This window comes from Giraffa tippelskirchi, chromosome 9, assembly GCF_054371585.1.
Source record: "Giraffa tippelskirchi isolate mGirTip1 chromosome 9, T2T-mGirTip1v1.2.pri, whole genome shotgun sequence".
NCBI classification, from domain to species: domain Eukaryota; kingdom Metazoa; phylum Chordata; class Mammalia; order Artiodactyla; family Giraffidae; genus Giraffa; species Giraffa tippelskirchi.
Window position 1 is genome coordinate 76,336,978 of NC_137283.1, and position 72,089 is coordinate 76,409,066.

Genomic DNA, 72,089 nt, shown 5'->3' on the forward strand with positions numbered 1-72,089 from the left:
AAAGCAGAGACATTACTTTGCCACCAAAAGCCCGTCTAGTCAAGGCTATGGTTTTTCCAGTGGTCATGTATGGATGTGAGAGTTGGACGGTGAAGAAAGCTGAGCACTGAAGAATTGATGCTTTTGACCTGTGGTATTGGAGAAGACTCTTGAGAGTCCCTTGGACTGCAAGGAGATCCAATCAGTCCATCCTAAAAGAGATCAATCCTGGGTGTTCATTGGAAGGTGTGATGTTGAAGCTGAAGCTCCAATACTTTGGCCACCTCATGCGAAGGGTTGACTCATTGGAAAAGACCCTAATGCTGGGTAGGATTAGGGGCGGGAGGAGAAGGGGACGACAGAGGATGAGATGGTTGGATAGCATCACCGACTCAATAGACATGGGTTTGGGTAGACTCCGGGAGTTGGTGATGGACAGAGAGGCCTGGCGTGCTGCAGTTCATGGGGTTGCAAAGAGTCAGACACGACTGAGCGACTGAACTGAACTGATATGGCCATCCCCAAATCCCTAACTATCCCTTTCCCCTGGCAACCATAAGTTCATTTTCTAAGTCTGTTTCTGTTTTGTAAGTAAGTTCATTCGTATGATTTCTTATTAGATTCCACATACAAGAGATGTCATACAGTATTTCTCCTTTTGTCTTACTTCTTGACTTTTAGTATGGCACAGTCTAGGTCCATTCATGTTGCTGCAAATGGCATTATGTCATTCTTTTGAATGGCTGAGTTATATTCCGTTGTGTATATGTACCACGTCTTCTTTATCCATTCCTTTGTCAATGTACATTTAGGTTCCTTTTAGGTCCTGGGTGGTGTAAACAGTGCTGCAATGAACAATGCGGTGCATGTTTCTTTCAGATCATGTTTTTCTCTGGATATATGCCCAGGAGTGGGATTGCATGGTTATATGGTAACTCTAATTTTAGGTGTTTAAGAAATTTCCACACTCTTCTCCATAGTGGCTGTGCCAAGATAGATTCCCACCAATAGTGTAGGAAGGTTCCCTTCTGTCCACACCCTCTTCAGCATTTATTGTTTGTGGAGTTTTTGATATAGCCATTTGGCTGATGTGAAATAATATTTCATTGTAGTTTTGTTTTGCATTTCTCTAATAAGTAGTGATGTTAAATATCTTTTCATAAGCCTATTGACTACTTGCATGTTTTCTTTGGGGAAATGTTTGTTTAGGTCTCATGCCCACTTTAGAGGGGGCTGTTTGTTTTGATGCTGTTAAGCATAAGTTGTTTGTAATTTTTTTTTTTTGTCATAGACTGATTGATCATAGGAGAATGGGCTTATTACTGGGTTTTCTATCCTGTGGCATTGATCCGTATTTCTGTTTTGCTGCCAGTATCATAATGTTTTGATGACTGTAGTTTTGTAGAATAGTTAGAATTCAGGGGGTCTGATTTCTCCGATTCCGTTTTTATTTTTCAACTTGGCTTGGCTATTCAGAGTCTTTGTGTTCCACACAAATTTTAAGATTTCTTTTCCTTTTTTTTTTTTGGTTCTAGTTCTGCGAAAAATGCCATTGGTAGTTTGACTATGATTGCATTGGATCTCTAGATTGCCTTGGGTAATATAGTCATTTTGAAAACACTGATTCTTCCAATCCATGAACATGGTATATGTTTCCATCTGTTTATGTCTTCTATTTCTTTCTTAGGACCTTATAATTTTTGGAGTATAGATCTTTGGTTTCATTATATAGGTTTATTCCTAGGTATTTCAGTTTTTGATGCAATGGTAAATGTAATTGTTTGTTGAATTTATCTTATGTTATTAGTGCATATAAATACAACAGATTTCTCTCTCTCTCTCTCTTTTTTTGCAATGGATTTATTGGTCTTAATTTTGTAACCTGCAACATTACCAAATTCATTGATGAATTCTAGAAGTTTTCTAGTAGTATCTTTAAGATCTTCTATGTATAGTGTCACGTCATCTGTAAAGAGTGACTATTAACTTCTTTTCCAAATTAGATTTCTTTTGCTTCTTTTTTTCTCTGATTTCTATAGCTAGGACTTCCATAATTTTGTTTTTGGAACTAAACGTCTATGGAATTAAAAGCAGTAAGAGTGTATATTCTTGTCTTGTTCCTAATTTTAGAGGGAATGCTTTCAACTTTTCACCATTGAATATGATGCTACCTGCAGATTTGTCATATATGGCCTTTATTGTGTTGAGATATGTACACTCCATGCTCACATTCTGGACAATTTTTATCATAATATAATATTTTTATATTTTATATAAAACATTCTATTGTATTATATATAATATAATTTATTATTTAATAATAAATGTAAATATAATTGTATTATAAATGGCCACTGAATTTTGTCAAAAGCTGTTTCAACATTTATTTAGGCGATCATATAGTTTTTAGTCTTCAACTTGTTGATGTGGTATGTCACGTTGATTGATTTACAGATGTTGAAAAAGCCTTATATTCCTGGGCTGAATCCCACTTGATCATGATGTATGACCTTTTTAATATATTGTTAGGTACAGATTGCTAGTATTTGGTTGAGGAATTTTTCATCTGTGTTCATCAGTGATGCTGTCCTATAATTTTCGTTTTTTGTGGTATCTTTGTCTGGTTTTGATATCAGGGTGATGGTTAGCTCATAAAATGGTTTAGAAATTTTCCTTCTTCTGAAAGTTTTTGTAACAGTTTCAGAAAGGTAAATATTGACTGTTCTCTCAATGTTTGATAAAATTTGTATGGAACCATCAGGTCCTAACTTTTGTTTGTTCAGGAGTTTTTAATCACTGTTTCAATTTCAGAGCTTATGATTGGTCTGTTTGTATTTTCTATTTCTTCCTGGGGAGACTGTACCTTTCTAAGAATTTGTCTATTTCTCTAAGGTTGTCCATTTTATTGGAATGCATTTGCTCGTAGTAGTCTCTTATGATCTTTAGTATTTCTGTTGAGTTAGTTGTAATGTCTCCTTTTTTATTTCTAATTTTATTGATCTGAATTTTTTTTAAACACCTACCATATTTTATTGAATTCCAAGATCTCAAAAATACAACGTATCATCAAGAAAAAAAAATTACCCAATTATAAAATGCCATCAATTGTAAGATACATTCAATTCTAGAGCTGCAGCTCTAAAAGTTTTTTTAAACCACCTTAGAATTGTTAAAATATGGTAACATACTGGTGTTTCCTCCGAATTAGAAGCTCATCCAGGTAGTATATGCTGTTCTTATTTCTCAGGAGAAAACCAAGTGTAGCACCACACTCAACAGCTTTGATTAGTTTGGTTTGTTGCTTTTTCTATAGTAAATCCTCTATAGTAAGCTTATTCTATAGCTTGTGATTCTATAGTACTTGTTTTGTAAAAAATCCATTTATATTCTATACATTTTTGAATATTTTTAAAATTAATTAATTAATTTTAATTGGAGGCTAATTACTTTACAATATTGTCGTGATTTTGCTGTATATTGACATGAATCAGCCACAGGTGTACATATGTCCCTTACCCGAAACCCCTTCTCACCTCCCTCCTCATCCCATCCCTCTGGGTTTTCCCAGTTCACCGGCTTTGAGTGCCCTGTTTCATGCATCGAACTTGGACAAGTCATCTATTTTACATATGATAATATACATGTTTCAATGTTATTCTTTCTATCATCCCACCCTTGCCTTCTCCGAGTCCAAAAGTCTGTTCTTTATATCCATGTTTCTTTTGTTGTCTTACATGTAGGGTCGTCATTACCATCCTTCTAAATTAAATATATATGTGTTAATACACTGTATTGTGTTTTTCTTTCTGGCTTACTTTGCTCTGTATAATAGGCCCCAGTTTCACCTACCTCATTAGAACTGATTCAAATGCATTATTTTTAATGGCTGAGTAATATTCCATTGTGTATATGTACTACAGCTGTCTTATCCATTCGTCTGCCGATGGACATCTAGGTTGCTTCCATGTCCTGGCTATTATAAACAGTGCTGCGATGAACATTGGGGTACACATGTCTCTTTCAATTCTGGTTTCCTCAGAGTGTATGCCCAGCAGTAGGATTGCTGGGTCGTATGGCAGTTCTATTTCCAGTTTTTTGAGCAATCTCACACTGTTCTCCAAAGTGGCTGCACTAGTTTGCATTCCCACCAACATTGTAAGAGAGTCCCCTTTTCTCCACACCCACTCCGGCATTTATTGTTTGTAGACATTTTGATAGGAGCCATTCTGACCTGTGTGAGATGGCACCTCTTTGTGGTTTTCATTTGCATTTCTCTGATAATGAGTGACGTTGAGCATCTTTTCATGTGTTTGATAGCCATCTCTATGTCTTCTTTGGATAAATGTCTGTTTAGTTCCTGGGACATTTTTTGATTGGGTCGTTTATTTTTCTGGTATTGAGATGCATGAGCTGTTTGTATATTTTTTAAGTTAATTCTTTGTCAGTTGCTTCATTTGTTATTATTTTCTCCCACTCTTAAGGCTGTATTTTCACCTTGCTTATAGTTTCCTTCGTTGTGCAATAGCTTTTAAGTTTAATTAGGTTCCATTTGTTTATTTTTACTTTTATTTCCATTTCTCTGAGAAGTGGGTCATAGAGGATTTTTGCTGTGATTTATGTCAGAGAGTGTTTTCCAACGTTTTCCTCTAGGAGTTTTATAGTTTCTGGTCTTACATTTAGATCTTTCACCCATTTTGAGTTTATTTTTGTGTAGCTGACTCATTTGAAAAGACCCTGGTCTTGGGAAAGATTGAAGGCAGGAGGAGAAGGGGACAACAGGGGATGATATGGTTAGATGGCATCATTGACTCAATGGACATGAGTTTGGGTAAACTCCGGGAGTTGGTGATGGACAGGGAGACCTGGCATGCTGTGGTTCATGGGGTTGCAAAGAATCAGACAGGACTGAGCAATTGAACTGAGCGGAACTGAACTGAATGGTGTTAGAATGTGTTCTAGTTTCATTCTTTTACAGGTTGTGGACCAGTTTTCCCAGCGCCACTTATTAAAGAGATTGTCTTTTCTCTGTTGTATATTTTTGCCTCCTTTGTCAAAAATAAAGTGTCCATAGGTGCATGGATTTATCTCTGGGCTTTCTATTTTCTTCCATTGATCAATATTTCTGTCTTAGTACCAGTATAATACTGTCTTGATGACTGTAGCTTTGTAGTATAATCTGAAGTCAGGTAGGTTGATTCCTCCAGTTCCATTCTTCTTTTTCAAGGTTGCCTTGGCTATGCAAGGTTTTTTTTATTTCCATACATACTGTGAAATTATTTCTTCTATTTCTGTGAAAAATACCCTTAGTAGCTTGATAGGGATTGCATTGAATCTATAGACTTCTTTGGGTAGTATATTCATTTTAACTATATTGACTCTTCTGATCCATGAACACGGCATATCTCTTCATCTATTTGTGTCACCTTTGGTTTCTTTCATCAATGTTTTATAGTTTTCTATATATAGGTCTTTTGTTTCTTTAGGTAGATTTATTCCTAAGTATTTTATTCTTTTTGTCACAATGATGAATGGGATCATTTCCTTAATTTTTTTCCTCAGTGTATAGAAATGCATTGTATAGGATTTCTATACAATTTTATATCCTGCATCTTTACTATATTCACTGATTAGCTCCAGTAATTTTCTGGTGGTGTCTTTAGGGTTTTCTATGTAGAGGATCATGTCATCTGCATACAGTGAGAGTTTTACTTTCTCTTTTCCAATCTGGATTCCTTTTATTTCTTTTTCTTCTCTGATTGTTGTGGATAAAACACTCAAAACTATGTTGAGTAATAGTGGTGAGAGTGGCACCCTTTTCTTGTTCCTGAGTTAAGGGGAAATGCTTTCAATTTTTCACCATTGAGGATAATGTTTGCTGTGGGTTTATCATATATGTCTTTTATTATGTTGAGATATGTTTATTCTATGCCTGCTTTCTGGAGAGCTTCTATCATAAATGGATGTTGAATTTTGTCGATGGCTTTCTCTGCATTTATTGAGATAATCATATGGTTATTATCTTTCAATTTGTTAATGTGATGTATCACATTGATTGATTTATAAATATTGAAGAATGCTTACAACCCTGGGATAAAGCCTACTTGGTCATGATGTATGATATTTTGAATATGTTGTTGGATTCTGTTTGCTAGAATTTTGTTGAGGATTTTTGCATCTGTGTTCATCAGTGATATTGGCCTGCAGTGTGTGTGTGTGTGTGTGTGTGTGTGTGTGTGTGTGTGTGTGTGTTTGGCATCTTTTTCTGGTTTTGGTGTAAGGGTGATGGTGGCCTCATAGAATGAGTTTGGGAGTTTACCTTCCTCTGCAATTTTCTGGAAGAGTTTGAGTAGGATAGGTGTTAGCTCTTCTCTAAATTTTAGGTAGAATTCACCTGTGAAGTCATCTGGTCCTGCGCTTATGTTTGCTGGAAGATTTCTGATTACAGTTTCAATTTCCGTGCTTGTGATGGGTCTGTTAAGATTTTCTATTTCTTCTTGTTTCAGTTATGAAATTTATACTTTTCTAAGACTTTGTCCATTTCTTCCAAGTTGTCCATTTTATGGTCATATAGTTGCTGACAGTCTCTTATGATCCTTTTTATTTCTCTGTCTGTTGTGTTTTTTTCATTCATTTCCAACTTTGTTGATTTGATTCTTCTACCTTTGTTTCTTTGTGCATCTGGCTAATGATTTGTCTATTTTATTTATCTTCTCAAAGAACCAGGTTTTAGTTTTGTTGATTTTTCCTGTAGTTCTCCTTTGTTTCTTTTTCATTTATTTCTGCCCTAATTTTCATTATTTCTTTCCTTCTACTAACTCTAGGATTCTTCATTTCTTCTTTCTCTAGTTGCTTTAAGTGTAAAGTGAGGTTATTTATTTGATTTTTCTCTTGTTTCTTGAGGTAAGCTTGTAATGCTATGAACTATCCCCTTAGCACTGCTTTTACTGTATCCCATAGGTTTTGGATTATCATGTTTTCATTTTCATTTGTTTCTATGCATATTTTGATTTCCTTTTTGATTTCTTTCATGATTTGTCAGTTATTCAGAAGCATGTTATTTAGCCTCCATATGTTTGAATTTTTAATCATTTTGTACTGTAGTTGATATCTAATCTTACCACATTGTGATTAGCTAAAATGCTTGAAATAATTTCAACTTTTATGAATTTGCCAAGGCTAGATTTATGGCCTCGGATGTGATCTATCCTGGAGAATGTTCCGTGTGCACTTGAGAAAAATGTGAAATTCATTGTTTTGGTGTAAAAGGTCCTAAAGATATAAATTAGGTCTAACTGGTTCATTGTATCATTTAAAGGTTGTGTTTCCTTGCTAATTTTCTGTTTGGTTTATCTATCCATAGGTTTGTGTGAGGTATTAATTTCTCCCACTATTACTGTGTTACTGTAAATTTCCCCTTTCATAATTGTTAGCATTTGCCTCACATATTGCAGTGCTTCTATGTTGGGTGCATATATATTTATAATTGTTGTATCTTCTTCTTGGATTGATCCTTTGATCATTATGTAGTGTCCTTCTTTGTCTCTTTTCAGGGCCTTTATTTCAAGGTCTATTTTATCTGATATGAGTATTGCCACTCCTGCTTTCTTTTAGTCTCTATTTGCATGAAATATCTTTTTCCATCCCTTCACTTTCAGTCTGTATGTGTCCCTTGGTTTGAGGTGGGTCTCTTGTAGACAGCATATATAGGGGTCTTGTTTTTGTATGCATTCAGCCAGTCTTTGTCTTTTGGTTGGGGAATTTAACCCATTTACATTTAAGGTAATTATTGATAAGTATGGTCTCATTGCCATTTTACTTTGTTGTTCTGGGTTCAAGTTTATAAACCTTTTATGTGTTTCCTGTCTAGAAAAGATCATTTAGCATTTGTTGAAGAGTTAGTTTGGTGGTGCTGAGTTCTCTCAGCTTTTGCTTTTCTGTAAAGCTTTCGATTTCTCCTTCGTATTTGAATGAAATCCTTGCTGGCTATAGTAATCTGCATTGTAGGTTTTTCTCTTTCATAACTTTAAGTACACCCTGCAATTCCCTTCTGACATGAAGTGTTTTTATTGAAAGATTAGCTGTTATCCTTATGAGGATACCTTCTAGAGTTATTTGTTACTTTTCCCTTTTAATATTTTAATATTTGCTCTATGTGTTTGAGCTTCATTAGCTTGATTAATATGTGTCTTAGGATGTTTTTCCTTGGGTTTATCCTGTTTGGGATTCTCTGGGTTACTTGGACTTGGGGGTCTATTTCTTTCCCTATTTTAGGGAAGTTTTCAACTATTATTTTCTCAAGTATATTTTCATGCCCTTTCTTCTTGTCTTCTTCTTCTGGGACTCCTATGATTCGAATGCTGGGGCATTTAACATTGAGACAGAGGTTTCTGAGTTTGTCCGCATTTCTTTTAATTCTTTTTCCCCCTCTGCCTCATTTATTTCCACCATTCGGTCTTCCACCTCACTTATCCTGTCTTCTTCCTCAGTTATTCTACTGTTGGTTCCTCCAGAGTGATTTTAATTTCAGTAATTGCATTATTTATTATTGATTGACTCTTCTTTATTTCTTCTAGGTCCTTGTTAAACATTTCTTGCATTTTCTCAATGCTTACCTCTAATCTATTTACCTGTAACTCCATTTTGTTTTCAAGATTTTGGATCATCTTTACTATCATTATTCTGAATTCTTTCTTCAGGTAGACTCCATAACTCTTCCTCTTTTCTTTGGTCTAGTGGGCATTTATTATGTTCCTTTACATGCTGAATATTTCTCTGCCTTTTCATTTTGTTTAGATTGCTGTTTGGGGTGCCCTTTCTCTATGCTGGAAGTTTGCAGTTCCTCTTTATGTTGGAGCCTGCTCCCAGTGGGTGGGGTTGGACTAGTGCCTTGTCAAGGTTTCTTGGTTAGGGGAGTTTGTGTCTGTGTTTTGGTGGGTGGAGCTGGATATCTTCTCTCTCGAGTGCAATGAAGTGTCCAGTAGTGAGTCTTAGGGTGTCTATGGGTTTGGGACGTCTTTGGGCAGCCTGTATTTTAATGTTCAGTGCTGTGTTCTTGCTTTGCTGGAGAATATGCATGGTATGTCTTGCTTTGACACTTGTTGTTTCTTGAGTGGAGCTTGGTTTAAGTGTAGGTATGGAGGCTTTTGGGTGAGCTCTTGTCTATTAATATTCCCTGGAATCAGGAGTTCTCTGATGTTCTCAAGTTTCTAAGTTAATCCTCCTGTCTCTGGCTTTCAGTCTTATTCTTACAGTAGCCTCAAGACTTTTCCATCCATACAACACTGATGATAAAACATCTAGGTTAAATGTGAAACAATTCTCCACAGCGAATGATACCCAGAGAGATTCACAGAGTTAAGTAGAGAAGAGAAGAGAAGAGGGAGAGAGGAGATAGAAGTGACCTGCGGAGAAAAGGGAGAGTCAAAAGGGGAGAGAGCAGCTAAGCCAGTAATCACACCCCTAAGTGAAAATGGATACTGAAGATTAGATTCTTAAAAGTACAAAATTGATAACCAATAAGTCCCTTAGACTGCAAGGAGATCCAACCAGTCCATCCTAAAGGAGATCAGTCCTGGGTGTTCATTGGAAGGACTGATGTTGAAGCTGAAACTCCAATACTTTGGCCACCTGATGTGAAGAGGTGACTCATTGGAAAAGACCCTGATTCTGGGAAAGATTGAGGGCAGGAGGAGAAAGGGATGACAGAGGATGAGATGACTGGATGGCATCACTGACTCAATGGACATAGGTTTGGGTGTACTCCGGGAGTTGGTGATAGACAGGGAGGCCTGGCGTGCTGCGGTTCATGGGGTCACAAAGAGTCAGACACGACTGAGCGACTGAACTGGACTGAACTGACCATAACAGCAGATGGTGACTGCAGCCGTGAAATCAGAAAACGATTGGTTCTTGACAGGAAAGTGATGACAAACCTAGACAGTGTGTTGAAAAGCAGAGACATTACTCTGCCAACACAAGTCCATACAGTCAAGGCTATGGTCTTCCCACTGGTCATTCACGGTTGTGATAGCTGGGCCATAAAGAATGCAGAATGACAAAAATAGATGCCTTTGAAATATCGTGTTGGAGAAGACTCCTTAAAGTCCCTTGGACAGCAAGGAGATCAAACCAGTCAATCTTAAGGGACATCAACCCTGAATATTCATTGGAAAGACTGATGCTGAAAGTGTAAGTATTTTGGACATCTGATGCAAACAGATGACTCATTGGAAAAGCCCCTGCTGCTGGGAATCATTGAAGGCAGAAGAAGAGGGAGAAGAGGGTGTCAGAGGTTGAGATGGCTGGAGTACATCACTGATGCAATGAACATGAACTTGGGAAAACTCTGGGAGATGGTGAAGGACAGGGAGGCCTGGTGTGCTGCTGTTCATGGAGTCGCAGAGTAGGACGTAACTGGGTGACTGAACAGTAACAACAATGATCCTATTACTAGCTTCTTAATTATTTTGGGTTAATTTTGTGTAGATCTTTTCCTTGTCACGTTTCCTGCCTAGAGATATTCCTTTATTATTTGTTATAAAGCTGGTTTAGTGGTGCTGAATTCTCTTAACTTTGGTTTGGCTGTAAAAATTTTTATTTCTCTATCAAATCTGATTCAGAATCTTGCTCAGTAGATTATGTATGTAGGTTCTTTGCTTTCATCAGTTTGAATATATTATGCCATTGCCTTCTGCCTTGAAGCATTTCTATTGAGAAGTCAACTGATTGCATTTTAGGAGTTCCTTTGTAAGCTATTTGTTATTTTTTCCTTGTTGCTTTTAGTATTTCTTCTGTGTCTTTAATTTGTGTCAGTTTGATTACTGTGTTTCAGTGTGTTCCTCCTTGCATTTATCCTGTCTGGGTCTCTCTGTGGTATCTGGAGTTGGTTGGAATTTTTCAGCTTTTATATATCCAGATATTTTCTTGGGGCTTTTCTCTCTCTTTTGTCCTTCTAGGACCCCTAAAATGCAAATGTTGGTGTGTTTAATGTTGTCCCAGAGGGCTCTTAGACTGTTTTCATTTCTTTTCATTCTTTCATCTATATTCTGTCTTGTGGTAGTAATTTCCACCGTTCTTTCTCACATGTCACTTATCCTTTCTTATGTCTCAGTTATTCTTCTATTGATTCCTTCATGTGTTTAGTTCATTTCTGTTTATTTGTTCTTCAGTGATCCTGAATCATTTTCAATATCATTATATATTCTGAATTCTTTTTCTGGAAGGTTGCTTATCTCCACTTCACTCAGTTGTTTTTCTGGGGATTTATCTTGTCCCTTCCCCTGGGATATAATCCTATTCCTTTTCATTTTGATTGTTGTTTTATTGTTGATCTGTGATTGTAGTTTTTGTTCTGGAGGCTGCAGGATTGTAGTTCTTCTTGCTTCTTCTGTCTTCTCTCTGGTGGATAAGGCTAAAAGGCTTGTGTCAGTTTTCTGATGGATAGGTCTGGCAGTGTGGAAAACTGGCTTGCTTTGTTCAGTAGAACTGTGCTCACGAAAACTTTAATCCAGTTGTCTGCTGATGGGTGGGGCTGCCCTACTTTCCTAGTGATTGTTTGGTGTGAGACGAACCAGACCTGGAGTCTACGGGCTCTATGGTAGATCTAATGGTGATCTCCAAGAGGGCTCATACCAAGGGGTGTCTTCCAGGACAGCTGCTGCAAGTGCCCCTATCCCTGTGGTGAGACACTGCTGACTCAGGCCTTGTCAGGTGGCCCTCCAATTCTCACAGGTATATCTGGTTCAGTCTTCTATGTGGTCACTGCTCCTTTCGCCTGAGTCCTGGTGAACACAAGGTTTTGTTTGGGCCCTCCAGCAATGGAGTTTCTGTTTTCCCCAGTTCTGTGTTTCTGCAATCAAGTCCCACTGGCCTTCAAAATTAGATTCCCTGGTGATTCCTAGTCCCTTTGTTAGATGCCCAGGTGGGAAAGCCTGACTTTAGGCCTAGAACCTTCAAAACAGTGCAAAAACTTCTTTGTTATTCTTGTTCTCCAACTTGTGGGTCATCAATCCAGCAAGAATTGGGTTTGATTTTATCATAATTTTGCCCGTCATACTGTCTCACTTTTGCTTCTTCTTTGTTCTTGGACTTGGAATATCTTTTTTTTTTTTTTTTTGGTGGGTTCCGGTATCTTTCTGACAATGGTTGTTCAACAGCTAGTTGCAATTTTGATGCTTTCATGTGAGAAGATGCACACACATTAAACAACCTTTACTATGTTAAGATATGTCCCCTCTGTACTCATTTTGATGAAAGTTTTGTTTTTTACACTTGAGTGGATGTTAAAGATCATATGATTTTTATCCTTCTTTTTGTTAATGTCATGTATCACATTGATTGATTCTCAAATATTTAACAATCCTTTCATCCCTGAAATAAATCCTAATTCATTATGGTGTTTGTTCTTTTTAAATATTGCTGTATTTGGTTTACCAATATTTTGTCTAGGATTTTTGCATTTGTATTCACCAAAGATGTTGGCCTATATTCCTTAGTAATTTTCTTTTTTGTAGCGTCTTTGTCTTATTTTGGTGTCCAGGTAATTGGGGCCTCATAGAGTGAATTTCAACATATTTTGTCCCTTTAAATGTTTTTAATACTTTTAAAAGGATGAGTATTTGCTCTTCTTTATATGTTTAGTAGAATTCTCCCTTAAAGCAATTCAGTCCTGTACTTTTATTTCCCGGAAGTTGTTTTTCATTACAAATTCAATTTCACTACTCATGATTAGTCTATTTTGATTGTTTATTCTCTCCTGTTTAAGTCTTGTCAGTTTGAATATATCTATAAATTTGTCCATTGCTTCTAAGTTGTCCAATTTGTTAACATATAACTGTTCATAAAAAAATTTTTTGTTGGCATTTTTATGTTTCCTTAGTATTGTTTAGGCTTTCCTGTAGCTCAGTGTAAAGAATCTACCTGCAATGCATGAACCACAGGAGACATGGGTTAGATCCCTGGATTGTGAAGATCCCCTGGAGGAGATTCCAGAACCATTCCAGAACCTTGCAGGCTACAGTCCTTAAGGTTGCAAAGAGTTGGTCATGACTGAAGCCATTTAGCCCACATGCATGCAGTACTGTTACTTCTCTTCTTTCATTTCATATTTTGTTTATTTTTGTCCACTCTCTTCTCCTCAATGAGCCTCTCTCAAGGTCTGTCAGCATTTTCTTCTTCAAAAAAGAGATCTTGGTTTCATTTATCTTTTCTATTTTTTGGTCTTTATTTTATTTCTTCTGTAATATTTACTACTTCCTTTGTTTGCTCAATTTGTTCTTTTAAAAAAATATTTCATTAGAAGACAAGTCAGGTTGTTTATTTGAAAATTTTTTCTGCTTCTTGAGATTGGCCTGAATGGCTCTAAGCTTTCCTCTGAGAACTACTTTGCTACTTCCCAGCTTTCCTGGTGGCTCAGATGGTAAACAATCTGCTTGCAATGTGGGAGATCCTGGTTTGATCCCTGAGTCAGGAAGATCCCTTTGAGAGGAAAATGGCAACCCACTCCAGTATTCTTGCCTGAAGAATCCCATGGACAGAGGAACCTAGTGGGTTATGGGCCATGGGATTCCAAAGAGTCAAACACAGCTGAGTGACTAACATTTTAATTTTCTTTCATAGATTTTGGAAAGTTGTGTTTCCATTTTAATTTGTCTCAAAGTGTTTTCTAAATCACTTTGACCTATTGCTTTTTTACTAACATTTCCTTTTGACTCAGTGTGTTTATGCCTTTCCCATTTTTCTTTCTGTATTGATTTCTGTCTTCTTTTGTATCATTATGTCTGGAAAAATCCTTGATGTAACTTTACCGTCTTAATTTAGTTGAGATTTGTTTTGTGGCCTAGGATTTTGTTTTTGTGACATATCTGGGGAAATTTCCACCTGCACTTGAAAAGAATATGTATTATAGTATTTTTGGATGGAATTTTCTTTGGATTTCTACAAACACAATCAGTCTATTGTGTCATTTAAGATCACTGTTGCCTTTGATCTTTCCACTGATATAAGGTTGTAAAATTTCCCACTGTCACTGTTTTAATTGCCAATTGTCCTCTTTATGCCTATTAATATTTGCCTTACATAGTTAGGTGCTCCTGTATTAGGTTCATATATGCTAGCAAATGTATTATCCTTTTCTTGTGCTAATTTCTTCATCATTTTAAAATGTGCTTCTTTGTCTTTTGTTATAGACTTTGTTTTAAAGTCTAGTTTTTCAAATATGACTATTGCTACTTCTGCCTTCTTGTTTTCATTTGCATGGAATATTGTTTTCCATTTCCTCACTTTCAGTCTGTGTTTCTTTAGCTTTGAAGTGAGTCTATTTTAAGAAGCATGCAGTTGAATCATATTTTGAGTCCAAGCAACCCCCTGTGTCTTTTGATTGGAGCATTTAGTCCATTGAAATTTAAAGTAATTATTTATAGATATGTACTTATCATTTTATTACTTGTTTTTCAATTGTATTTGTTGTTCTCTGTTCATTTCTTCTTTTAATTTCTTCCTTTTATAACAGGATGGTTTTCTTCAGTGATATGTCTGTGTCCCTTTCTTTTTGGTTTTAATTTATCTATCTAGGTTTTAATTTGTGATTCTATGTGGTTCATATATGCTAATGTACAACAATATGTACTTGGTTTAAACTGGTAGTCATTTAAGTTCAGTCACATTCTAAAAGATCTACATTATTTTACTCCCATCTCCCACATTTTGATGTCAGTTTATTTCTCCATGTTTATTGCTTCACTTCTTACTGTATTTATAGTTGTTTCTTATAATTTTTTTCCTCTCTTGGTCTTTGTACTAGCTTATTTATGTGGTTGAACTTCAACGTTTACTGTATGTTTGCTTTTGCTTATGGGGGTCGTTTCCTTTCCTTTATATTCTTATTTCTTCATTTAGCCTTTTCTATTTCACTTACAGACATCCCTTGAACATTTTCTTTTGGGTCAGTTTGATTATGTCTTCCAGCTTTTGATTGTCTCAGAAATTTTTGTTTGTTTGTTTGTTTAACTTCTCTATCCATTCTACATGGTAATCTTAGGTAGACTATTCTAGGTTGCAGGTTTTTCTCTTTTAGCACTTTTGCTATATCATGCCACTCACCCCTGTCCTGCAAAATAACACACACACCCTTGGTCTGCAGAAAAATCAGCTGGTAGCCTTTGTGAGTTCCCTTTTAAATAACTTAGTTTTTCTCTTGCTGCCTTTATAAATTCCTCTTTTTGTCCTTTTACTTTTGTCATTTTAGTTACTTTGTCTTGGTGTAGGCCATTTTGGTTCATCTTGTTTGGGATTCTCTGTACTTCATATACTTGGATATCTGTTTTTGTTTTTTTTTTTTAAAGATTTCAGAGGTTTTTCAGCCATACTTTCATGAAATACAGTTTCGTTCCCTTTGTCTCTCTCTTGTCCTTCTGGGACTCCTATTATATGAATGTTGGTATCCTTGATGTTACTTCAAACATCTTTTAAACTGTCCTCAAATTTTCTTTTTTCATTTTGTTTTTCTTTTTGCTTTTAGATTTGGTGCTTTCTACTACCCCATCCTCTAGATCACTTATGCTTTCTTCTGTATTACCTAGTCTGCTTACTTTCTTTTACAGTGTTTTTCATTTCAGTTACTATATTCCTCAATTTAGACTGATTCATTTTTGTATTTTATACTTTCTTATTTAAATTCTCACTATGCTGATATATCCTTTTCCCTAATTCAACTATCATTCTTATTACTAATGTTTTGAATTCTTGAACTGGTAAATTTGTTTATTTCTGCTTCTTTATTTGTTTTTTCAGGAGTTTTTCTTGCTTCTTTAAATGAGGTCAATTCTCTGTCTTCTCATTTTGCCTAAATTTCTCTGTCTCTATGAAATATGGTGAAACAATTACCTACTGTGGTCCTGAAGGGTATCATTATCTGGAAGCTTCCCTGTACAATCTTCATGTGTTTTGGTGGGAGACTGGATTTAACATGAGCACTAGTCACATCTTTCCCCTGGGTGTGTTGGCAGCTACCACCTTGGTAGGAAGTGGGACTAAGATGAAACTTCTAGAGCCAGGTATAAACTGGAGCTTGTCATTGTCACTTCCCTATCATGGTTGGGGGTTGCATCCCAAGTTTCTGTAGCAGAAGTCCTGAATGTCGGGTTGAGCTGGCTTTGTTCCTGTCATGTGCGAGCTTTCCCTCCTCCCAACACTGGCACCATGGCCCCAAAGGTAAATAGTGATAAGCCAAGTGGGGTCAGTGTGTACTCTGGGCATATGACAGGGTCAGTCTATGGTGGTTCAGCCTCAGTCAGGGGTCAGGGAGGCTTCTGACATGCCACCTATTTAAGTGCCAGGAATATATGCCTCCACATTATCCAGATGCTGCTCCAAGTCTGATCCCCCTCTTTTCTCAAGGCTGAATTCTTTCCTAGGTCACATCTGAGCCTCCTCTTTCTCCAGTGTGATATAAAGCACATGGGGCTGGAGGGTTCATTCAGCTCATGCTGGTGCATATGCCAGTGTGGCCATGGGAAACTGGGCAGCCACATGGGCAGTTTCAGTCTGCTGTCTCTTCCCTGAGTTTGGAGCCAGTGAGAATATGCATTCTTCTCCTAAATGGATGCCAGGCTATCCATACCCTCCTGTTAATCTCAGTGGCCCTCCATCCAGCCCATGGGGCTCATGTTCCCTGTATTGGACCCAGGACTGGGGTCCCAATATGTGGCTCAAAATGTCCATCCTCAGAGAGGGTTTGTATCCATGTAACTCCCCTCCTCTTCTGTGTCCTCCCTACAGGCAAAGATCCTGACCTAACCATGTCTGTTTTCTTCCTATGCAATTCTGTATGGATCTTTCCTAAATCTTTGTTTTTATAGGAGTCTTTATGTCAGTTTACAATTTGTTTTGAGTGAGACAATGCTAAGCACCCCAACATTCGAATTATAAGAGTCCCAGAAGAAGACAAAAGGAAAGGGCATGAGAAAATATTTGAGGAGATAATAGTAAAAAAATTCCCTAAAATGGGTAAGGACATGACCACCGAAGTCCAAGAAGCCCAGAACGGTCCATACAGAGTAGACCCAAGTAGAAACACACCAAGACACATATTAATCAAACTAACAAAAATTAAACACAGACAACAAATATTAAAGGCAGTAAGGGAAAAACAACAAATAACATACAAGGGGATCCCAATAAGGATAACAGCTGATCTTTCAACAGAAACTATGCAGTCCAGAAGGGAATGGCAAGCCATACTTACAGTGATGAAAAGGAAAAAAAAAAAAAAATCTACAACCAAGATTACTCTATCCAGTAAGGATCTCATTCAGTTTCAATGGAGAAATCAAAAGCTTTACAGACAAGCAAAAGCTGAGAGAATTCAGCACCACCAAACCAGCTCTTCAACAAATGCTAAAGGATCTTCTCTAGACAGGAAACACAGAACAAGTTTATGAAAACGAACCCAAAACAATAAAGCAAATGGTGACAGGTTCATACTTATCAATAATTACCTTAAATGTGAGTAGGTTAGATGCTCCAACCAAAAGACAAAGAACTGTCTGAGTGGATACAAAAACAAGACCTCTATGTATACTGTCTACTCAAACCTAGGGACACGTACAGACTGAAAGCGAGAGGCTGGAAAAATACATTTCATGCAAACGGAGAGACCAAAAAAAAGCAGGAGTAACAATATTCATATCAGATAAAGTAGACTTTATAAGAGACAAATAAGGACACTACATAATAATCCAAGAAGATAAAACAATTATATATGCACCCAACATAGGAGCACCTAAATACATAAGGCAAATGCTAGCAATTATTAAAGAGTAAATTTACTGTAACACAATAATAGTGGGGCACTTTAATACCCCATTCACACCAATGGACTGATCATCCAGACAGAAAATTAGTAAGGAAAAACAAGCTTTAAATGATACATTGGGCCAATTAGACCTAATTGATTTCTATATGGCATTTAACCCCAAAACAATGGATTTCACTTTTTTCTCAAGTGCACATGGGACATTCTCCAGGATAAATCACATCCTGGGCCACAAATCTATCATTGGTAAATTAATAATAATAAAAAAATTGAAGTCATTTCAAGCATCTTTTCTGATTATAATGTTTTAAGATTAAATATCAAGTACAGGAAAAAAACTATAAAAAATATAAATATATGGAGGCTAAACAACATAATCCTAAATTACCAAGCAGATCATTGAAGAAATATAAAAGGAAATCAAAATATGCATAGAAACAAATGATAATGCATTTCATTTTTGCAAGATACGTTGTCGTCCCAGACCTCTGCCTGTGGCTCCAGGCGGGAGAAGTTGGAGCTCTCATATGCATATGCATGCATCAATACTTATATGTGTGCACATACATGCACAGAGAGTGTGTATATCTCCATGTATGTTTTTGTATATATATATTCACACAATAGAAAATAGAATAAAATCAGTAAAAATCTTCGGTAAGAAATGCCTGTGATTTGCTCATATGAGAATTTTACAATCTAGCTAATTTAGCTACTTACCAGTCTATTTAAACAAGTACAATGGTTAACGGAAATCAACTCTTGTTTAGAGATGGAATAAGAATCGAGCTAAATTGAGGCTCTTAAAGTTATTTTTAGTAAATCTAAGATTACCTTTTACCTTCTGTCAAATTGAATGAATGTTTATCTAATGCATTAAAATGTACATAACAGATAATTTTAATTCTGTTCTTTAAAATGGCTTCTATACCTACTTTTCCCCTCAATGCAAGATGTTCCTTATGATGGCATGTTTGCTTTATCACCATCACTTTAAAACATATGAGAAAATAAAATTTGGGATTAACAAATGACAACATGCCATACAATATTGTAAAAGATGGATATACATTTGTTTCAATGTGTTTGATACAAATGTTAAGAACCTTTAAATAAACATTAAATATATATTTCTTCTATGGTTTTCCCTAGTAGTTCATATGGTAAAGAACCCACCTGCTAATGCAGGAAATGGAGGAGATGCAAGTTTGATCTCAGGATCAGGAAGATTCCCTGGTGGAGGCAATGGCAACCCACTCCAGTATCCTTGCCTGGAGAATTCTATGAACAGAGGTCTGGTAGGCTACAGTCCATGAGGTCGCAAAGAGTCAGACACAACTGAGTTACTAACACTTCACTTCACTTCATACAATATATACTGAGAGCATGAATTTGAATTCTGTTCAAGACTCTACTGATTTTTACTGTGAGAAAGATAATTCACATAAATAACCCTCAATCCCTTCATCTTTAAAATACATAAATTTGTACAACCTATAACTAATGCTAGAAATTAACATTGTTTGTCCAGTGGCAGCATGTAATAGATATTGCCTTGTTTTTAAATCACAAGCCTCTAAATAAAACCCATTATATAAAATTAAAATAAAATTTTTATATTGTCTAATTTCTAATGCCATATGATGCTTTGCTTATCTTTAAGAAAATAAGCCTCCAGGACCAGAAGTGCATACTGCATATTTAATTCTCTGTCAATGTTACACAATTGTAAATACAGCCACATTTTTCCTTTGAAGAGTAAAAGCATTCTCCCAGTGGCAGTATGCCTTTCCCTTACCTGCCAAGCCCTGCTCATTGCCCCATTATTCCTTTAACTTCTAAAGATAAGTTTGTAGACTACGTGAATTATTATGTGCTTCTTTTCTCTGAGTTACAACATATGCTTGCCCATGGAGGTTTGCAAACCTCGGTTAATATTAATGACACAATTTGAGGCATATATATTCCAGAGAACAAACTTTGCCTTCACAGACTGTGCTGCATCTCCTCATTAAATGTGGGCAATCTTCCTCTTGCATTCAATTTCAGACACCTAAATAATATTTTTTTTTCACTTGGCAAGCTAAGGTTTTTAAGCAATAAAGAAGGGAAATAAAAGTCATTTTTCTTTCTCAGTAGCATTTCTTTCTCACACTGAAACACACAGTACTGTCAACCAGCTGTAAGTGACTCACTGGTCAGAGAGAACGCTGCAAACTCTTTTGAAAATGATAAATGATTTAAAACTCATGATATGAAATAGAACTTGATCCCTGAGGGTCTATAGGAAGGCATATCTGTAACAGCTCACAAAAAGCAATATACTGTTGGTGATGCACTCTTCAAGCAGGTCTATTCCAGGGTCCAGGCAACGCCTGGCTTTTATACATTATTAACTCTTCAGAGAATCCAGAACCTATTTGAAGTAGTAAAGATGGCATTAATAAGACAGAATCCATGGCTGTGTTTAGTAAGCAATTGTCTCACTGAATTCACAGGTTTTCTAAGATCGACTACACTCACAAAATCTGGGCAATTATTTTTCTCATCTCTTTCCGTCTTCTTCATTTCATTCCCCTTGAAAATTATCCAGAGCCCTCCCTACTCATTTTATACACTCAGACTTACTTTCACTGACAGGTGAGGGACATTTCTGAGCTTCTTTGACCTGTAATATTTTACTTCTCTGGAAAATTAGGGAAGAAAGAGGAGAAGCTAATGTTTATTGAAAGCCTACTTTAATCATAGAATTCAAAACAGCCATCAATGTTAAGATCATCCTACCATCTTATGGGTGAGAGAATTTGGCCCAGAGAAATCAATTAGCCTGCTGAAGATCACACTGATCAAGATAATGATGGATTCTAACCCAAGTCTGAAGCCAATGTTCATGCTGCTTTCCATGAAGAACACCTCATTTTTGCCAAGACTAAGCATCTTTCTGCCTGTGTACCCTATCCAGTTTTGGCTTATCTAGGGACATCTTTATCCAGTTTCTACTTTTCCTAAATACATTATAAAACCTTTTCTCAACTGACTATTTTAAAGGTAAACTTGCTCTTGCCTTGCAGAGTGAAAAACACAACAAATAAAAAGTTACAACTGCTATATACTTTCAGTAGAATCAAGTCTCTCTTCACGCCTCACTATTTGAAAGAGAAATTTATACTTGTGACCCTAATTGTTTCATAAACCACTTTCTTTCTAATTCTTTGCAGTCTGGCTCTCACTTCCACCCCTTTTATGAAGTGTTCTTCACCAGGTCATCAACTGTACAGTATTTATACATTTAAATGCTTCCCTGTGGTTTTTGAACATTCTTATTTTTGGCTTAATCTGTGACATAATTTGTTTCTCCTTACAAAAATAATAACTACAGTGCATTTTGTGCTGTTGGCTATGCTAGGATTCTAAATCTCTATTGCACTTAACCCTTATGACAATCCTTCAGGTTAAAAATTATTCATCATTCCAGATCAGGAAAATAAGGTTCTTTCAGCATAAGCCATGAGCCAATGCTGTGTATGGCCACCCGAGAAACACAGGTCACGGTGGAGAGCTCTGACAAAACGTGGTCCACTGGAGAAGGGAATGGAAAACCACTTCAGTTTTCTAGTCTTGAGAACCCCATGAATAGTACGAAAAGGCACAAAGATAGGACACTGGAAGATGAACTCCGCGGGTTGGTAGGTGGCCAATATGCTACTGGAGATCACTGGAGAACTAATCCCAGAAAGAATGAAGAGAAGGAGCCAAAGCAAAAACAACACCCAGTTGTGGATGTGACTGGTGATAGAAGCAAAGTCCAATGCTGTAAAGAGCAATATTGCATAGGAAATTGGAATGTTAGGTCCATGAATCAAGACAAATTGGAAGTGGTCAAACAGGAGATGGCAAAAGTGAACGTCGACATTTTAGGAATCAGCAAACTCAAATGGACTGGAATGGGTGAATTTAACTCAGATGGACATTATATATACTACTGTGGGCAGGACTCCCTTAGAAGAAATGGAGTAGCCATCATGGTCAACAAAAGAGTCCGAAATGCAGTACTTGGATACAATCTCAAAATCGACAGAATGATCTCTGTTCATTTCCAAGGCAAACCATTCAATATCATGGTAATCCAAGTCTATGCCCCGACCAGTAATGGTGAAGAAGCTGAAGTTGAATGGCTCTAAGAAGACCTACAAGACCTTCTAGAACTAACACCCAAAAAAGAAGTCCTTTTCATTATAGGGAACCGGAATGCAAAAGTAAGAAGTCCAAAAACCCCTGGAGTCACTGGGAAATTCGGCCTTGGAGTACAGAATGAAGCAGGGAAAAGGCTAATAGAATTTTACCAAGAGAAAGCACTGGTCATAGCAAACATCCTCTTCCAACAACACAAGAGAAGACTCTAAACGGACATCACCAGATGGTCAATACCGAAATCAGAATGATTATATTCTTTGCAGCCAAAGATGGAGAAGCTCTATACAGTCAGCAAAAACAAGACCAGGAGCTGACTGTGGCTCAGATCATGAACATCTTATTGCCAAATTTAGACTTAAAGAAAGTAGGGAAAACCACTAGACCATTCAAGTATGATATAAATCAAATTCCTTATGATTATACAGTGGAAGTGAGAAATAGATTCAAAGGATTACATCTGATAGACAGAGTGCCTGATGAGCTATGGATGGAGGTTCGTGACATTGTACAGGAGACAAGGATCAAGACCATCCCCAAGAAAAAGAAATACAAAAAAGCAAATTGGCAGTCTTAGGAGGCCTTAAGAATAGCTGTGAAAAGAAGATAAACTGGAGCCTATTATACAGAGTGAAGTAAGCCAGAAAGAAAAACACTAATACAGTATACTAATGCATATGTATGGAATTTAGTAAATTGGTAATGATAACACTGTATGCGAGATAGCAAAAGAGACACAGATGTATAGAATTGTATTTTGGACTCTGTGAGAGAGGGTGAGGGCGGGATGATATGGGAGAATGGCATTGAAGCATGTAGATTATCATATGTGAAACGAATCACCAGTCCAGGTTCAATGCATGATACAGGGTGCTCGGGGCTGGTGCACTGGGATGACCCAGAGGGATGGGATGGGGAGGGAGGTGGGAGGGGGGTTCTGGAAGGGGAACACATGTACACCTATGTCAATGTATGACAAAACTAATACAATGTTTTAAAGTGAAAAATAGATAAATAAATAAATAATAAAGTATATATATATATATATATATATATATATATATATATATATATATATATATATAAAGAGAAGTGAAAGGCAAAGGGGAAAAGGAAAGATATACCCATTTGAATGCAGAGTTCCAAAGAATAGCAAGGAAAGATAAGAAAGCCTTCCTCAGTGATCAGTGCTAGAAAGAGGAAAACGATAGAATGGGAAAGACTAGAGATATCTTCAGGAAAATTAGAGACATCAAGGAAGCATTTCATGCAAAAATGGGCTCAATAAAGAAAAGAAATGGTATGGACTTAACAGAAGAAGCTATTTCTGCTTTACTGACTATGCCAAAGCCGTTAACTGTGTGGATAACCACAAACTGGAAAATTCTTAAAGAGATGGGAATACGAGACCACCTGACCTGCCTCTGGAGAAATCTGTATGCAGGTCAGGAAGAAACAGTTAGAACTGGTCATGGAACAGCAGACTGATTCCAAATAGGGAAAGGAGTACATCAAGGCTGTATATCGTCACCATAGTTTATTTAACTTATATGCAGAGTACATCATCAGAAACACTGGGCTGGATGAAGCACAAGATGGAATCAAAATTGTCAGGAGGAATATCAATAACCTCAGATGTTCAGCCGACCCCACCCTTATGGCAGAAAGCGAAGTACCAAAGACCCTCTTAACGAAAGTGACAGAGGAGAGTGAAAAAGTTGGCTTAAAGCTCAACATTCCGAAAACTATGATCATGGCATCTGGTCCCATCACTTCATGGCAAACAGATGGGGAAACAATAGAAACAGCGACAGACTTTATTTTTGGGGCTCCAAAATCCTGCAGAAGGTGATTGCAGCCATTAAATTAGAAGACACTTACTCCTTGGAAGAAAAGTTATGACAAACCTAGACAGCACATTAAAAAGCAGAGACATTAATTTGCCAACAAAATTCCCTCTAGTTAAGGCTATGTTTTTTCCATTAGTCATGTTTGGATGTGAGAGTTGGACTATAAAGAAAGCTGAGCACTGTGGTGTTGGAGACGACTCTTGAGAGTCCCTTGGACCACAAGGAGATCCAACCAGTCCATCCTAAAGGAAATTTGTCCTGAATATACATTGGAAGGGCTGATGCTGACTGAAGCTCCAATACTTTGGCCACTTGATGAGAAAAACTGGCTCACTGGAAAAGACCCTGATGCTGGAAAGATTGAAAATGGGAGGAGAAAGGGAAGATAGAGATGGTTGGAAGTCATCACTGACTCAATGGATATGAGTTTGAGTAAACTCCTGGTGTTGCTGATGGACAGGGAGGCCTGGCATGCTGCAGTCCATGGGGTTGCAAAGATTCGAACAGTACTGAACAACTGAACTCAACTGAACTGAGCATAAGTCAGTTCACCAAGATGATACAGTTATGGGAAAATTGGAATCTGATCCCAAAACTACTTATTACAGGATCTTCTTTACTGACATTGTTTATTTTTATATTGGGTTGGCCAAAGAGTTATTTTTTTTAAATTCCTGTTTAGATGGCTTTAGTAGCACCTAGTTGTTTTTGACTATGTGAATTAAAATAAAAAAAGAAAAACTTAATGAAGCATATATTTTTGTGTCATGACTTTAATATTGAAAATGGAAGAAAAAAGCAACATTTCAGCTTATTATTATTTATAATTTAAAGAAAGGGAAAAACCCAAATGAAATTTAAAAAAAAGAGAGAGAGAAACATATGTGCAGTGTATGCAGAAGGTGATATGGCTGATCAAACCTGTAAAAAGTGGCTTGCAAAGTTTTCTACTGGAGATTTCTTGCTTGGACAATACTCTGCAGCGCGGTTGACCAGTTGAAGTTGATAACAATCAAATTGAGACATAAATTGAGGCATTAACTGAGAACAATCAATGTTATGCCATGCAGGAGATAACCAACATACTCAAAATATCCAAATCACGCAGTAAAACTCACTTGCACCAACTTGGTTATGCTAATCGCTCTGATGTTTGGGTTCCACACAAGTTAAGCAAAGAAAACCTTTGTATATGGTGAGATAGGAAGGGATACCTCTTTATGAGCTACTTTCTGAAAACCGAACAATTAATTCTGACAAGTACTGCTCCTAATTACACCAAATGAAAGCAGCACTTAATGAAAAGCTTCCAGAATAGTCAACAGAAAATGCATAATCTTCCATTGAGATAATGCAAGACTGCATGTTAGTTTGATGACAGGCAAAAACTTTTACAGTTTGACTAGGAAGTTCTGATTCATCCACTGTATTCACCAGCAACTTTGGATGTCTATTTATTTCAGTTTTTACAAAATTCTCTTAATAGAAAAAAAAAATTCAGTTCCCTGGAAAACTGTAAAGGCATCAAGACCAGCTCTTTGTTCAAAAAAATGAAGTTTGGGAATATGGATTTATTTTTGTTTTTCAGTCACTCAGTCATGTCTAACTTGGAAACCCCATGGACTTCAGCCCACCAGGCTTTCTTGTCCTTCACCATCTCCCAGAGCTTGCTCAAACTCATATCCATTGAGTCAGTGATGCCATCCAACCTCATCCTCTGTCATCTCCTCTTTCCCAGCAGCAGGCTCTTTTCTATTGAGTTGGCTCTTCGTATCAGGTGGCCAAATTACTGGAGCTTCAGCTTCAGCTTCAGTCCTTCCAATGAATATTCAGGACCACTTTCTTTCAGGATTGACTGGTTTTACATCCTTGCTGTCCAAGGGTCTCTCAAGAATCTTTTCCAACACCATAGTACAAAAGCATCAATTCATATGCACTCACCCTTCTTTATGGTCCAACTCTCACATCCATACATAGTGGAAAAGCCATAAGTTTGACTATGTGGATCTTTGTTGGCAAGTAATGTCTCTGCTTTTTAATCTACCATCTAGGTTTGTCACAGCTTTGCTTCCAAGGAGCAAGTGTCTTTTAGTTTCATGGCTGCAATCACCATGTGCAATGATTTCGGAATTATGAAGTTACCTAAAAAAAATGTCAGAAGATAGTGGAAGTAGGCAATGAATACATTATTTAATGCAATTCTTGGCAAAATGAACAGTGTGTTTTTTATTATTACCTAAAAACTGAAGGACATTTTTGCCCAACCCAATGTTTCACATAGTATGGTATTTATTGTGATTTCATGACAGTCTCTTCTCCCTCTCCATTAGCTTCTGTTCTCCGAAAATGACATCTATGGCGTCAACCACCTTCACCAGATAGACTGACTTAAACATGAGCTCCCTGGCTTTATCTCTGGTATTCTCTTCCCTCCTCTGTCCACATGTCCCACCCAAATAATGTCACTTTCTCATTCCAGTCACCCGTGCCAAACACCCACAGCTATTTAGTGTTGAAAATCAACACACTCTGATACCCCACACCACAGTTGTCCTGCTGTAGTTTTGCTCATGACTAGTTCTCTTTAACATTGTCTGCTTTCCATTGGTAAAGCTATGAAGTAGATCAAGACCTCATTTCATTTGCCTAGGCTTCATCAATAGCTCATTACATGATCATTATGTTTTGTACTAAATGTCAAATAAATCTTCCTAACGTGTCTTGCTTCATAACGCTTTCTTGCTCATGAACCTCCACAATATTTCTGCTCTTAAGCCTGGTAAATAATTTTCCTTTATGGAGCTCAAAATTCACCATTATCATCAAATTTCCCATAAGTCATCTGCAATCAAGTCAATGGAATTAAGAAAACTAAAATTACTCACTTATATATGTTTGTTTATGGTTTAGAAGATAAAATCAATTTCCTTTCATATATCCTTTCATATGTAAATCTTATTTATTGATTGTATTAAATTATAAATTTAAAGCAAGAACAAAGATGTTATAATTGTGTGCTTATTTTGTATATATGTGTGTGTGTATGTGTGTGTATGTTTGTGTATGTGTTACACCACAATGTATGGTCATTGTTTTAAAAACACTCACCATCCTCTATTTTGAAAATTTGTTATTTTTCAGAATTACAAATTCTTTTATAAAGAATTTAAGTGTGGAAGATTAGTTAGTAGAAAATATCTCTTTCTAAACATACTTATTATTTTTATGATGTCCCTGGATAAGAAAATGGCAACCTGCTCCAATCTTCTTACCTGGGAAATCCCATGGATAGAGGAGCCTGGCAGGCTACAGTCCATGGAATTGCAAAGTGTCAGACATGACTAAGTGTGCACACGCAACCACACACACACACACACATGATGTACACATATAACTACAGTGTATGTTGCTAAGTCACTTCAGTTGTGTCCGACTCTGTGCAACCCTATAGATGGCAGCCCACCAGGCTCTGCCATCCCTGAGATTCTCCAGGCAAGAATACTGGAGTGGGCTGCCATTTCCTTCTCCAGTGCATGAAAGGGAAAAGTGAAAGTGAAGTCGCTCAGTCATGTCCGACTCTTAGCAACCCCATGGACTGTAGCCTACCAGGCTCCTCCATCCATGGGATTTTCCAGGCAAGAGTACTGGAGTGGGGTGCCATTGCCTTCTCCTAACTACAGTGTATCTGTATATATCTACAACTACAGTGTATATGTAGATATATACATACAAACATATGTGAGTGTGTAATATGTATGTATATTAATATATTATACCATTAGTTAATCATGCATTAAGATTTGAGAGTATTATTTAAACTGAGATAAATTTATATACTTCTAATTGACTGATTTGAGGGTTCTCCCCATATTAAAAAAAATATATTTATTTATTTATTTGACTGCCTTGGATCTTGGTTGCAGCTTGTGAGATCTTCCTTTGTGGTGCATGGGCTGTCTAGTTGTGGTTAGGTGTCCCAGGCTTAGTTGTCCCAAGGCATGTGGGATCTTATTTCCCCCACCAGATATCAAACTCCTGTCCCATGCATTGCAAGGTGGATTCTTAACTAGTGAAACTACCAGAGAAATCCCTGCTCATTTTCAATGTATCATTTTTAATAAACATTTATATTCCCCGTGAAAAGCCATTCTTTTCCTGTATATCCAAGTTTTGAAATCTAATATACATAATTAGAAAAGAATAGACAAAGCGAAATGGTGGTTAAGAAAAAAAAAAGTCAAAAGTTCTTATGTTTTAAAATGCTCGTTTTTAAAAAAGATTTATTTGTTTATTCATTTTTGGCTGTGCTGGTTTTTGCTGTGTGTGCAGGCTTCTCATTGCAGTGGCTTCTTCTGTTGCAGGGCATGGGTTCTAGATGCACAGGCTTCAGTGGTTGTGGTACATAGGCTCAGCAGTACCCTCTTGCAGGCTCTCAAGCACTGGCTCAGTAGTTATGGTGCACAGGCTGAGTTTCCTAACAGCATGTGGGATCTTCCCAGACCAGGGATAGGACCCCTGCATTGGCAGATGGATTCTTAACCACTGCACCACCAGGAAAGCCTTACTTTTGGATTTTATATATATTATATATATATTATATATATATATATATACACATAATTTGATTTATTACATTTCTTTCCTAATTGTCAAATTCTTCTTGATATATGCACCTGTAGATAGTAGGGTGGAATTATATTTGCTAAGAAATTAAAACAAATTATAAAGCTAATTTAATGTTTAGTATCACTTATAAAGTAATACATCTAATTTGTGAAATTATTTTAATTGAAACCAGATGATAATGCTTCTGCTTTTCTGTTCCATTGCACACAGTTTCTTCAAACAGTACTAGCAGATTGACAAGACTTACCCAGATATAGATTGAAATATATTTTGAAAGCTAAAATCCATGCTACTAAATACTTCCTTCTAATAGTATTAAACATATGCCTTTAATGCATCCAGTTGAGAGGAAATTAAATTTTTTGGCTTTCAGAATAATGCATGCCATTTCCAGGCTGACACATGACACAATTCTCCAGTTATTTTCCTCTTGTGTGGCAAGTAAAGAGGTTACATAGTCCAAAACATGCAGCCATAGACGGTGACCTTTCTGTCAGTCTGGCCCTTAAAAGACCATAGGAAGCATGGACATCCTTCTCCCACCATCCCATACAACCACTGCCTTAGAATGTGGTGCAACAAAAATCAATGTTTGTTCTCATAAGCCACCAGAATTATGGGAGTTAATTGGTTAGTTCAAATATAACGCTGCCATACTAGTAAATACACCATCGATTCTTTTATTTGCCTGCTGTTTTAGATCAATATTGCTGCTTTATCGTAACACTGCATACCATTTCTCACTCAGAAAATAGGTCTTCTATAGAAAGACTATTTTTCTGAAAATAATATGAATGTTAAAGTAAACTCCAAAGAGAGTTTTACTAAGTACTTCTTTTTTACATAACACCTGGTAGTGTTCAAAGCTTAAATATTTTGATCATTTAATGCTTCCCAAATCCAAAATCATAGCATTTATTCAAAACATTTTGTTGTGTTCTTCATTTTAGCCATCACGTAACTATTAAAACATAGAAACAATAATGAGCCTAATGAGACATTCAAAGATATCCAATAAATGGCCCAGGAACCAAAAGCATCCACTTGACTAAGCTCCAACAAAATATAAAACACGGTACAGGGGCCCATATGACTTAATCTATTTTATTTAAAAATTGTGTATGCATTGCAAAATGTATTTTGTAAAGTCAACCTTACCATGAGATATTGTTGAAAAATAACTTTCATTTCTTTTTCTATTTTTTAATTTAAATATTTAAATTTTTTACAATGTTTTGTTGGTTTCTGCTATACAGCAATGCAAATCAGCCATAATTATACACACATTCCCTCCCTCCATAGCATCTCTCTCTCCCCTCATCCCAGCCCTCCAGGTCGTCACAGAGCACCAGACCTGGCTCCCTGTGCTTATATAGTATATATAGTTTGGCTTTATGTACCTTAGGAGGTAAACTGTGTTGTAAGTCTGTGAGAATTAAGAGACTAGCTTCCACTATAGGTTGGAAGGATACACACTGGCTTTCTCTAACACCTCACATGTGGAATGCTGGCTAGTTACTCAACTGAGCCAATTCAACATGCTTACCTGAAATCTGAACTCTAGCTCAGGAACACAAAAATGTAGAAGTTAGATTAGAATATATTATGATAGTAGCCACATTCATACTGTAGAGGTTTTGGTTGCAAGCAGAGTTCTTCAGTAACCTGATTGAGTCTTGTCTTCCTTCTGGTAGCTGTCCAAGCATTTACATTCCTTGTCCCAGTAACTTGCATCATTTTCTGTTATTTGAGACCAAGAACACTGACAAATTCATCTTTTATTTTTTTTTTTTGACAAATTCATCTTTGCAGAAGCCTATAATGCACTTTCTCTCTACTTGTCTATGGATGCATACTGCCAAAAAACTTCCACAGAACTAAAATATATTGCATTTGTTTTCTTTTGCTACATGTCTTAGGGAAGATCCAAAAGCAGCATAATCATCCAACAGCTGCCATAGAGTTGAAAAGAAAAAAAAAAAAGAAAACTTTGTAAACATTGTAACATTATAACAGGATGAAGTACAGTCTGTTCTTTAGTTCTTAAATCGTTAGTCCACTGAATTTTAATGAATGCTTCATTCTAGATACTTTTTTGTTTTTAGATCTCAGGTATGTGCATTGATTTAAATGAATAAATTATACATTTTAGAATTTACATTTGAAAAAAAGGATTTCAATTGATTCCATGAGGGGGAAATGATAGTAATGGAATAAGCTCTATCTATAAATAAAACTGGCACAAAAGATATTATATAGAAATTATTTTTAAGTTGATAAATATGAAATATAATGTCTTATGTTCCATAATCTATAACTACATTATAATGAATTACATTCTATATAAGGTCACAAAAACAACGTTGACAAGTTTGATGTAATTTTTTTTCCTTTTATACCCGAAATCCATTTTAAAGTCTGTCAAAAAAGATTCTTCAAATCTTTTGGGTAACAATTATTATTTACTATAAACTCTCCACAAAATGGCTCAGGAAACTCAAACCGGGGCTCTGTATCAACCTGGAGGGAAGGGATGGGGAGGGAGATGGGAGGGAGGTTCAGAGGGGAGGGGATATATGTATACCTATGGCTGATTCATGTTGAGGTTTGACAAAAGACAGCAAAATTCTGTAAAGAAATTATCTTTCAATAAAAAAGTAAATTAATTTAAAAAAAGTAGTGTAGTGGTTAATGTAAATTCTTAAATATGATAAGTTTGGGTCTGATTTTGGATATATTCATTAGGATTCCCCTACCTTATCTTACCCCTTCATGGATTACACCCTTGTCACGGGAAAGTGGCTTGCATAACTCGGTGAAGCTATGAGCCATGACATGCATGGCCACCCAAGATGGATGGGTCATAGTGAAGAGTTCTAACAAACACGATTTACTGGAGGAGGAAATGGCAACCCACTCCAGTATTCTTGCCAGTAGAACCTCATGAACAGTATGAAAAAGGCAAAAAGATATGACATTGAACGATGAACTCTCCACACAGTAGGTTTCCAATATGTTATTTGGGAAGAGAAGAAGGTAAACTAATAGCTCTGGAAAGAGAGAAGCAGCTAGGCCAAAGAAGAAACAATGCCCAGTTGTGGATGTGTCTGGTGGTGAAAGTGAAGTCCAATACCATAAAGAACAATATGGCATAGGAACCTGGAATGTTAGGTCCACGAATCAAGGTAAATTTGATATGGTCAAATAAGTGATGACAAGAGTGAATATCACATTTTAGGAATCAGTGAACTATAACGGACTGGAATGGGTGAATTTAATTCATATGATCAGTATACCTACTACTGTGGGCAAGAATCCCTTAGCAGAAATGGAGTAGCTCTTTAAGTTAATGAAAGAGTCCTTGTGTACTTGTGTACATTCTAAAAAAACAACAGAGTGATCTCTGTTCGTTTTTAAGGCAAACCATTCAACATCACAGTAAACCAAGTCTACACCACAACCAATGATGCCGAAGAAGCTGAAGTTGACCAGTTATATGAAGACCTAAAATATCTTCTCGAACTCACACCAAAGAAGGTGTCCTTTTCATCATAGGAGATTGAAATGCAAAAGTAGAGAGTCAAGAGATATGCACAATAACAGGCAAGTTTGGCCTTGGAGTATAAAAAATGAAGGTGAATAAAGACTAACAGAGTTTTGTCAAGAGAATATGCCAGTCATAGAAAACACCTATTTCCAACAACCCAGGAGACAGCTCTACACAGGAACATCACCAGACTGTCAATACTTAAATCAGATTGATTGTGTTATTTGCAGCTAAAGATGAAGAAGCTCTATACAGACAGTAAAAGCAAGACCTGAAGTGGACTGTGGCTCAGGTCATGAACACTTTACTGTAAATTTTAGGCTTACATTGAATAAAGTAGAGAAAATCACTAGGCCAATCAAGTATGACCTAAATAAAATCCCTTGTGATTACACAGTCCAGGTGATAGGTAGATTCAAGGGATTAGATCTAGTAGACAGAGTGCCTGAAGAACGATACACAGAGGTTAGCAACATTGAACAGGAGGCAGCAACCAAAATCATCCCCCAAATAAAGAAATGCAAGAAGGCAGAGTGGTTGTCTGAGGAGGCTTTACAAATAGCTGAGGAAAGAAGAGAAGTGAAAAGTAAAAGAGTAAAAAGGAAGAAAGGGGAAAATATACCCAACTGAATGCAAAGTTCCAGATAATAGCAAGGAGATGTTAAAAGGCCATCTTAAATGAAGAATGCAAAGAAATAGAGGAAAACAATAGAATGGGAAAGACTAGATGTCTTTTCAAGAAAATTGGAAATATTGAGGGAATATTTCATGCAAGGATGGGTATGATAAGGATCAGAAATGGGTAGGACCCAACAGAAGCAGAAGAGATAAAGAAGAGGTGGCAAGAATACACAGAAGAACTGTACAAAAAAGGTCTTAGTGACCCATTTAGCCACGATGGTGTGATCCCTTACCTAGAGAAAACATCCTGGAGTATGAAGTCAAGTGGGCCTTAGGATGCATTACTATGAACAAAGTTAGTGGGAGATGACAGATTTTCAACTGAGTTATTTCAAATTCTAAAAGATAATGGTGTTAAATTGCTGCCCTCAGTGATGTTGTTATTGTTTAATCACTAAGTCATGTTCAACTCTGAAATCACATGGACTGTAGCAAGCCAAGCATTGCAATTATTCACTATCTCCTGGAGTTTTCTCAAACTCAAGTCCGTTAAATCAGTGATGTCATCCCACCATTTCATCGTCATCACCCCCTTCTATTCCTGCCCTCAATCTTTTCCAGCATCAGTCTTTTCCAATCAGTTGGCTCTTTATATCAGGTGGCCAAAGTTTTGGAGCTTCAATCCTTACAAAAAAGAAAAAAAAAAGTAGGGGGCTTCCTTGATAGCTCAGTTGGTAAAGAATCTGTCTGCAATATAGGAGACCCCGGTTTAATTCCTGGGCTGGGCAGATCCCCTGAAGAAGGGATAGGCTACCCACTCCAGTATTCTTGGGCTTCTCTGGTGGTGCAGCTGGTAAAGAATCCACCTTCAATGCGGGAGACCTGGGTTTGATCCCTGGGTTGTGAAGATTCCCTGGAGAAGGGAACAGCTGCCCACTTCAGTATTCTGGCCTGGAGGATTCCATGGTTGCTACAGTCCATGGAGTCACAACGAGTTGGACATGATTGAGCAACTTTTGCTTTCAATTTTCCAAAAAATATTCAGGGTTGATTTCCTTTCAATTGGCTGCTTTGATCTTGCATTGCAAGGGAATCTCAAGAGTCTTCTCCAATACCACAGTTCAAAAGCATCAATTGTTCGGTGCTCAACCTTCTTTATGGTCGAACTCTTATATCAGTACCTGACTACTGGAAAAACCACAGCTTTGATTATACAGACCTTTGCCAGCAAAGTGATGGCTCTTATTTTCAATACGCTGTCCAGGTTTGTCAGTTTTTCTTCCAAGGAGCAAGCATCTTCTAATTTCTTGGCTGCAGTCACGGTCCACAAGTGATTTTGGAGCCCAAGAAAATAAAATCTGTGAATTTTTCCAGATTTTCCCCATCTATTTGCCATGAAGTGATGGCAACAGATGACATGATCTTAGTTTTTTGAATGTTGAGTCTTAAGCCAAGTTTTTCACTCTCCTCTTTCACCCTCATCAAGAAACTCTTGTTTGTCTTCAATTTCTGCTATTAGGGTTGTATCATCTGGGAAGAGAAGAGAAGCGAAAAGCAAAGGAGAAAAGGAAAGATATTCCCATCTGAATGCAGAGTTCCAAAGAATAGCAAGGAGAGATAAGAAAGCCTTCCTCAGCGATCAGTGCAAAGAAATAGAGGAAAACAACAGATTGGGAAAGACTAGAGATCTCTTCAAGAAAATTAGAGATACCAAAGGAGCATTTCATGCAAAGATAGGCTCGAAAAAGGACAGAAATGGTATGGACCTAACAGAAGCAGAAAATATTAAGAAGAGGTGGCAAGAATACACAGAAAAACTGTACAAAAAAGATCTTCACAACCCAGATACTCACGATGGTGTGATCACTCACCTGGAGCCAGACATCCTGGAATGTGAAGTCAAGTGGGCCTTAGAAAGCATCACTACAAACAAAGCTAGTGGAGGTGATGGAATTATAGTTGAGTTATTTCATATCCTGAAAGATGATGCTGTGAAAGTGCTGCACTCGATATGCCAGCAAATCTGGACAACTCAGCAGTGGCCACAGGACTGGAAGAGGTCAGTTTTCATTCCAATCCCAAAGAAAGGCAATGCCAAAGAATGCTCAAACTACCGTACAATTGCACTCATCTCACATGCTAGTAAAGTAATGCTCAAAATTCTCCAAGCCAGGCTTCAGCAATACGTGAACTGTGAACTTCCAGATGTTCAAGCTGGCTTTAGAAAAGGCAGAGGAACCAGAGATCAAATTGCCAATATCCACTGGATCATCAAAAAAGCAAGAGAGTTCCCGAAAAACATCTATTTCTGCTTTATTGACTATGCCAAAGCCTTTGACTGTGTGGATCACAATAAACTGTGGAAAATTCTGAAAGAGATGGGCATACCAGACCATCTGACCTGTCTCTTGAGAAACCTGTATGCAGGTCAGGAAGCAACAGTTAGAACTGGACATGGAACAACAGACTGGTTCCAAATAGGAAAAGGAGTACGTCAAGGCTGTATATTGTCACCCTGCTTATTTAACTTATATGCAGAGTACATCATGAGAAACGCTGGTCTGGAAGAAACACAAGCTGGAATCAAGATTGCCGGGAGAAATATCAATAACCTCAGATATGCGGATGACACCACCCTTATGGAAGAAAATGAAGAAGAACTAAAGAGCCTCTTGATGAAGGTGAAAGAGGAGAGTGAAAAAGTTGGCTTAAAGCTCAACGTTCAGAAAACTAAGATCATGGCATCTGGTCCCATCACTTCATGGGAAATAGATGGGGAAACAGTGGAAACAGTGTCAGACTTTATTTTTTGGGGCTGCAAAATCACTGCTGATGGTGATTACAGCCATGAAATTAAAAGATGTTTACGCTTTGGGAGGAAGGTTATGGCCAACCTAGATAGCGTATTTAAAAGTGGAGACATTACTTTGCCAACAAAAGTTCGTCTAGTCAAGGCTATGGTTTTTCCAGTGGTCATGTATGGATGTGAGAGTTGGACGGTGAAGAAAGCTGAAAGCCGAAGAATTGATGCTTTTGAACTGTGGTGTTGGAGAAGACTCTTGAGAGTCCCTTGGACTGCAAGGAGATCCAATCAATCCATCCTAAAAGAGATCAATCCTGGGTGTTCATTGGAAGGTCTGATGTTGAAGCTGAAGCTCCAATACTTTGGCCACCTCATGCGAAGGGTTGACTCATTGGAAAAGACCCTGATGCTGGGCAGGATTGGGGGCGGGAGGAGAAGGGGATGACAGAGGATGAGATGGTTGGATGGCATAACCGACTCGATGGACATGGGTTTTTGTGGACTCCGGGAGTTGGTGATGGACAGGAGGCCTGGCGTGCTGCAATTCATGGGGTCGCAGAGAGTCGGACATGACTGAGCGACTGAACTGAACTGAACATCTGCATATCTGATGTGATTGATATTTCTCCCAGCAATCTTGATTCCAGCTTTTGAGTCATCCAGCCAAGCATTTCACATATGTACTCTGCATAGAAGTTAAATAATCAGGGTGACAATATACAGCCTTGATGTACTCCTTTGCTGATTTGGAACCAGTCTGTTTTTCCATGTCCAGTTCTAATTGTTGCTTCTTGCCCTGCACACAGGTTTCTCAAGAGGCAAGTAAACTGGTTTGATATTCCCATCTCTTGAAGAATTTTCCACAGTTTGTTGTGATCCACACGACCAAAGGCTTTGGTGTAGTCAACGAATCAGAATATATCAATAAATTTGGAAACTCAGCAGTGACCACAGGCTGGAAAATATTAGTTTTCATTCCATTCTCAAAGAAGGGCAAAGAATGTACAAACTACTGTACAGTTGCTAGATAGTACTTATTTCACATGCTAGATAGGTTAAGCTAAAAATCCTTCGAGCTAAGCTTCAGCAATACATGAACCAGGAGTTTCTAGATTTACAAGCTTGGTTTTAAAAAAGCAGAGGACCTAGAGATCAAATTGTCAACCATTGTTGAATCAAGGAGAAAGCAAGGGAATTACAGACGAAACATCTATTAATACTTCTGGTCCATTGATTAATCTTAAGCCTTTGACTTTGTGAGTCATAACAAACTCTGAAAATTGTTAAAGACATGGGAATGCCAGACCACTTTATCTGCCTCCTGAGAAACCTGTATGCAGGTCAAGAAGCAATGGTTACAACCCATCCATTGTTGCAAATTGGGAAAGGAGTACAATAATGGTATATATTGTCACCCTGCTTATTTAAATTCTTTGCAGACTATATCATGTGAAATGCCAAGCTGGATGAAGCTTAAGCTGGAATAAAGAGAGCTGGGAGAAATATTAGCAACTTCAGAGATTCAGATGATACCACTCTAATGGCAGAAAGTGAAGAGGAACAGACAAGCCTCTTGATGAGGCAACTGAAAAGGCTGACTTAAAACTCAGCATTCAAAAAACTAAGATCATGGCATCTGGTCCCATCACTTCATGGCAAATAGATGGGGAAAATATGGAAACAGTTACATATTTTATTTTCTTGGGCTCCAAAATCACTGTGGACAGTGACTGCAGCCAAGAAATTAAAAGATGCTTGCTCCTTGAAAGAAAAACTCTGACAAACCTAGACAGCATATTAAAAAGCTAAGACATCACTTTGCTGACAAAGGTCTGTATAGTCAAACTATGGTTTGTCCAGTAGTCTTGTACTGATGTGAGAGTTGGACTATAAAGGCTGAGCACCAGAGAATTGATAGTTTCAAAGTGTGGTTCTAGAGAAGATTCTTGAGAGTCCCTTGCACTGCAAGGATATAAAACCAGTCAATCCTAAAGGAAATCAACCCTGAATATTTTCTGTAAGAACTTATGCTGAAGCTTCAGTACTTTGGCCACCTGTTGTGAAGAGCCAACCTATTGGAAAAGACTGATGTTGGGAAAGATTGAGGGCAGGAATAGAGGGGTTGATGAGAATGAGGTGGTGGAATGACATCACTGACTCGATGGATGGACATTAGTTTGAGCAAATTCTGGGAGATAGTGATGGACAAGGAAGCCTGGTGTGCTGCAGTCCAAGGGATTGCAAAGAGTCAGACATGACTGAACAACTGAACAACAACAGCAAAGACTCTCTTCATCCTTCAATTCCAGTTAACCGTTCAGATTACTGGAAAGCAACTGAAAAACCTCACACCTATCTCCACTTACTCTCAATGCATACCATAATTGTACAGTCTGGTTTCTTGTATTGATATAGGCAGAGCTGACACTCAAAACTTTTCAACCATTGGAACTTATTAGAGTTTTGTCTATGTCCTTTTTGTCCTCACACCCCTTTAGAAATGGCAATGTCCAGCTTTATGCCTGAGTATCACATGCCAACTTTCTAAAGGGAACTAGTCCAGCTTTCCAAAAAGTCAAACTCCACTCATCTTCTCCTTACCATCCTCTCCCAGAAGTGACTGATTTTTCTTGTTCAAACAAATTTAAGCCCTTTATGCTGAATTACAAATATTTTCCTTCTGTTCTCCTCTCGGTGTGATTTTTTTTCTTCAGTGAATCTTTCAAGAATGGGAATTAGAAAAGTAGTTGGAGAAACAAGTTGGAGAAGGGAACAGTGCTTTCTTTGTCTCAGGTGGTTAAAATTCTCAGTTCTTTGAAAATTTTCCCATCTGCCTTATTTTTCAGAAGTTATTCATCTTGGCAGCTCTTTGCAAAACCTTTTCACAATTTTACCCTTTTCATTCTATATCTGAATTCTCTATTTCCTCTTCTGCTAAATTAACCTTATTACTTTTTGTAAGTTACTTCCAAAACAATTATTTAAAGGGGATATTTAAGAATAAACATTCCTTACATATTTTAGAGCTTTTATGGGACAAATTAAATAGCCATACTATAATGAGCTTACATTATGGAAGCACATATATTAATCCACACAATTCTATGCATGAAGAGGGATTCCAAGAGGAAAAAATACAGGGCTTACTTCCAAAGTGCTTGCATATTTTAGAGATTTTAAAAAGTTTTTCATTACTGGAAAAAATACAATAAGTGGTATGATCAAACATTTTCCTTTCTTGTGCATTATTGAAATTTATTTAGACCACTGTATTTTTATATACAAATTCTGTAATTTTTGCCTTTTTCAAACCTTACAGATTGAGGATTTTTTTTTTGCATTTTTATCATCACTATTAATAATAAACTTTCATTTCAGAATTCACAAAAGTATAAGCATTTATTGACCCTTATTCATGTGAAATGCTGGGTTGGATGAAGCATAACATGGAATCAAGATTGATGGAAGAAGTATGGATAACACCAGGTATGCAGATTACACCACGCTTATGGCATAAAGCAAAGAAGAAGTAAAGAGCCTCTTGATGAGAGTGAAAGAGGAGAGTGAAAAAACTGACTTACAACTCAACATTTAAAAAACTAACATCATGGCAGCCAGTCCCAACACTTCATGGTAAATACACGGGGAAACAATGGAAACAGTGACAAATTTTATTTTCTTGGGCTCCCAAATCACTGCAGATGGTGACTGCAGCCATGAAATTAAAAGATGCTTGCTCCTTGGAAGAAAAACTATGACAAAACCTAGACAGCTTATTAAAAAGCAGACACATAACTTGCAAATTTTGTCTAGTCAAAGCTACAGCTTTTCCAGTGTCATGTATGGATGTAAGAATTGGACCATAAAGAAAGCTGAATGCTGAAGAATTGATGCTTTTAACTGTGATGTTGGAGAAGATTCTTGAGAGTCCCTTGCACTGCAAGGAGATCAAACCCATCAATCCTAGAGGAAATCAGTCCTGAATATTCATTGGAAGGACTGATGCTGAAGCTGAAGCTCCAATATTTTGGTTACCTGATACAAAGAACTGACTCATTGGAAAAGACCCTGATGCTGGGAAAGAATGAAGGCAGGAGGAGAAAGGGACAACACCGGATGAGATGGTTGGATGTCATCACTGACTCGATGGACATGGGTTTGGGTAGACTCCGGGAGTTGGTGATGGACAGGGAATTCTGGCACACTTCAGTCCGTGGGATAGCAAAGTGTTGGACCAGACTGAGCAACTGAACTGAACTGACCTTTATTCAAAGTATTAACAACTAATCTTTAAGGTCAATGATCCTATAATGGATGGAAAAAATAATGCTTAAGTATATATGAACGTGGAACTGACTTCTACAGAATGTAAGAATACTATTGTCTTACAGATACTAGTTTATTGCTGTTATCTAGGTAAAAATGTCTAATAATTTTCTACTGTTTAGATTACTTTATACTCTGTGTTGTGGTCTATTTGATGTCATACTAATTTCCTGGCAAATCCTCTGTTTCGTTTTTTTTTTTTTCTTCCTGTCACCAGGGCTGATGTTTAAGTCTAAGTCCAGTTAAGTTAAATAATTTAAGTGGAACAAAGCAAATATATAAAGATGACAATTCCTCTTATAAACACTTTCAGACTAATCAGGTGACTTATGTGGCTTATCAACATTCATTGCTATTTGAATAACGTGTTTCAGGGGAAACCTAACTGGCTACCTAGGCAAGTCTCCCAGGATTACAATATGTTAATATTATCACTATGTAACATGATTTACTTCTGCTCATGAACATCTGCTAATCTTACATATTTGATTCATTTAGTTAAGCCATAGGCAATGAACTTACTTTAATAAATAATTTATAGCATGTATTTATTGACAATGCTCAATAGCTATACTTTGCAGACAGAGCAACATAATATGTGTGTGTTAGTCGCTCAGTTATGTCCAACCCTTTGTGACTCCATGGACTGTATTCCAGGCAAGGATACTGAAGTGGGTTGCCATTTCCTTCTCCAGGGGATCTTCCTGACCCAGGGATCAAATCCAGGTCTCCTGCATTGCAGGCTTAACCAACTGAGCTACTAGGGAAGCCCTGAGCTACATAGTAATTCAAATTATAATCTTAAGGTTTCTTCATCTGTATGGAATTTATTAAGGGAATATGTGAAATACTATTCAAGTTTATTGTATTTTGTTTATAAAAATACTGAAATCCCCATTTCTACTGACAGGTTTAGCAGCCGCTTGAACTAGATACTTAGTAACATGATTACTATACTGCTTCTATTAATATTACTACAACTTCTATGACTCTATTCCACCAATTCTTCTAGTTATTAATGGTGTTTCCAAGGAAGGATGGTCATTGTAGTCCCTCCTTGACATGTCTTCTCCTGCACTCTGTTGCTATATTGAAGTGAAAGTGAAATTCGCTCAGTCATGTCTGAATCTTTGTGACCCCATGGACTACACAGTCCATAGAATTCTCCAGGTCAGAATACTGGAGTGGGTAGCCTTTCCCTTCCCCAGGGGATCTTCTGAACCCAGGGATTGAACCTGGGTCTCTTGCATTGCAAATGGATTCTTTACCAGCTGAACCACAAGGGAAGCTTATAGTGGACTGACTTTATTTGATTGGTGGGTTTGGAAAGAAAAGGCTAGCATGTATAGATCAATGGTACCCTCTCTTCTGTCTTTCTCTTGGGAATTCTGAGCACAGACAACAAGCATGCTTATTCTTTTCTTTGTGCTGCAAAAGAAATCTCACATCTTCCAGAAGTGAGCATCTTACATGGAGAAGGCTTGCTAAATCTTGTGCTGCTGTTACTGGTTGCAAACTTCTGCCTAACTCTGGGATTCAGTAGTTTTACCTTTACTCATCTATAGATATAAGCTATAATCTGTCAGATTCAGCCTGATCCACAGTAACGTAATTTTATTATACATCTGCCTTACTCTGTCTTATTTCTAATTTGTTTTAAAAATTTAGACAGAGAAGAGGTGTATTGTCTGTCGGCACTTCTATACTCCTTAATGCTTGCTACCACTCACAGGGTATGTGATAAATGCAGTAATGTTCTTCATAAATGATATGGCTAATCTTATCATCACCAGTTGATAGATCTGAACACAGAAAGCTTGAGAAATTAAATAGTTTGTTAATGGTCATGGGCATGTATTAGTTATCTACAGCTACATAACAAATTACTCCAAAGCTTAGTGACTTAACACAACACCAAATCCTGCACAATTTCTTTGGGTCAGGAATTCCATACCTTGGGTAAACCCTCTGCCTCAGCAAGTCTCAAGAGGCTACAATGAAGGTGCTGACCCAAGAACTGCAATCTCACTTGAAAGCTTAACTGGAGAAGTATTTGCTTCTAACTCACGGAGTGGTTGTTGGTGATATTCAGTGTCTTGAAGGCTGCAGTTGATAGGAAGTCAACTTTAGCTTCTTCTCACCTGGGCCTCTCCCATAAGACAGCTTGCTTCACTAAAGCTTGCAAAGTAATGAAGACAGTCTGCCAGCAGAATGGAGATTGCAATGTTTTGTAACCTAACCATGGAAGTGGGATCACCTTTGCTGTATTGTATCATTTAGATTCAAGTCACTAGGTCCAGCCCATTCTCCACAGAAGGACATTTCACAAGGACATGACTGCAAGGGTTGGGGATCTTTAGAGATTTTCTTACAAGCCAACTTTTCACACTGCAGTGAAGCACAGGAAACAGCATTTGAATCCAGGTCCTCTGATATCCGAATCCATTTTCAACTGTTCAGGGCAGCTCCTGCCTTCTACCTGCTGGCATGTTGCAGTCTATCTTCCCTATGACTCTCCATCTCTAAATTTCTATTTCTAGCAAACCCACATTTGCTAAACAGAATCTTTTTTGGATAATTTAGAATGCTGATCAACTCCTGGTCAAATTTCCACCTGTACATTGGTCTAAGCTGATTTTACTTATATCTATTTCAAGGTATGACATATTTTTTAATATATTTTAAGTCTTAGATGAGAATCTTTTTCATGGATTATTTAGTTTTCCAAAATAAGTTATTTGGAGCACAAATTACTTCTAAAGTAATTAATGTTAAACATTAATTTTTAAATATCAAAGAAGTGATCCTAAATTAAGTATGGTGATCAGCCTAAATAAATATTTTACTAATATATACAAGGTGTTTCTATACTTCCATATATATTTTAAATCCAAATATAACTCTTTATTATTAATATTCTCCCTGTTATCATGATGTACTTGAGTACTGCACACAAGTGGAATCAGATATATCATTGGAGACAAGAGAAAATTAACTTGTAACAGTGATGTTTAAGTTCTCCTTCATCCTTGTTTTTGGTTTCTGAAAGCAGCAGGAACCTATTGTTAGGAACAATCTCTGAAACATAAGAATACTCTATTTTTTTCTAGCAAATGTCATCAAGTCAATCAAAACTGTTAATACTTGCTTTTAAACAGATATCTTAAAAATGCCTCTTGTTTCTGAATAATCTCTTTAGATCTAATGGCATTTAATGAAAAACTTTCAAGACTATTTGTATATATTTTCTCTTATTTGCTATTCTATCCCATGAGTTTTCTCAGTTCTCTCTTTTTTGTGTGTATAGTCACTAGAAAAACATAACATTTCACATGAAGAAATACAGATATCCCCCACTATCTGAAAGTAGAGCATTCCTATGAAATTTTACAAAGGCTGAAAGGGCACAAAGTGGAAAGTATCCTCTTTCTGAAAGTTTGAATTGTGCTTTTGCTTTTAGGAAGACCTGCATTAATAGAGTAAAGACTTTTTCTTTTTTCTTCTTTTTTTCCATAAAAACAAAAACTTCTTCAGATTTGGTTTTTGTTTGTTTGTTTAGCAAAAACAGATAATAATATAATGTGTGATCATGTGGAATATAACTGCTGTTACTACTTTTTTCCTATTGTTCGCTATACTTTAGAAAATTATAGTTACTAATTGAGGTAACTAGTAACTAATTATAATTACCAGTTGAGGAAGATAGTCTTTGGTAACTCAAAATTGTTCCTGAATTAAAATATTATTATTTAAGCTGATATTTTGAAAATAAGATAATATAAATCATTTATTTAATTTTTTCCCTTGAAGCCCACTTATATAATTTCCTTCAAGTTTTACTGAGATAAAATTTACATACAGCACTGTAAAAGTGTAAGGTGTACAGCACAATGATTAGACTTTCATACTTGGCAGAGTGACTATCATAATAATTTTAGTGACTCTCCTATGTAGATATAAAATTCAGTTCCGTTCAGTTCAGTTGCTCAGTTGTGTAAGCTTCTTTGCGACCCCATGAACTACAGCACGCCAGGTCTCCCTGGACTTCACCAGCTCTTGGAGCTTATGCAAACTCGTGACCATCGAGTCAGTCATGCCATCCAACCATCTTATTTTCTGTCATCTCCTTCTCCTCCTGCCTTCAATCTTGCCCAGCATCAGGGTCTTTTCAAATGAGTCAGTTTTTCACATCAGGTGACCAAAATATTGGAGTTTCAGCCTCAGCATCAGTCCTCCCAGTGAATATTCAAGACTGAAATCCTTTAGGATTGACTAGTTGGAAGTAATTACAGTCCAAGAGACTCTCAAGAGTCTTCTTTAACACCACAGTTTAAAAGCATCAATTCTTCTATGCTCAGATTTCTTTATAGTCCAACACTCACATCCATACATAAGTACTGGTAAAACCATAGCTTTGACTAGACTGATCTTTTTTGGCAAAGAAATGTCTCTGCTTTTTAATATGCTGTCTAGGGTAGTCATAGCTTTCTTCCGCTTTCACGGCTGCAGTCACCATCTGCAGTGATTTGGGAGCCCAACAAAATGAAGTCTCTCACTGTTGCCATTGTTTCCCCATCTATTTGCCATGAAGTGTTGGGACTGGATGCCATGATTTTGGTTTTCTGAACGTTGAGTTTTAAGCGAACTTTTCCACTCTCCTCTTTCACTTTCATCAAGAGCCTCTTTAGGTCTTCTTCACTTTCTGCCATAATGGTGATATCATCTGCATATCTGAGGTTATCGATATTTTTCACAGACCTTGATTACAGCTTGTGTTTCATCCAGCCTGGCATTTTTTGTGATGGACTCTGCATAGAATGCATGGAAAAACCCACTACAATATTGTAAACTAATTAGCCTCCAATTAAATTAAATAAATTAAAAAAAAAAGAAGTTAAATAAGCAGAGTGACAATATTCAGCCTTGACGTACTCCTTTCTCTATTTGGAACCAGTCTGTTGTTTCACGTCCAGTTCTAACTGTTGCTTCTTAATCCGCATACAGATTTCTGAGGAGGCAGTTAAGGTGGTCTGGTATTCCCATCTCTTGAAGAATTTTCCACAGTTTGTTGTGATCCACACAGTAAAAAGCGGCTGCGTTTTGCTGGAGCAGCCGTGAAGAGATACCCCACATCCAAGGTAAGAGAAAACCAAGTAAGACGGTAGGCACTGAGCGAGGGTATCAGAGGGCAGACAGACTGAAACCACAATCACAGACAACTAGCCAATCTGATTACATGGACCACAGCCTTGTCTAACTAAATGAAACTAACCCATGCCATGTGGGGCTACACAAGACAGATGGGTCTTGGTGGAGAGGGCTAACAGAATGTGGTCCACTGGAGAAGGGAATGGCAAACCACTTCAGTATTCTTGCCTTGAGAACACCATGGACAGTATGAAAAGGCGAAAAGATAGGACACTGAAAGATGAACTCCCCAGGTCAGTAGGTGCCCAATATGCTACTGGAGATCAGTGGAGAAATAACTCCAGAAAGAATGATGGAAGGAGCCAAAACAAAAACAACACCCAGTTGTGGATGGGACTGCTGATAGAAGCGAGGTTCAATGCTGTAGAGTAATATTGCAGAGGAACCTGGAATGTTAGGTCCATGAATCAAGGCAAATTGGAAGTGGTCAAACAGGAGATGACAAGAGTGAACATCGACATTCTAGGAATCAGCGAACTAAGATGGACTGGAATGGGTGAATTTAACTCAGATGAACATTATAGCTACTACTGTGGGCAGGAATCCCTTAGAAGAAATGGAGTAGCCATCATAGTCAACAAAAGAATCAGAAATGCAGTATTTGGATGCAATCTCAAAAAACAGCAGAATGATCTCTGTTCATTTCCAAGGCAAACCATTCAATATCATGGTAATCCAAGTCTATGCCCCAACCAGTAATGCTGAAGAAGCTGAAGTTGAACTTTTCTATGTAGACCTACAAGATCTTCTATAATGAACACCCCAAAAAGATGTCCTTTTCTTTACAGGGGACTGGAATGCAAAAGTAGAAACTCAAGAAATACCTGAAGTAACAGACAAATTTGGCCTTGGAGTACAGAATGAAGCAGAGCAAAGGCTAATAGAGTTCTGCCAAGAGAAAGCACTGGTCATAGCAAGCACCCTCTTCCAACAACACAAGAGAAGATTCTACACATGGACATCACCAGATGGTCAACACCAAAATCAGAATGATTATATTCTTTGCAGCCAAAGATGGAGAAGCTCTATACAGTCAACAAAAACAAGACTGGGAGCTGTCTGTGGCTCAGACCATGAACTCCTTATTGGCAAATTCAGACTTAAATTGAAGAAAGTGGAGAAACCCACTAGACCATTCATGTATAACCTAAATCAAATCTCTTATGAATATACAGTGGAAGTGAGAGATAGATTTAAGGGACTAGATCTGATACAGAGTGCTTGATGAACTATGGATGGAGGTTCGTGACTCTGTACAGGAGAAAGGGATCAAGACCATCCCCAAGAAAAAGAAATGCAAAACAGCAAAACCACTGTCTGAGGAGGCCTTACAGATATCTGTGAAAAGAAGGGAAGTGAAAAGTGAAGGAGGAAAGGAAAGATATGCCCATTTGAATGCAGAGTTCCAAAGAATAGCAAGGAGAGATAAGAAAGACTTCCTCAGCGATCAATGCAAAGAAATAGAGGAAAACAGTAGAATGGGAAACACTAGAGATCTCGTCAAGAAAATTAGAGATACCAAGGGAACATTTCATGCAAAGATGGCCTCGATAAAGGAGAGAAATGGCAGGGCCCTAACAGAAGAAGAAGATATTAAGAAGAGGTGGCAAGAATACACAGAAAAACTGTACAAAAAAGGTCTTCATGACCCAGATAATAACGATGGTGTGATCACTCACCTAGAGCCAGACATCCTGGAATGTGAAGTCAAGTGGGCCTTAGAAAGCGTCACCACGAACAAAGCTAGTGGAGGTGATGGAATTCCAGTTGAGCTATTTCAAATCCTGAAAGATGATGTTGTAAAAGTGCTACACTCAATATGCCTGCAAATTTGGAGAAGTCAGCAGTGGCCACAGGACTGGAAAAGGTCAGTTTTCGTTCCAATCCCAAAGAAAGGCAATGCCAAAGAATGCTCAAACTACCACATGATTGCACCCATCTCCCATGCTAGTAAAGTAATGCTTAAAATTCTCCAAGCCAGGCTTCAGCAATACGTGAACCACGAACTTCCAGATGTTCAAGCAGGTTTTAGAAAAGGCAGAGGAACCAGAGATCAAATTACCAACAACTGCTGGTTCATTGAAAAAGCAACAGAGTTCCAGAAAAGCATGTATTTCTGCTTTATTGACTATGACAAAGCCTTTGATTGTGTGGATACAATAAACTTGGAAAATTCTGAACGAGATGGGAATACCAGACCACCTGACTTGCCTCTTGAGAAAACTGTATGCAAGTCAGGAAGCAACAGTTAGAAATGGACATAGAGCAACAGGCTGGTTCCAGATAGGAAAAGGAGTAGGTCAAGTTTGTATATTGTCACCCTGTTTATTTAACTTATATGCAGAGTACATCATGAGAAACCGTGGGCTGGAAGAAGCAGAAGCTGGAATCAAGATTGCCGGGAGAAATATCAGTAAACTCAGATATGCAGAAGAGACCACCCTCATGGCAAAAGTGAAGAAGAACTAAAGAGCCTCTTGAAAATGAAAGAGGAGACTGAAAAAGTTGGCTAAAAGCTCAACATCAAGAAAACTAAGATCATAGCATTCAGTCCTATCACTTTATGGCAAATAGATGGGTGAACAGTGGAAACAGTGAATGATTTCATTTTTCTGGGCTCCAAAATCACTGCATATGGTGATTGAAGCCATGAAATTAAAAGACGCTTACTCCTAGGAAGGAAAGTTATGACCAACCTAGACAGCATATTAAAAAGCAGAGACGTTACTTTGTCAGCAAAGGTCTGTCTAGTCAAGGCTATGGTTTTTGCAGTAATCATGTATGGATGTGACAGTTGGACTATAAAGAAAGCTGAGTGCCAAAGAGTTGATGCTTTTGAACTGTGGTGTTGGAGAAGACTCTTGAGAGTCCCTTGGACTGCAAGGAGATCCAACTAGTCCATCCTAAAGGAGATCAGTCCTGAGTATTCATTGGAAGGACTGATGTTGAGGTTGAAACTCCAATACTTTGGCCACCTGATGCGAAGAGCTGACTCACTGGGAAAGACCCTGATGCTAGGAAAGATTGAGGGCGGGAGGAGAAGGGGACAACAGAGAATGAGATGGCTGGATGTCATCCCCGACTCAATGGACATGGGTTTGCGTGGACTCTGGGAGTTGGTGATGGACAGGGAGGCCTGGCGTGCTGCGGTTCATGGGTTCTCAAAGAGTTGGATTCGACTGAGTGACTGAACTGACTGACTGACATAGTAAAAGGCTTTGGCATAGTCAGTAAAGCAGAAATAAATATTTTTCTGGAACTTTCTTGCTTTTTCGCTGATCCAGTGAATTTTGGCAATTTGGATTCTGGTTCCTCTGCCTTTTCTAAATCCAGCTTGAACATCTGGAAGTTCATGGTTCACTTATTGTTGAAGCCTTGCTTGGAGAATTCTTGCATTACTTAGCTATCATGTGAGATGAGTGCAATTGTTCGGTAGTTTGAACATTCTATGGCATTGTCTTTCTTTGGGATTGGAATGAAAACTGATCTTTTCCAGTCCTGTGGCCACGGCTGATTTTTCCGATTTGCTTGCATATTGAGTGTAGCAGTTTCACAACATCATCTTTTAGAATTTGAAAAAGCTCAACTGGAATTCCATCACCTCCACTAGCTTTGCTTGTAGTGATGCTTCCTAAGGCCCACTTGACTTCACATTTCAGGATCTGGCTCTTGGTGAGTGATCACACCATCATGTAAAATTGGGTACAAAATTTAAAAAAAGAGAAAAAAATCCTTGGATGCAAATTTTCCTTAGGATTCAATCTCTTAACAACTTTTTCATATAATATGCATCAGTGTTTATTATACATATCATGTTACATATTACATCCCTAGCACTTATTTATCTTATAACTGGAAGCTTATAAATTTTGACCATCTTCATCCAATAACACCCCACCCTCTGCCTGTGATGATCATTAATCTGATATATTTTTCTATAAGTTTTTCTTTGTTTGTTTATCTTTGACATATAGTTGACCCTCATCACTAAGTATTTTTTGTTTGTTTGTCTTTGACATATAGCTGACCTACATCACTATTAGCAACATATAGGTCACATATTTCTATATATTTCAAAATGATTACCACAATCAATCTAGTAATCACTTGTCACCATACATGCATGTTATATAGCTATTGATGATGTTTCCTTACACTGTACATTTCATACCCATGGGTCATGTATTCAGCAACTAGAATTTTGTGCCTCTTAATTTCCCTCACTTTTTACTTTGCTCTCTCTACTCCCTCCCCTCTGACAAGCACCTCTTTGTTCTCTGTATCTGTCAGTCTGCTTTATTATGTGTGTTCATTTGTTCTACTTTTTAGATTCGATACATAAGTGAAATTGTATAGTATCTGTGCTTCTCTGTCTGTATTATTTCACTTAACATAATACCCTCTAGATTTATCCATGCTATCATAAATGGCAAACTTTAATTCTTTTTATGGCTGGATAATATCCCATGGTATATATAAACCACATATTTACCCACTCATCTATTAATGAGCACTTAGGTTGCTTCCTTATTTGGAGGTAAATGTATCTTTTATAATTAGTGATTTTGCATGCAGGTAAATAGCTAGGAGTGACATTGATGGATTATAAATTTTTGAGTTATTTCCATACTGTTCTCCATGGTGGCTACACCAACTTACATTCTCACCAACAGTGCACAAAGGTTCCCTTTTTTCCACATTCTTGCCAAACATTGTTACTCGTTCTCTTTTTGATAGTAGTCATTATGACAAGTGTGAGGAGATATCTCACTGTAGTTTTGATATGCATTTCTCTAATGATTAGTGATGTTGAACATCATTTTGCATTCCTATTTACCATCTGATAAGAACTGGACAGACGAGTTAGAACTGGACATGAAACAACAGACTGGTTCCAAATCGGGAAAGGAGTATGTCAAAGCTATATGTTGTCACCCTGTATTATTTAATTTATATGCAGAGAACATAATGAGAAATGCTTAGCTGGATGAAGCACAAACTGGAATCAATATTGCCAGGAGAAATATCAATAATCTCAGGTATGCAGACGACATCACCCTTATGGCAGAAATCAAAGAGGAACTGAAGAGCCTCTTGATGAAAGTGAAAGAGGAGAGTGAAGAAGTTGGCTTAAAGCTCACCATTCAGAGAACTAAGATCATGGCATCTGGTCCCATCACTTCATGGCAAAAAATGGGGAAAAAATGGAAACAATGACAGGCTTTATTTTGGGGGGCTCCAAAATCACTGCAGATGATGACTGCTGCCATGAAATTAAAAGATGCTTACTCCTAGGAAGAAAAGTTATGACCAACCTAGACAGCATGTTAAAAAACAGAGACATTATTCTGCCAATAAAGGTCCATCTAGCCAAAGCTATGGTTTTTCCAGTAGTCATGTATGGGTGTTAGAGCTGGACTATAAAGAAAGCTGAGTGCTGAAGAATTGATGCTTTTGAACTGTGGTGTTGGAGAAGACTCTTGAGAGTCCCTTGGACAGCAAGGAAATCCAACCTGTCTATCCTAAAGGAAATCAGTCCTGAATGTTCATTGGAAGGACTGATGTTGAAGCTGAAACTCCAATACTTTGGCCACTTGATGCGCAGAACTGACTCATTTGAAATGACCCCGAACCTGAGAAAGATTGAAGGTGGGAGGAGAAGGGGCTGACAGAGGATGAGAGGTTGGATGGCATCACCAACTCAATGGACATGAGTTCAAATAAACTCCGAGAGTTGATTATGGACAGAGAAGCCTGGCGTGCTGCAGTCCATGGAGTTGCAAGGAGTAGGACACGACTGAACGACTGAACTGAACTGAACTTACCATCTGATTGTCTTCTTTGGGAAAATGTTTATTCATGTCCTCTTGCCCATTTTTTAATTAGGTTTGGTTTTGGATTGTATTTTTTGATTGTTGAGTTCTATACATATTTTATATATTTTGACTATCAACCCCTTATAGATTCACTTTAGCCATGTCCGACTCTTTGTGACCCTATGAACTGTAGCCCACTGGGCTCCTCTGTCCATGAGATTCTTCAGGCAAGAATACTGGATTGGGTTGCCATGTTATCCTCCAGGAGATCTTTCTGACCCAGGGATTGAATCCATTATCTCCTATGTCTCCTGTATTGCAGGTGGATTCTTTATTGTTGAGTCCCGAGGAAGTTCATTATAGAATATATCATTTTCAAATATCTTCACTCATACAGTATGTTGCCTTTTTGTTTCCTTGATAGTTTCCTTCACTGTGCAAAATCTTTTTAGTTTGAATCATTTACCTCATCTTTGCAAATGGAATTCATTTGGAATAATCCAGGTTTTCAAGCTCAGTACCCCTATAAAATATATGTTAGGTACATTATGATCACGCTTGTTTTAGAAACTTTAAAAAGTGTTCCTCGTTTCAAACCAACAAAGGTTTAATTTGGGTCGAGAGAACATTAAGTTCTTTTTACAATGACCATTTATGATGTTATCCCACTGTTATATTCAGAACCTGCCATATGGTAATGAAAAGATATTCAGGAAACACATAATGAAAACATTCCTGATTCCATCTTTTACTGTCAGTATATACTAAGCTTATCCTGCACCAAATTTTAAGATTGTTTATGGAACTTTTTCCCCTTATATCTTTAGATATTTGAGTTAGGAGTCTCAGAGCTATTTTTAAAAACAAGATACATTTACTACTGAGTCTAACTGTGAGGAACAAATTTGGAAATATGTGAACTCATGAAGAAAGGAAGTCTCTAAATTTTGATATGCAGCTAGCCTTGAAAACTATTTAAATCTTTTGGTAGTAGGAATTAATATTGTGAACCTGATTATTTGTGCATTATAAAAATGAAAGACTAAATTATATTTTCTAATGAGAGATTGATCTTTATGATTATTGTTACATTATTAGCTATTTGGGGGCTTCTTTCTGTGAATTCTGATGATTGAGAAAACAGAGATATATCAAAATGTAACAAATTAAGTCAAAATTTGAGAAACAAAATATCTTTTAAACTAATAGGACTTCTAGGTTGAAGCTTGATGGGTAGTGTTACTATAATACAACATGACACAGAAAATAAGTGTGGTAAGCTCCTCCCCTAAAGATGCCAATGTGCTATATTACCTGAAAACAGGGCATTAAAATTGCAGATGGAATTAAAGTTGTTAATCAGCTGGCTTTTTGACAGGAAGATTATCCTGAATTGTGCAGTATGCCTAAAGCCATCACAGGAGTCCTTAAAAATGGAAAAAGGAGGCAAAGGAGGAGATCACAATACTGCAGTGTGAAAAGGCTTTGACCTGCTAATCCGTATTTTGAAGGAGGAAGAGTGGGGTCATGGACCAAAAAAAAAAAAAAGAAAAAAATGCAGTGGCATTTAGAAGCTGGAGAAAACAAAGAAGAATGCAAACTTGCAGATACCTTGATTTTAACCCCAATAAGGCACGTTTCAGAATTTTCCTTCTTAGAACCATAAAATAATAAATATGTGTTATTTTAAACATGAAATTTATGATGATTTTTATAGCAGCAACTAAACAAAACTAAAACAGATAAAACACTCAAGTGCAGATCAAGGAACTGGAAGTAGTCAATGCACCAGATGTGCTCTAAGGAAGAGAAAGAGATTATCTGGAGCACATGTTTTGCAGGCATTAATGAGATGCTTTTTCTTTCAATGTGGAGACAGTCCAAGTTGTTTTCAAGTATCAATAGAGATATTATTTTCTTCATTTTCTCTTTTTGTTCCCTTTCCTTTGCTCTCTGTTCCTCCTTTCTTCCTTCCATCAACTTTTCTCTCTTATTTTCTTTCCCATTTATTCTCAATTAACCAATGGATCTTTAATGGCTAATGGTGATGGAATTCCAGGTGAGCTATTTCAAATCTTAAAAGATGATGCTGTGAAAGTGCTGCACTCAATATGCCAGCATATTTGGAAATCTCAGCAGTGGCCACAGGACTGGAAAAGATCAGTTTTTATTCCAATCCCAAGGAAAGTCAATGCCATAGAACGTTCAAATTGCTGAACAGTTGCACTCATCTCACACAGTAGCAAAGCAATGCTCAAAATTCTCCAAGCCAGGCTTCAACAGTACGTAAACCATGAAATTCCAGATGTTCAAGCTGGATATAGAAAAGGCAGAGTAACAAGAGATCAAATTGCCAACATCCGTTGGATCATCAAAAAAGCAAGAGATTTCTGGAAAAAAAAAATCTGCTTTCCTGACTATGCCGAAGCATTTGACTGTGTATATCACAACAAACTGTGAAAAATTCTTAGAGACTGGAATACCAGACCATCTTGACTGCCTCCTGAGAAATCTGTATGCAGGTCAAGAAGCAACAGTTAGAACCAAAACTGGAACAACAAACTGGTTCCATATTGGGAAAGGAGTAACTCAAGGCTATATATTGTCGCCCTGCTTATTTAACGTCTATGCAGAGTACATCATGTGAAATGCTGGGCTGGATGAAGTACAAACTGGAATCAAGTTTGCTGGGAGAGATATCAATAACCTCAGATGTACAAATGACACCACCCTTATGGCAGAAAGTGAAGACCTAAATAGTCTCTTAGTGAAAGTGAAAGAGGAGAGAGAAAAAGTTGGCTTAAAACTCAACATTCAAAAAACTAACATCATGGCATCCAGTCCCATCACTTCATGGAAAATAGATGGGGAAACAGTGAAAATAGTAAAATACATTATTTCATTGGGCTCCCAAATCACTGCAGATGGTGACTGCAGCCATGGAATTAAAAGACGCTTACTCTTTGGGAGAAAAGCTATGACCAACCTAGACCACATTTTCAAAAGCAGAGGCATTACTTTGCTGACAAATGTCGGTCTAATCAAAGCTATGGTTTTTCCAGTAGTCATGTATGGGTGTGAGAGTTGGGCTATAAAGAAAGCTGAGTGCCAAGGAATTGATACTTTTGAACTGTGGTTTTAGAGAAGACTCTTGAGAGTCACTTGGACTGCAAGGAGATCCAACCAGTCAATGCTAAAGGAAATCAGTCCTGAATGTCCACTGGAAGGACTGATACTGTAGCTGAAACTCCAAAACTTTGGCCACCTGATGTGAAGAATTGACTCATTGGAAAAGACCCTGATGCCTGGCAAGATTAAAGGTGGGAGGAGAAGGTGACGACAGAGGGTGAAATGGTTGGATGGCATCACCAACTTGATGGACATGAATTTGAGCAAGCTACAGGAGTTGGTGATAGACACGGAAGCCTGGTGTGCTGCAGTCCATGGGGTTGCAAAGAGTCAGAAACGACTGAATGACTGAACTGAATTGAAATATTCCGTGTAATTTATCTAGTGACAAGGATCTAATTTTCCTTTAAATAAAGACTTTTTTAATGAAACATTTCCTGTTAGATTATATGTTGCGTCATGTATTCCATTGACCTTTGATAGTATCAGGTGAACATAATTATTGTACATATAGAAATTACTAGGAATACATTGAGGAAATATTTTCTGCACATACTCATTTGTTTCTCTTTCCAGTATTATACTTCTAATTTTCGTGGTTATGATTAACACAAACATTATTGTATTATAGGGTGGTTCAAAATATGAATTGCATGAATGAGATAAATTGGAATCAGTATGCCATGCATTCTAATATTTAACTGGGTCTAAAAGCTTTTTAGTTATATGTTACAATAAACACTCTCAGTCAGAATGACTGATTCAACCTTTTTCTCATTTTCCCTCTAGTGAAGTGACTGTTGAATTGCAAAACGAGCAAAGAATAATCAGTTGAAGTAGGTCAGGACACACGAAAAGTCACCTGTGCTCATGGCAGGAATCACTGTCATCTTCTCAACATCCCATGGAGTGTATTTACGGGGCACCTGCACCGTTCAGGCTGTGCTGGGCTCTGTGCATCGAAAGAGGACAAGTAATTGCATCCACGATCTCCACCAACCAGACTTTCCTGATCCTTTACTTTGTACTCTGTACATGCTTCTCTACTTCTTACTATTGTTTGATATTAATGAATGATATATTTTTTTTTGAGATCTCCAGCCCTCTTGAACAGAATTTGTTCATAAATTCTGCTAAGGTTCCTCTCTGTTCTTTAGAATCATCTTCCCTTACATCCTACACTCTTCCTCTGTTCATTCCAAGAGTCAATTGGTCCAGAGCCCATATATTTCACCTCCTCCAATGGTTCCTCACTATTAATGATGCTGAAATCCAGATGCTGCCAATTCCATTCCTACTTTTACCATCTGAGAAATAAAATAACCATCATGTCAAATCAAATAAGTGTCAGATTATTTGTTATTAGACTGTAAGGCCTCTAATGTCTTTATAGCAAATCTTCCTATACTAAGGTTCTATTATTGTTAAACTGTTTAAACTTATTCATTCATTTGACCTGTAAATATTAAATGCCAAACAATTTCCTGTCATTAACTTGAAACTTTCTATTTTATCTTTGGTATAAAAGGAGACTCCTCTCCTATTGATAGCTTAAATTAATGTGACTTATTTTTAGTCAAATGTGAAAAAAAAAAGCTAAAATTGGTGCATATTTCTTTGACTAAAAATAAACATTTATTTGTCTTTGTTTTCTGTTTTGTAGATATGCCCAGAGGTATTGAGTATATTTTTGTAAATGAAAAGTAAATCTGTGGGCTGTTGATAACAAACAAGACTATTGGCAGCCTTACCACGTGCAACTGGTAGGAGGGGTGGTTTTTCCTTAACTGTAGACTTCTTCTGGTTTAGTTAAAAATGAAAGTAAACCCTTACTATTTCTATCTCAGAAATTGCATATTTGAATATTAAACTGAATTCATAAAGTTAAATTTTCAAAATTTATTAAATACTGTGTCTAAAATATTGATTTTTGTTCAATCTCAAATCCTTGCAGGAAAAAAAAAAGTCCTAGGTAAAATGTGAAATTCTTTAAGTGTTTTTATAAAGACCTTAAACATTTCTAGCTAAATATCTTGAATTTCCAATTAAATATGGTCTTATTTGTCTTACAATGAACAAAGCCTAAATCATTTGGCTTTTAAGTTTATTAATATTGTAGAAATATAAAGGTATCAAAATATCATAGGTAGTGAGAATGAGCCTTTATGAAATCTATTGTTCGTTTGTTTTGTGGCTGAAATACCTTAAATCTTGGACCAAAAATAATTTTTTTAGTAACTTGATTCCATTGGTAAAGACATTTTGTAAATTATTAGAAATATTGAGAATTATCTGCTACTTAAAACAGCACTAAACATGACAGACTAAGCAAAACATTTGCACCGTGCTTTGTTCAGGTCTTACAGCGGAATCACTGGAAAGTGTTCTCTGAGAAAGATGACACTTTCTTCCTTGAAGTATGTCTTTAAGAGCCATTCACAAAACCATACAACTGTATCTCATGGTTAATCACAATTAAGGCTTCTGATGGCCAGTGTCTGGAACCCAGCAGGATGACTTACCAAGCTCCTCTACCACAATTAGAAAATAAACAACATCTTGATCTAATTTTCACTTTTTTTTTTTTTTCACGCAATGCTGCTGAGAAGTAGAAATTCTGAATTTGAATCTATGGGATAAAAATGGAGTGATAACTTTCCAAGATGTGTGGATACTTTTAAGGGTTTGGAATAATGTGCTAATCAAAATGAGAGTAGAGGAGTGCTGCTGCTGCTGCCGCTAAGTCGCTTCAGTCGTGTCCGACTCTGTGCGACCCCATAGACGGCAGCCCATCAGGCTCCACCGTCCCTGGGATTCTCCAGGCAAGAATACTGGAGTGGATTGCCATTTCCTTCTCTAGTGCATGAAAGGGAAAAGGGAAAGTGAAGTCGCCCAGTCGTGTCCGACTCTTAGCGACCCCATGGACTGTAGCCTACCAGGCTCCTCCGCCCATGGGATTTTCCAGGCAAGAGTACTGGAGTGGGGTGCCATTGCCTTCTCTGGAGTAGAGGAGTAGACGCTAGCAAAAGATTAACTCTGAAGATAGAACACCAAGTTTCAAGGTGATTCACTGTGACTCAGCTTATATTGGGAATGGCACTCACAATTCCCACTGGACAAATCTATGATATCCTGGTTCAGAGAGAATGACCAAGAAAATTAGGCAGTAAGAACAGATCTAGGTTTGACAGTAACAAAAGATGACTTTTTATTCAATTTGCCCTTTGAACCCAAAATATCAGTGACATCTATGCTGTTTTTTGGTATATGGGTCCCATACCCTTGCCCTAGGATTAATTATTTGTATATGTTATATATTAATAGCAATAATTCTGCCCATCAAAAGTTAGCCATTGAGGCCGTTATTCTATTTCCCTAGGACAAGATTTACAATACTCTGTTTTTTCCCCAGATATGGATATATGCAAAGAATCGCAAAAATGGCCACTTGGGGCCAGTGTCATGAACAAAGATTGTCTCTTATTGTTCAATATATCCCAGAAAATAATGCAATGGATTTTAATAGTGTTTTCCTTTTTGTGCTGCTAACATTAATTTTCTTGTCCTCTTTCTGAAAATTTCTTATTTCAATTGATCTTTAGTTTTTGAGTTAGTTAAGTCTGGTATTATGAAAAATGCTCCAGTGAATATAAGTCTACTATTCTCAGGAAAGTGTGTTCAGACATAATATTTACTTGTGGTCCTGGCATAAGAAAGCCATTATTTTCATCCTCCACTATTTTATTTGTAGCTTTTCAAGAATTCCATCATATAATCAGAAAATAGTAAAATCTTTTTTGCATAATTACATTATAAAAATTATTGTAATAAAATAAATGTACATATAAGTTGAAGGAATTTTACAAAGTATATCCATGAAGAAACCAAGTAGATTTTATAATTATCATTTTACAGTACTTGTTTTATCACAACCATTTTATCCATCAATTAGTCCACCTTGGTTCATTTATGCATCACAAATAATAAGCTGCAGACATAAGTATACTTATCTTTAAACATTTCAACAAGTGCATCACTGAAATCTTTATTGTTTCTTTACAGAAATCCTGTTTTTTTCAGCAACTTGCTATCTTAAAATCATTTTTAATTGTTTCTCTTACAGTTTTTTTTTCTTTAGTATATTGTTCCAAAATCTTTAAAGAATTTAAGACTAGTTTTAAATATTTGAAATGGAAAAGTAACATATAAATGAGTTCCCACCACACTCAGGAATCTCTTAGATACTCCAAACAAAGCCTAGGTAATTGCACCTTAAAGTGATTTATCAGCATTCTCTGTGGGGATCCCCCCTTCAATTCTCACTTACTTTGAACTCCACTTTGGGAGTAAAAGCAATGTGCACACAATCAGTTTAACAGAACCCATTCATCCTCTCTCCATAAATATAGTTACCAGTAGTTGCCACGGGGGCAGGGAGGTTTATTCTTGATTTCTATGTAACTCTTTCTACCTGTTTTTTGACTGGTAAAAATATATGTTAGACTTAAATAGCATATAATTGAAAACAGGAATGATGTACATCCAAGAAATGAGTGCTCTGTTATTTACTGGTTTGCTTGACATTTGTTCATTTTATAATAAGACTTTTTTCTTTTTATTTTTTTAATTGAAAGATAATTGTTTACAGAATTTTGCTGTGTTCTGTCAAATCTCAACATGAATCAGCCATAGGTATACATATATCCCCTCCTTCTTGTATCTCTCTCCCATATCCATCCCCATCCCAATGCTCTAGGTTGATACAGAGCCCCTGTTTGAGTTTCCTGAGCCATACAGCAAATTCCTGTTGGTCATCTATTTTACATATGGTAATGTAAGTTTCCATGTTATTCTTTCCATACCTCTCAACTTCTCCTCCCCTCTCCCCATGTCCATAAGTCTATCCTCTATGTCTGTTTCTCTATTGCAGCTCTGTAGATAAATTCTTCAGTACCATTTTCCTAGATTGCATTAGAATACAATATTTATTTTTCTCTTCCTGACTCACTTCACTTTGTATAATAGGTTCTAGGTTCATCCACCTCATCAGAACTGACTCAGATGTGTTCCTTTATATGGCTGAATAATATTCCATTGTGTGTATGTACCACAACTCGTTTATCCATTCATCTGTGGATAGATATCTAGGTTGCTTCCATATTCTAGCTATTGTAAATAGTGTTGCAATGAACAATGGGATACATGTGTCTTTTTCAATTTTGGATTCCTGAAGGTATATGCCAGGAATGGGATTGCTGTGTCATTTGGTGGTTTTATTCCTAGTTTTTTAAGGAATCTCCATACTGTCTTCCATAGTGGCTGTATCAATTTACATTCCCACCAACAATGCAGGAACGTTCCCTTTTCTCCATACCCTCTCCAGAATTTTGTTTGTAGACTTTTTGATGATGACCATTCTGACTGGTGTGAGGTGATATCTCATTGTGGCTTTGATTTGCATTTCTCTAATAATGAATGATGTTGAGCATTTTTTCATGTGTTTGCTAGCCATCTGTATGCCTTCTTTGGAGAAATGTCTGTTTAGGTCTTTTCCCCACTTTTTGATTGGGTTGTTTGTTTTTCTGGTATTGAGTTGTATGCTGCTGCTGCAGCAAAGTCGCTTCAGTCATGTCCAACTCTGAGTGACTCCATAGACGGCAGCCCACCAGGCTCCTCTGACCCTGGGATTCTCCAGGCAAGAATACTGGAGTGGGTTGCATGAGCTGCTTGTATATTTTGGAAATTAATCCTTTGTCAGTTGTTTCATTTGTTATTATTTTCTCCCACTCAGAGTGCTGTCTTTTCACCTTGCTTATAGTTTCCTCTGGTGTGCAAAAGCTTTTAAGTTTAATCAGGTCCCACTTGTTTACTTTTGTTTTTATTTCCATTACTCTAGGAGGTGGGTCACAGAGGATCTTGCTTCGATTTATGTCTTCAAGTGTTGTGCTTATGTTTTCCTTTAAGATTTTTATAGTTTCTGGTCTTCCATTTAGGTCTTTAATCCATTTTGAGTTTCTCTTTGTGTATGATGTTAGGAAGTGTTCTAATTTCATTCTTTTGCTTGTAGCTGTCCAGTTTTCCCAGCAGCGTTTATTGAAGAGCCTGTCTTTACCCCATTGTATATTCTTGCCTTCTTTGTCAAAAATAAAGTTCCCATAGGTGCATGGATTTATTTCTGGGCTTTTTATCTTGTTCCATTGATCTATATTTCTGTTTTTGTGCCAGTACCATATTGTCTTCATGACTGTAGCTTTGTAGTATAATCTGAAGTCAGGAAGGTTGATTCCTCCAGCTCCATTCTTCCTTCTCAAGACTGCTTTGGTTATTGGGGTCTTTTGTATTTCCATATGAATTGGAAAATTTTTAGTTCTAGTTCTGTGAAAAAAGCCATTAGTAATTTGATAGGCATCACATTGAATCGGTAGATTGCATTTAGCAGTATTATCATTCTCACAATAGTTTCTTCCTACCCAGGAACATGGAATATCTCTCCATCTGTTTATGTCATCTTTGATTTCTTTCATCATGTCTTATAATTTTCTGTGTACAGTTCTTTTGTCTCCTTAGGTAAGTTTATTCCTATATTTTTTTTTAATTTAATTTCCTTCTAAGTTCACTGTACAAAATGTAGCACCAAAGTCCATCATATTTTCTTAAAGGAAAAGGTATATTGATATCTTTACATTGTTCAAGTTTGCTTCAAATACCTTCAAAAATGATCCAATTTTAAGTTGTTTAAAATAATAGTTTTATTTCATTTGAAACATTCACCAAAAACAGCAAATGGATTAGAATACTTCCTATTTAAATCTCAGAATTTGTCATTTTAAAAACTCTCTCTAAAAACTGACATGAATAAAAATGTATATACATTTGGTTACACACATACAAATACATACATATATATATATGTACATATATATATATATAATACTTTTAACAGAGAAGAAAACAATACATTTTAGTTTGAACAACATTTAATCTTAAAGAATAAAAATGTTCTCTTTAATTTTGTTAAGATTTCTTTTTGCCTTATTCCCTATATATTTTCTAGTTCTTTGTTGCAAGATTATATAATGGATCAAATTACTATTGGAGACAAATTTAGCAAATAAAGAACAAAGCAGAGTATTTAAGCCTATACTGAATAATTACTTACCTTGCTACTATTTTCCATGTAACAGTTCAAATACTATAATGTTTTCATCCCATAATTTGTAAAGTGAAAAAATTATGCATATACAAAGTTGACATTTTGGGAAAGATTTTAATCCTATATCCTCTACATTATAGCAACACTACTCTAAGGTGAATTATTCTCTAAAACTCAGAATATTCATTTATTACTTTTAAATATCATTTAAGAAAGCTTTGAATAATCACTATTACTTACATACAATGGAAAAAAATAAAACAAAATATAACCAGTCTCTCTTGCTCACCTGCCTAACATGTGGGACATATGGAAATCCAAATCAAATTATAAGAGTTAATCCTTAATATGCATAATTTTAATTTCTAAAAGAACATTCCTGGTGGAAAAATCTGAAGTAAGTCAATTCCAACCATTAGTTTCACAGATGTGCTTAAACTGCCAATAAACTCTGTCCTCTCATTCTGATTTTAAAAACATTCTGATTTTCATTCAAGATTGAGCTATAAAATCTACATTAGTCTCTGTCTGCAAAGATATTTCTATTTCTGTTCTTTTCAAAGCTGGCATTAGGGGTATTTGTCCTAGATTTTCTTAGGTTAGACCTGGAGTTGAGTCACATACATTATGGAGGCAGTCAGGGAAAAATGAAGGGAGCAACTGATTATAACAACAGAATGTTTGGGTAATCTCTGTACAGTAACAGCAGACCCGTGCTCCACCCTTGCTGCTGCTTTAACATCCCTCCCATTTTTTCTAAATCCTTGGAAATGTTTCCACAGTCATCTTGTGTAGCAATAGTTCTTTCCTCGTGACATATTTAGCCAATAGTCCAAAAGACAAGCCAGGCATATTGCATGATAATGAATAAAAATGTTGAGCCCTTCAGTAACTTTCTCTGACTTTTCATTGTTTCATCGGAGTAAACTGTGACTTTTTCTGTGAGAGTTATTTTCTTTTAATTCATGTAAACTGAAAGTGTTAGTTGCTCAGTCATGTCTGACTCTTTGTGACCCCATGAACTGTAGCCCACAGGCTCCTCCTTCGATGGGATTCTCCAGTCAAGGATAGGGCTGCCATGCCCTTCTCCAGGGGAGAATCTTCCCTGATCCTGATCGAAACCTGGTCTCCCACATTGCAGGAGGATTCTTTACCATCTGAGCCACCAGGGAAGACTTAACTCATACAGGTTTCCTCCATCTAGAGACACAACTCATGTTTTGGTGCACTCTACATACTATAAGGCAGTTTATTGAAACATTTCTTGAAGAACACAGAAAATATTATTTAAAATATCTCCTTTTCTGCCACTATTTAGAACTAAGAATAGTTTACACTCTGGAAGGTTGTGACATCCATTCAGTAACATTTATGTGTTTCTTTACGTTAAATATTTAGTATACAATATGAACATCATATAAAGTCAATACTCACCAAAGATTAAAAGTACTTGCCTTTCCAGGTGCTATGTATCCCTGGTCACAGTGCCAGAATCACCATGCTCGAGGCTTGTTTGATAAAATGTGCTTCAAAATCTGAAAATCAGGGATAGAACTATTTTCAGGTCTTGTGTGTGTGTGTGTGTGTGTGTGTGTGTGTGTGTGTGTGTGTGTGTGTGTGTTTAAATCTTTTGATTTGTTTAAGGAACATGCATATCTTGCAGTTTTACTACCTTCATGGCTAAGAAATCACATGCTCCCAGTGGAATAAATCCCAGACTACTGGCCTCCTTATGGAGTATTCTCAGACAATGAATCCACTACTTATTTGACTCCATAGCACGGTGTGGTTTATGCCCTTAAGTCATCCAATCAGACCTGGGTTCAGACTGCTAACCAAGAACTCAACAGGCTAACCACGCTCTTCAGCTATCTCTCTGAACATATGTCTCTCAGAGGAAACATATTTTTGAGGACTAAAATACTCTGTTAGCTTCTAAATAGCTGCATTAAAACCTTTATTATCTCCTCTTCCTCTAAGCATGAAAAAAAATCCGGTAGGTCAGACCCCCTGAAGGGTGACTTTTTGTAAGACAACTACAGAATGAAATGCAGTTACAAGCAGTTTTAAACATCTCCATTTAGATCATACTTGAACAACCCTTAATACCATCTTAGACCAGAAGTAGTTGAATCCACAGAAATGTTAAATGGTCATTTAAAATTACATGTGATAACTGATGTCGGCAAATCCACAGGAGTGTTCTCAAATTAATACCAAGTGTCTGCTTCAGATAACTGTGTAATACCATTCTTTGTGACACTGTATTTAAATCACTTTTATTAACATGCATCTAAATGGGACATCATAATATTACTTATTCCTCATCTCAAACATTTTATGAATACTCTATTATGTACATAAATTTTCCTGTACCTCAATAAGATGCAATACATACTGTCGCACTTTCTTTTTCTATTGAGCAACTGAAGAAAACATGTTGAGGCAATAGCTGAATCCATATTTTTCATACTTAATATGTGAAAATATGACTCATACCTGATAATGGAATACATATGAGAAAAGTTATTCAAATCAAAACAGATCTAAAACCTTTTTGGAGTTTTAACAGTTTCTTCATTAAAAGAATTAGAAATGAAAACCGGAGCAAGTAAGCTTGTGTGTAGTATATGTTGTATAACAATGCTTACATTTACTGAGGGAAGAGATTGTATCCACTCTCGTCTGATCGAGTGTCACCTCCAAGACTGAGGGTCATGCTCACCTAGCTCTTAGAGAGCATTTAGCTGCTTTGCCAAGGTCAAACTTCCTTCCCATGGGCTGTGGCATCCAGTGACTGGCCATGCAAAACAAGGTCAAGTCCCGTTGCCTGTCAGAGACCTAGCCACCTTCTCAGAGTTTATTTTTGGGAAGCTCATTTATGAGAGCATCTATACCAGAAATGAAGCCCAGAGCTAGTACACCGTGGGTTCTAAGAAAATACTTGCAGAATGAAAAATACTGAATATAAATATAAACTGAACATGGAGGAAGCCTCACACTCTGAATTATTTTCATTTTGACTCTCTCTCAAAGTTCATGAAAGATTTCAGGTAGATAATATAATAGGATGCAGCAGGATTAGTTTTAATCAAAGTAATTTTGCTCTTCTTCCTTTTGTATGTTTAGCTAAAGCAAGATTGATCCCTTGATTAGAGGGAAGTGGGAACATTTGAGGAGCTCAGTCACACTAAGGAATAAAACAATTAAATGTAAAAATATGGTGAACTCTCATTCTAATTTCCCTTAGAACTTAAGATCAAGTTATACTTTACTTAAAAGGATAGAAAGAACTAACATGCAAGTAATTCCAGATTTGAAGGTGGTATATCTAAATGCTCATTCATTTTCTGGTAGTGATATTTTAAAGCTTTTGAAATGATGGCCAACTTCAATTAATAACAATAACTTTGTGAAATTAAAGCATTTTTTAATGAAATAATTTAAATTTGAGGTTGAACATTCATTTCAGGATATTATTGATGTTTCATAAGACTTCCTGTTCTGGACTGAAATTTTCCTGAATGTAAAAGATGAACCTCCAGGTGTAACATCTGTTACCCTGAATATAATAACATTCCCATTTAGCAGGAACAGCTGCAGCAGCTGCCAGTTCTCTCTGGAGGAAACCAGCCTGGGAAAAGAAAGACCCTGTAGAATTATCACCAGCTAACACAAGGCAGAAACGTGAACCTGCTCAATGACTGTGTGCATATGCAGCAAAAGTTCGATTTTGTCACATTTTTATTTAGTTTCTTGACATCTACAGATTTCTGAAAGTAAACACTTTCTGATTACATGTTAAAATAACATACGGGAATTTTAATGATGTGTGTACTTGTTCTTAATTATTGTACTTTCGCTGTTGTCCATACATTGTGCAACATCATTCCCAAAATTACTTTATAGAATGAAATGATGCCATTTGCAGCAATGTGGATTGATCTAGAAATTATTGTATTAACTGAATTAAGTCGGAAAAAGAAAGACAAATACCATATGATATCATTTATATGTGGAACTTAAAATATTATGCAAATGAATTTAATTACAAAACAGAAACATAATTACAGACAGAGAAAACAGACTTGTGGTTGCCAAGGGGGAGAGGAGAGGGGGAAGGATGGATTGGGCATTTGGGATTAGTGGCTGCAAACTATTATATATAGAATCGATAAACAGCAAGGTCCCACTGTGTAGCACAAGGAACTATATTCAACGTCTTGTGATAAAACATAATGGAAAAGAATGTTTGAGTGTGTGTGTGTGTGTAACTGAATTACCTTGCTGTACAACAAAAGTTAATACATTGAATAAAATAAATTAAAAATTGCTTTATGCCATGTTTTTCAGATTGAGAATACAATATTCACTGCCACAAAGTTATATTTGTAATAATACAAAACGAAATATTTAGTAGCAATGTGAAATTGGAAAAACTGCTGGGTACTAAGTGTATTGTGCATTTTTCATGAAGCTTTTTAAAGAACTTAATTTATTTAATTTGTAAATTAAATAATTTGTAAAGTAATTGAGGCTAATTACTTTACAATATTGTGGTAGTTTTTGCCATGCATCAACATGAATCAGCCGTGGGTGTGGATGTGTCCTACCATCATGAACCTTCATCCTACCTCCCTCCTTACACTATTCCTGTGGTTTTCCCAGAGCACCAACTTTGAGTGCCCTGCTTCATGCATCAAACTTACACTGATCATCTATTTTACATATGGTATAATAAACATGTTTCAATGCTACTTTTTATATCATCCCACTCTCGCCTTCTCCCATATAGTCCAAAAGTCTGTTCTTTACATCTGTGTCTCTTTGCTGTTCTGCATATAGGGTCATCATTACCATCTTTCTAAATACCATACATATGCATTTTTTTTGGTAAGTCAAAATTTATTAGTTTATAACACTCATACTTAGAGTTATTACCATAGGACTTATCCAAATCAATCATCCATCAGTTTTTAACATTATAGACAGATGATTTCTTGTCTTTATTTAAACAATGGAGTGATGGAAGATCAGACCTTTATTGTAGGTGGTCCATTCTGTGGTTGAGTTACCTGCAGTTGTCGGAAAGTTCTTGATGGTAGTAATACAGCAGTATTCTGCTGCACTCTTCTGTTAAACTGCCCTTCAGATTGATAAGATTCATCAATATGAACTTACTTATTCTGATTTTTTCCTGTGAAATTATTCTAAGATCCTTAAAATACTTTTCAGATATTTTCAGTTTCTCTTGCTGCTTACACGTTCACTGTTTCTTTTTTTAATTATTATTTTATTTTATTTTTTAAATTACTTTGTTTTCTATTTTTTAACTTTACAATATTGTATTTGTTTTGCCATACATTGACATGAATCCACCATGGGTGTACATGTTTTCCCCTTCCAGAACCCCCCTTCCACCTTCCTCCCCATCCCATCCCTAATATACTGTATTGATGTTTCTCTTTCTGGCTTACTTCACTCTGTATAATAGGCTCCAGTTTCATCCACCTCGTTAGAACAGATTCAAAGGTGTTCTTTAGGCTGAGCAATATTCCATTGTGTATAGATACTACAAATTCCTTACCCATGTGTCTGCCAATGGACATCTAGGTTGCTTCCACGTCCTACCTATTGTAAACAGTGCTGCGATGAACATTGGGGTATGTGTATCTCTTTCAATTCTGGTTCCTTGTTGTGTATGCCCAGCAGTGGGATCGCTGGGTCATATGACAGTTCTATTTCCAGTTTTTTAAGGAATCTCCACACTGTTCTCCTTGGTGGCTGTACTAGTTTGCATTCCCACCAACAGTGTAGGAGGATTCCCTTTTTGACACACACACTCTAGCATTTATTGTTTGTATACTTTTTGATGGCAGCCATTCTGACCAGCATGAGATGGTACCTCATTGTGGTTTTGATTTGCATTTCTCTGATAATCAGTGATGTTTAGCATCTCTTCATGTGTTTGTTAGCTATCTGTGTGTCTTCTTTGGAGAAATATCTGTTTAGTTCTTTGGACCATATTTTGATTGGGTCATTTGTTTTTTTCTTGTATTGAGCTGCATGAGCTGTTTGCGTATTTTTGAGATTAAATCTTTGTAAGTTGCTTCGTTGCTGTTATTTTCTCCTATTCTAAAGGCTGTGTTTCACCTTCTGTATAATTTCCTTCATTGTACAAAATCTTTTAAGTTTAATTAGGTACCATTTCTTTATTTTTGCTTTTATTTCCATTACTTTGGGAGGTGGATCATAGAGGATCTTGCTGTGATTTATGTCAGAGACTGTTCTGTCTATGTTTTCCTTTAGAAGTTTTATAGTTTCTGGTGTTACATTTAGATCTTTAAACCATTTTGAGTTTATTTTTTGTGTGTATGAATGGTGTTAAAAGTGTTCTAGTTTCATTCTTTTACAGGTGGTTGACCAATTTCCTAGCACCACTTGTTAAAGACATTGCCTTTTTCTTGTATATTTTTGCCTCCTTTGTCAAAGATAAGGTGTCCATAGGTGTGTGGATTATCTCTCAGCTTGCTATTTTGTTCCATTGATCTATATTTCTGTCTTTGTGCCAGTACCATACTGTCTTGATGACTGTAGATTTGTAGTATAGTCTGAAGTCAGGCAGGTTGATTTTTCCAGTTCCATCCTTCTTTCTCAAGATTGTTTTGGCTATTCGAGATTTTTTTGTATTTCCATAGAAATTCTGAAATTATTTGTTCTAGTTCTCTGAAAAATATCGTTGGTACCTTGATGGGGATTGCATCTAGATTGCTTTGGGTAGTATACTCATTTTCACTATGATGATTCTTCAGATCCATGAACATGGTATATCTCTCCATCTATTTATGTCATCTTTGATTTCTTTCATCAGTGTCTTATAGTTTTCTATATATAGGACTTTTGTTTTTTTAGGTAGATTTATTCCTAAGAATTTTATTCTTTTTGTCTCAATGGTGAATGGCATTGTTTCCTTAATTTCTCTGTTTTCTCATTGCTAGTGTATAGGAATGCAAGGGATTTATGTATATTAATTTTATATCCTACAACATTACTGTATTCATTGATTAGCTCTAGTAGTTTTCTGGTGGTGTCTTTAGGGTTTTCTATGCAGGGGATCATGTCATCTGCAAAACAGTGAGAGTTTTACTTCTTCTTTTCCACTCTAAGTTCAGTTCAGTTCAGTTCAGTCATTCAGTCATGTCCTACTCTTTGCAACCCCATGGACCACAGCACACCAGGCCTCCCTGTCCATCACCACCTTCCGGAGTTTACCCAAACTCATGTCCATCGAGTCGGTGATGCCATCCAACCATCTCATCCTCTGTCATCCCCTTCTCCTCCTGCCTTCCATATTTCCCAGCATCAGGGTCTTTTCAAATGATTCAGCTCTTTTCATCAGGTGGCCAAAGTATTGGATTTTCAGCTTCAACATTAGTCCTTCCAATGAACACTCAGGACTCATCTCCTTCAGGATGGACTGATTGGATCTCCTTGTAGTACAAGGGACTCTCAAGAGTCTTCTCCAACACCACAGTTCAAAAACATCAATTCTTCGGTGCTCAGCTTTCTTTATAGTCCAACTCTCACATCCATACATGACCACTGGAAAAACCATAGCCTTGACTAGACGCACCTTGTTTTCCAATCTGGATTCATTTTACTTCTTTTTCTTCTCTGATTGCTCTGACTAAGGGTTCCAAAACTCGGTTGAATAGTATTGGTTGAGTGGGCAACCTTGGTGTCTTGTTCCTGATTTTAGAGCAAATGCTTTCAATTTTTGCCATTGAGGATAATGTTTGCTGTAGGTTTTTCATAGATGGCTTTTATTATGTTGATGTATGTTCCTGCTATGCCTGCTTTCTGGAAAGTTTTTATCATAAATGGGTGTTTAATTTTGTAAAAGGCTTTCTCTACATCTTTTGAGATAGTCATATGGTTTTATCTTCCTTTTGTTAATATGGTGTATCACATTGACTGATTTGCAAATTTTGAAGAATCCTTGCATCCCTGGGATAAAGCCCACTTGGTCATGATGCATCATCTTTTTAGTACGCTGAGGATTCTGTTTGCTGGAATTTTACTGAGGTTTTTTGCATCTGTGTTCATCAGTGTTATTGCCCTTTAATTTTCTTTTCTTGTGGTACCTTTGTCCAGTTTTGGCATTAGGGTGATGGTGGCCTCATAGAATAAGTTTGGGAGTTTGCTTTCCTCTGCAATTTTCTGAAAGAATTTGAGTGGGATAGGTGTTAGGTCTTCTCTAAATTTTTTGTAGAATTCACCTGTGAAGCCATCTGGTCCTGGGCTTTTGTTTGTTGGATGACTTTTTTATTACAGCTTCAATTTCCATGCTTGTGATATGTCTGTTAAGATTTTGTATTTCTTTCTGGTTTAGTTATAGAAAGTTATACTTTTCTAAGGACTCGTCCATTTCTTCCATGTTATCCATTTTATTGGCAATAATTGTTCTTAGTAGTCTCTTATGATTTTTTTGTATTTCTGTGTTGCCTGTTTTGATTTCTCCGTTTTCATTTCTAGCTTTATTGATTTGATTCTTCTCCTTTTTTCTGATGAATCTGTCCATTTTATTTATCATCTCGTAGAATCAACTTTTAGTTATTTTGATTTTTGCTATAGTCTATTTCTTTTTCATTTATTTATTCTCTGATTTTTACTATTTATTTCCTTCTACTAACCCTGCTGCTGCTGCTCCTAAGTCGCTTCAGTCGTGTCCAACTCTGTGCGACCCCATAGACGACAGCTCACCAGGCTCTGCCGTCCCTAGGATTCTCCAGGCAAGAATACTGGAGTGGGTTGCCATTTCCTTCTCCAGTGCATGAAAGGGAAAAGTGAAAGTGAAGTTGCTCAGTCGTGTCCGACTCGTAGCGACCCCATGGACTGTAGCCTACCAGGCTCCTCCGTCCATGAGAGTTTCCAGGCAAGAGTACTGGAGTGGGGTGCCATTGCCTTCTCCTCTACTAACCCTAGGGTCCTCCTTTTCTTCTTTTTCTGCTTGCTTTAGATGTAAAGTTAGTTTGTTTATTTGATGTTTCTCGTTTCTTTAGTTAGGATTTTATGACTACGAACCTCCCTCTTAGCAATGCTTTTACTGAATCCGATAGGTTTTGGTTGTCATGTTTTCATTTTCATTTTTTTCTATGTATATTTTGATTTCTTCCATGATCTGTTGGTTATTAAGAAGTATGTTGTTTAGCCTCCACATGTTTGTATTTTTAATAGTTTTATTTTTTCCCCCTGTAGTTGACATCTAATCTTTCCACATTGTGATCAGAAAAGATGCTTAAAATGATTTCAATGTTTTTAAATTTACCAAGGCTAGATTTACTGCCCAGGATGCTATCTGTCCTAGAGAGTGTTCTGTGTCTACTTGAGAAAAAGGTGAATTCCATTGTTTTGGGGTACAATGTCCTATAGTTATCAATTAGATCTAACTGGCGCACTGTATCATTTAAAGCTTGTGTTTCCTTGCTAATTTTGTTTTGTTATCTATCCATAGGTGTGAGTGAGGTATTAAAGTCCCCCATTATTATTGTGTTACTATTAATTTCCCCTTTCATACTTGTTAGCATTTGCCTTACTTATTGAGGTGTTCTTATTTTGGATGAATATATATTCATAATTGTTATATCTTTTCCTTGGATTGATACTTTGATCACTATGTATTGTCCTTCTTTGTCTCTTATCATGATCTTCATTTCAAAATCCACTTGATCTGATATGAGAGTTTCTATTGAAAGATCAGCTCTTATCTATATGAGGATCTCCTTGTGTGTTATTTGTTGCTTTCCCTTTGCTGCTTTTAATATTTGCTCTTTGAGTTTGATCTTCATTAGTTTGATTAATATGTGTCTTGGGATGTTTCACCTTGGGTTTATCCTGTTTGGGACTTTCTGGGTTTCTTGGACTTGGTGGCTAGTTCCTTACCCATATTAGGGAAGTTTTCAACTATTATCTCCTCAAGTATTTCCTCATGATCTTTCTTTGTGTCTTTTTCTTCTGGGATACCTATGATTCGAATGTTGGGGCATTTAACATTGTCTCAGTGATCTCTCAGATTGTCCTCATTTCTTTTAATTCTTTTTTCCTTTTTCTCTTTCTGCTTCATTTATTTCCACCATTCTGTCTTTCACCTCACTTATCGTCTCTTTTGCCTCAATTATTCTACTGTTGATTCCTTCCAGAGTGCTTTTCACTTTAGTTATGGTGCTATTCATTATTGATTGATTCTTTATTGCTTCTAGGTCCTTGTTAAACATTTCTTACACCTTCTCAATCCTTGTGTCTAGCCTATTTATATGTAGCTTCGTTTTGTTTTCAAGATTTTGGATCATTTTTACCATAATTGTTCTGAATTTTTTTTCAGTTAGACTTCTTATCTCCTCCTCTGTAGTTTGGTTTGGTGGTTTGTTTTTTTTTATCATGTTCCTTCACCTGCTGAATACTTCTCTTCCTTTTCATTTTGTTTAGATTGCTGTGCTTGGGGTACCCTTTCTGCAGGGTTGAAGTTTGTGGTTCCTCTTAACTGTGGAGTCTGCTCCCTGTGGGTTAGTTGGACTAATGGCTTGTCAAGGTTTCCTTGTTGGGGGAGCCTGTGTTTGTGTGCTGTTGTGTGGAACTTGATTTCATCTCTCTGGAGTGCAATGAAGGGTCTGTTAGTAGTTTTGGGGTATCTATGGGTTTAGCATGACTTTGGGCAGCCCGTCTTTTAATGTTCAGAGTTGTGTTCCGGTTTTGCTGGAGAGATATCACGGTTTGTTAATTTGCACTGTGTCTTGTTGGCTCTTGGATGGAGCTTGGTTTCAGTGTAGGTATAGAGACTTTTGGGTGAACTCTTGTCTACTAATGTTACATGGAGTCAGGAATTCTCTGTTCTTCTAAAATTTTGGAGTTAAGCTTCCTGACTCTGGCTTTCAGTCCTTCTCTTACAGTAGCCTCAAGACTCCATCCATACAGCATAGAAGATAAAACCCATAGGTTTATTGATGTAACAATTCTCCACAGCCAGGAACA